Below are 72,089 nucleotides of genomic sequence, written 5' to 3'. Positions count from 1 at the left end.
TCCCACCTAGGATTCTGCCTCTCTTCACCACCTGAACACCTTTCAGGCAGGGACATCCTTCACAGGAGCAGACTTGTAAAAGTTCTAATTTTGCGCTACACTGTTATACCATTTTCCAATAGCCAGCTTCTGGAGGCTCCCTCCCCTTGTGGTTTATCTTCTGATATATCTCCTTAAGTTCCCATGTCTCCACACCTCTTACCTTGCAAAAAGTGGTCCGTTTTCTATTTGTAGAATTGTAGCAAGTCTTTTCTTAGATCTCAGATTGAATTCACAGGTGTTCTGAATGATTTTATAGATTTCTAGTTGGATTCAAGGGACCAGATGAAACAAAGGTCTCCTATTCTTTTGTCATCTTCCCTCCTTTCCTAATCCTTTGTGTTTCTGTGGTGTTGGTTGTTATTACTGCTCCTTCATTTCTTTTTTTTTAAGATTTTATTTATTTATTTGACAGAGAGAGACAGAGTGAGAGAGGGAACACAAGCAGGGAGAATGGGAGAGGGAGAAGCAGGCTTCCTGCAGAGCAGGGAGCCTGATGCGGGGCTTGATCCCAGAACCCTGGGATCATGACCTGAACCGAAGGCAGAGGCTTAACGACTGAGCCACCCAGGCACCCCACTGCTCCTTCATTTCTTATTTTATTTGAGTTTTCTCTTTTTCTTGATGAATCTGGCTAAAGAGTTATACATTTTGTTGAACTTTTCAAAGAACAAACTCCTAGTTTTATTGATATGTTATATTGTTTTTTTAGTTTCTTTTTCATTTATTTTTGTTCTAATCTTTGTTATTTGCTCCCTTCTACTGGCTTTGGACTCTGTTCTTCTTTTTCTAGCTCTTTTACATGTAAAGTTAGGTTGTTTCTTTAAGATTTTTTCTTGCTCTTTGAGGTAGGCCTGTTTCTGTGTAATGTTTCTTGTTAGAATAACTTGCTGTATCCCAAATTTTTTGCACTATTGTGTTTTCATTTTCATTTGTCTTTATGTATTATTTTTAATTTCCTTTTTGATTTCTTGGTTGACCCATTCATGTTTTGTGGCATGTTATTTAACCTCCACATATTTTCCATGTATTTGTGTTCTTTCCAGATTTTTTTCTTGTGACTGATTTTCAGTTTCACACCATTGTGGTTGGAAAAGATGCATGATATGATTTCAATATTCTGAATTTATTGAGACTTGTTTTGTTTCCTAATATGTGATCTGCCTTGGTATATATTCTTTGTGCACTTGAAAAAGATGTGTATTCTGTTATTTTAGGATGGAATATTTCTGCTATATTCATCTGGTCTAATGTTTCATTCAAAGCCACTGTTTTCTTCTTGCTTTTCTGTCTGGACAATCTATCCACTGATGTAAGTGGGATGTTAAAGTCCTCTACTATTACTGTATTACTGTCAATTTCTTCTGTTATGTTTGTTATGTTAATTGTTGCTTTATGTATTTGAGTACTCCCATGTTTCATGCATAGATATTTATAATGTTATATCTTCTTGTTGGATTGTTCCCTTTATCTCTATATAGAGTTCCACTTTTTCTCTTATTACAGTCTTTGTTTTAAAGTCTATTTTTTTCTGTATAAGTTTTCCTATTCCATCTTTCTCCTTTTATTTGCATGGTAAATTTTTTCCATCCCTTCACTTTTGATCTGTATATATCTTTAGGTCTGAAGTGAGTGTCATGTATGCAGGATAAATGTGTCTTGCTTTTTTTCTCCATTCAGTCACCCTTGTCTTTTGATTGAGGCATTTAGTCCACTTTCATTTAAAGTAATTATTGATACATATGCACTCATTGCCATTTTGTTCCTTGTTTTATGGTTGTTTTTGTAGTTCATTTCTGTTACTTTCTTCTCTTGCTCACTTCTCTTGTGGTTTGATGGTTTTCTTTTGTGTTATGCTTTGATTTCTTTCTCTTTATTTTTCGTGTATCTATTATAGGTTTTTGATATGTAATTACCATTAAGTTTATGTATAACATCTTATGCATATAGCAGTCTATATTAAGTTGATGGTTGCTTAAGTTTGAACCCATTCTAAAAGCACTAAACTTTTACTCTCTTCCCCCACGTTTTATATATATGATGTCAGTTTATATTCTCTTATTTTGTGAATCCCTTGATTGATTTTTGTGGATATAATTTATTTTACTGTTCTTTTGCTTTAACCTCCATATTGTTTTTTTTTTAAAGATTTTATTTATTTATTTAACAGAAAGGGACACAGTGAGAGAGGTAACACAAGCGGGGGAGTGGGGGAGCGAGTAGCAGGCTTCCTGCAGAGCAGGGATTCTGATTCAATCTCAGGACCCTGGGATCGTGACTTGAACTGAAGGCAGATGCTTAACGACTGAGCCACCCAGATGCCCCTCCATATTTGTTTTATAAGTGATTAATCTACTACCTTTATTATATTTTTACATTTACATGTGAAATTTTTCCTTTCATAATTATCTTACTCCTGGTTATGACCTTTTCTTTCTGCTCAAAGAATTTTCTCTTTAAAGTTTCTTGTAAGGCTGGTTTAGTAGTAATGAACCCCTTTAACTTTTGTTTATCTGGGAAACTTTATTTCTCTTTCCATTCTGAATGATAGCCTTGCTGGATAGAATATTCTTGGTTGCAGGTTTTTCCTTTCATTACTTCAAATATATGGTGCCTTTTGGCCTGCAAAGTTTTTGCTGAAAAGTCAGCAGATAGCTTTATAGTATTTCCCTGTATGTAATGTTTTTATTTCTCTTGCTGCTTTTAAAATTCCCTCTTTATTGGTACTTCTTGCCATTTTATTATGTGTCTTGATGTGGACCTTCTTGGATTAATTTTGTTGGGAGCTGTCTGTACTTCCTTGTTCTGGATGTCTGTTTCTTTCCCCAGATTAGGGAAGTTTTTAGCTATTATTTCTTCAAATAAATTTTCTTTCCCTTCTTTTTCTCTTCCCCTTTTGGAATCCCTATAATGCCAATGTTATCATGCTTGATAATGTTGCTGAGTTCCCTTAACCCATTTTTATTTTTTATTATTCTTTTCTCTTTTTGCAGTTCAGCTTCATTGCTTTCTATTATCCTGTCTTCCAGGTTGCTGATCCATTCTTCTCCCCACTCTAATATGCTATTAATTTCCTCTGGTATATTTTTTAAATTTCAATTATTGATTTTTTCATCTCTGACTGGTTCTTCTTTATATTTTCTATCTCTTTATTGAGGGCCTCATTGAGATCCTCCACTCTTAAGTCAGTGAGTAACTTTATGACCATTACTTTGAATTCTATATCAGGCATATTGCTTATCTCCATTTCATTTAGCTCTTTTGCTGTGGTTTTGTCCTGTTTTTTCATATCCATCTGTCTCCTCGTTTTTTCTAATTCTGTTTTTTTCTATGTATTAGGAAACTCATCTACATCTCCTGATTTGAAAGTAGTGGCCTTATAAAGAAAAGGCTCTGTGGTATCCTGTAGTGCAATGTTCCCTGTCCACCAGAACCAGTCACTCAAGTGGTGTCTCCTATGTGGGCTGCATGCACTCTATTGTTATGGCTGAGCCATGTTTGCTTTCTATTCAGTTGACTGCAATGGCCCACTTTGCCTGTTGTGCACACACCAGGCAGGGTTTGGTCCCTGTGCTATTAATGTGCCTGTCTGAAGCTGCTGTGAGCTTGTTGGGTGGTCAGCATTCAGACCAAATGTCTGCCCTCTGTCCATCTGCAGGGGCTGCAGTTGAGTTGATCAGCTGGTAACTCTTTCTGTGCTGCCAAGTATAAAGTTTGGCTGCTGGGATTGTGAGCACACTGGCATGTGTGGTTATCTTTCCACCTCCCCAAGGACTGGAGTCACTTTAGCAGAGCACCAGTTTTTCCCAGTGTTGCTTGCAGGATGTGTCAGTGTAAGAGCTGCTTTGGAGGGACATCTGCTCTGTGGGGCCAATTAGATGGGGTGGATCCATAGGAGAATGTGGGGATGGGGCATGCATTGCTAGCAAGATAGGTGGTGAATGTTCTTGCCCTGCAAGTGTCTGGTTATCTAGGTTTGTGTGTGTGTGTGAGGGGGGGTCATGTGGGGAGAAAGGGCACCTGTCAGCAATTTTGTTTTTGGAGAAATCTCCTAAAGATCACTACCCTTTCAGAACACATTCTGAGATTAGTAAATACATCTCCTTCACATATACCCCAGATACTTTTCAAACTGCTGCTTTTATGCTGTATTTCAATGGGGTTATTTATTATGTTGGCACTATTAAATAAAAAGACTCGGTTTTCTATTGCCCTTCAGCTCTCCTGGAGATAAACCTTTGATTTTTAAAGTACCCGGATTTAAGCCTCACTAACTGTAAAAACTCATGAAGTTAAGCCCCACTGGTTTTCAATTAAAAAAATTTTTTTTTAATTTAATTTAATTTAATTTTATTATGTTATGTTAGTCACCATACAATACATCATTAGTTTTTGTTGTAGTGATCCACGATTCATTGTTTGTGTATAACACCCAGTGCTCCATGAAGAATGTGCTCTCCTTAATACCCATCACCAGGCTAACCCATCCCTCCAGCCCCCCAAAACCCTCAGTTTGTTTTTCAGAGTCCATAGTCTCTCATGGTTTATCTCTCCCTCCAATTTCCCCCCTTCATTTTTCCTTTCCTTCTCCCAATGTCCTCCATGCTATTCCTTATGTTCCCCAAATAAGTGAAACCATATGACAATTGACTTTCTCCCCACTGGTTTTCAAAGCCAAATGTTATAAGGACTAGTCTCCCCAGTGAAGGTCCCCTGTGCCTGATATGACTGGTATGGGATCTGGTCCTCTCCCTTCTTCATGCTTGTGGTGTCCGTCCTGTTTGTGGTAAGTATCCTTGGGATGTTTGGTTCCTGACAGCATCTCTGCCCCTCTTACCCTTTTTGATGTGGCCTTCTCTCTATGTTCTTCCAGCCTTCAGGTTGTTTTTAGAGTTAATTGCACAGATTAGCAGTTATCTTAGTTTTTCTGTGGGATGAAGTGAGCTCAGGATCCTCCTACTCCACTGTTTTTGCAGAAGTCCAGTGTCTTCAGGGAGGAAAGAATAATTACTGTGATAATCTGGTAAGTTTCTTGTCAATGCAAGTCTAAGTAATTTGGAGAACACTGCACATCAGTCACTGTTTTATGTCTAGAAGCTTCATTAATGAGCAAGTACCTATATATTCAGGGAAAAGAACAGAGGCATGATCTCAGACAATTATATAAACCCAATCCTCCATGTGCTGCAAAAAATCCAAGGCCCACATAGAATTAGAGATATAATTTTCTTCTTTTCATAGGAAAGGGGAATGTAAGGCAATTTATTAAAATAAACTATAAAATGTCCTCAAGCAATTGAAAGTTGTCATTAGCTTTTTTGTAATAGGGAAATTATTTTTCTATCTGTATTACAGTGTCAAAGTTATCTTTCATCAGGAGGATTTTGTAATTTTACATTGATCTAGAGACTGTTACTTATTTTTAAAACTAGTATATGCAAATTATGATTAAATTCCTGAGTGTTTAATCTTCTGAATATCATTTAAAAAATAGGAATGAGGGTAGAAGATGATAATTAACTCTGATGAATAATTTATTTTATAGCTTGAAACCCTGCACAAAGCAAAGTTGATGTTGCCTAAATTTTCAAGCAGATTCCAGTTGAGATACCAGTTCATTTAAGCTATGTGCATTGTATTATATATTGAGAAATCTCAGTATAAAAGCCATGCATTTAATGTTTTTTAGTTTATAATATTCATTCTAAAATTCTCAGCTTGGGACACTAAGGGAATTATAATATCCAAATAATGTTATTATAAACATATTTTAATTTTTTTAGCTTTCCTGCAAAAAAGGCAACAAAATCTACTTTGACTTTAGGTAGCCTTTATACTTTAGAAGTTTATAGCAATTATAATTAATGTTTTTAAAGCTGGTGAGTGAATACAACCATATTTTGATTACAGATTATAAATAATGGAACCATTAGACATCATAGGTTTTGCCAAGATCAAACAGCATGTTATTCATAGATTATATTGAATTCTCAGTTCAAGGAGGAACCCCTTGATCCACTAATTATCTATTTATCTTATAATTTTTCATTTTAACTAATTAGCACTTATGTGCAAGCTAAGTAGTTACAATAATCCTATGAAGCAAGCACTATTATGAGCCTCATTTTATTGAGGAGGAATGTGGTACAGTACAAATAGTATGAATTTTAGCATCACACAGACTTGCTTAAATCGTGAATTCACCACTTACTAATACTATATCTGTGGGCATTTAATATGTACTGGTGTCTCTGAACCTCAATTTCTTTTATACAAAATGAAGGGAGGTATCAGGTACCTCACAAAGTTATTATAAACTTTAAATAAGAATATTGGAAATACCTGGCAGTTTCTGGCATATAATAACTTCTTAATACAATTTAGTATTTTCCCCATTTCCTTTAGCCTTGTGTTAGTCAAAACTCTTAGTTACAAGTGATGAAAAACCACATCAAACAAGCTTTAAAAAAAGGAATATGTTCATTCATTTAACTGGAAATTCAAGGGGTTCCACCCATGGCATTAGAATGTGTTTCTTTCTTTTGGCACTGCTTACCACTGTTTTGCTTATTTTCAGGCACACTGTCAATCCAATTGTTTTAAAATCTTAATCAGCTTTTTGCCAATTTACATCTGGTCAGTTTCCTGGGCTGGTAACCTAAGACACATATATCTTTGAGTCATAGTCCTTGAATCTGGATCTCAGAGTTTCTGCCTTTAAGCAACAGATCAAACTGTTTTGCTCATTGACACAGCCTTTAATTAAATGGCATCTCGATCTTACTCTTTCTTGGGACAAGTAGTAGTAGGTTTGTTGTGTGGTGGAGGTACAGTTGATTTTGGACTCTTTAAAAAGCAGGCACTTGTGCCCTTTGTCACACAGGGAATGCACAGACTCAAGTCTTTGGTAGAGAACTAGGGAATAAGTATCAGTCTTATCTCCTACTATATCTGGTGTACCCCAAGTTTGTTCACACTAAGTTTAGTTTGGAGTAGAATATACAACAATTCCAACTTGGTAAGCCTCACGATTATCTGCCCATCAGCCATTTTGTGTTGATGCCCATAAGCAGAAAGTATTTTTATTTTCTTCCCTCTCTGCTTTCATACACACCAACTTGGACCAGTTTTTATCCATCTGATAGGACCTTATTCAAGGCCAAAAACAATAGTCAATGAAATTGAATATCCTGAGGTATTTATATCAAGTCCCTAAACTTTGGTCAGCCCAAAGTTTGAGTCGTAAGATAAAATAGGAGCAGTTTAATAAGCTAGTGCAAAATAGAGCTTGCCAATTTCAGGCTGGGGGAAAGAGAATCTAGTGTTCCACATTCCAATTGCAATTAATCAGTTCCACTTTTGGGATTGGTTACTCTCTAGTATCTCTTCTAAATATCAAGATCAATTTTCTGACCAGAATTTGGGTTTAAAGATACATAAAACCATTTCATATTTGTTTGCATTTATTGACTCACATAACAAAGATGTTCTGGAATGGCTGAATTTAAATTTCAAATCATAAGACTGTGGTCCCTCTCTAAGAAAATGAGGAATTAGAGTACAGAATGATGGAGTTAAACACAGGGTTCTATGCTAGAGCAGAAATGATAACAATGAAAAGCAAAATAAAATTTCCCCTTCCCTTAAAAATTTCCTGGTATAGTGGGAGATCAGTTTAGATAACATTCAAAATCTTAAGGAAGAAGAGCATGAGAAGTGGTCTTTGAAAAGGAAGATAAATAAAGAAGCTAAGCTTTCTTGGAAACATATGTAGTTAAAGAGAGAAGTAGAATTATCTATAGTTCATATATAATTCAGTTGTACAGACATATGCTATCAGTGTGTATTTGTATACAGATATAGATTTATACACATTTGAGGCAAAGTACCATTAAATGAATTCTTCAAACACTAAAATCAGGTGTCCTTAATTCACTGAGTCCAGTAGATTGATTGCCTATGAAGGGGAGAAGAATTTAACCACCCCAAAATATGCCACTTTGGCATACAGATTATTTTAAAGTTACTTGAGAAACAGCTGGCTCAAGAAGGACACTCTGACCTTCCTTTGTCTCCATGAAAGCAGGAAATAAATCTCCCACGTGAGGTATTTTTTCTATACCAGAAGAGTAGAAGACATCCTTATCACCAGAGATTGGGTTTCAAGCCCTAGAAGGCTATATAAACAAACCTTCTTACTTCCTCACTAATTTACTACCCCAAGCCCAAACTTCGTCTTGTCAATTCTTCACAAATCTATTGATTTTTTTTTTGGTCTAAAAGTATAAAAACTGCTTACTTTCTGCATTTCTTTGAACCCCTTATCTTTGGGGCCCCCATATGTATAAAATTAAATTTGTTTTTCTCCTGTTAATCTGTCTTATGTCAATTTAATTATTAGACCAACCAAAGAAACTAGAAGAGAATAAGGGAAAATTTTTCCTCCCATACACCTATGTTGTGCTGGGGGCTACCTTCTTTGAAGTCCCACCAAATCTTTCAAATAAACCTTTTCACAGAAGTTGGGAGTTTCTTAATAATAGTCAGGACTTAAAAATACAATCTTTAATCCATTAATATGAGATGCTTACTATGCTGAAATGTTAAATTTTGTTAAATAATTTTGTTATATATATTCTTGTTGTTCTCCAACTGATGAAGCCAGAATATTGAGTTTAGCTGATTTTTTTTTTAAATTAGTTCCAGAGGTATAACTTAGTGATTCATCAGATGCATATAACACCCAGTACTCATCCCATCAAGTGCCCTACTTAATGCCAATTACAGAATTATCACTTCCCCCCACCCACTTCCCCTCCAGCAACTCTCAGTTTATTTCCTAGAGTTCAGCATCTCTTATGGTATGCCTCCCTCTTAATTTTCATCTTAATTTATTTCCACATATGAATGAAATCATATGGTATTTATCTTTTTCTGAATTATTTTGGTTAATAATACCTTATTTTTTGATTAATAATACCCTATAGGTCCATCCATGTCATTGCAAATGGCAAGATTTCATTGGTTTTCATGGCCAAGTAATATTCATATACATATATATGAATGTCGTCTTTATATATATATCACATCATCTATATCCATTCATCTGTCAATGGACATCTGGGCTCTTTCCATACTTTGGCTACTGTGGACATTGTTGCTATAAACATTGGGGTGCATGTGCTCCTTCAAATTACTATGTTTGTATCCATCCTTCAGATAAATACCTAGGAGTGCAATTGCTGGGTGGTAAGGTAGCTCTATTTTTAACTTTTTGAGGAAACTCCATACTGTTTTCCAGATTGGCTGTACCAGTTTGCATTCCCATCAACAGTGTAAGAGAAGGTTCCCTTTTCTCTGCATCCTTGCCAACATTTGTTGTTTCCTGACTTGTTCATTTTAGCCATTCTGACTAGTGTGAGGTGGTATCTCCTTGTGGTTTTCATTTGTATTTCTCTAATGCTGAGTGATGTTCAGCATTTTTTCATGTGTCTGTTGGTCATTTGTATGTCTTCTTTGGAGAAATGTCTGTTCATGTCTTCCAGCTATTTCCTGACTGGATTCTTTGTTCTTTGGGTGTTGAGTTTGATAAGTTCTTTATAGATTTTGGGTACAAGCCCTTTGTCTGATAAGATATTTGCAAGTATCTTCTCCCATTCCATACGTTGCCTATTAATTTTGTTGATTGTTTCTTTTGCTGTGCAAAGGCCTTTTATCTTGATGAAGTCCCAATAGTTCATTTTTGCTTTTGTTTCCCTTGCCTTTGGAGTCGTGTCTAGCAAGAAGGTGCTGTGGCCGAGGTCAAAGAGGTTGCTGCCTGTGTTCTCTAGGATTTTGATGGGTTCTTGTCTCACATTTAGTCATTTCATCCATTTTGAGTTTATTTTTGTGTATGGTGTAAGTAAGTGGTCCAATTTCAATCTTCTGCATGTGGCTGTCCAATTTTCCCATTTGTTGAAGAGACTGTCTTTTTTCTTTCCTGCTTTGTTGAAGATTAGTTGATCATAGATTTGAAGGTCCATTTCTGGGTTCTCTATTCTGTTCCATTGATGTCTCTATTTTTGTGCCAGTAGCATACTGTCTTGAGGATTACAGTTTTATAGTACAGCTTGAAGTCTGGAATTGTGATGCCCCCAGCATTGATTTTCTTTTTCAACATTCCTTTGGCCATTCAGGTTCTTTTATAGTTCCATACAAATTTTAGGATTGTTTGTTCCAGCTGTGTGAAAAATGTTGATGGTATATCAATAGGGATTGCATCGAATGTGTAGATTGCTTTGGTTAGCATAGATATTTTAACAATATTTGTTCTTCCAGTCCATGAGCATGGAATGTTTTTCCATTACCTTGTGTCTTCCTCAATTTCATTCGTAAATGTTCTACAGTTTTCAAAGTACAGATCTTTAACCTCTTTTGCTAAGTTTAGTCTTAGTTATCTTATGGTTTTTGGTGCAATTTTAAATGGGATTGATTCCTTGATTTCTCTTTCCTCTGCCTCATTGTTAGTGTATAAAAATTCAACCGACTTCTGTGGATTGATTCTGTATCCTGTGACATTGATGAATTCATCCATCAGTTCTAGCAATTTTCTGATGTAGTCCTTTGGGTTTTCTATATAGAGTATCATGTTTTCTGTGAAGAGTGAAAATTTAACTTCTTCTTTGCCAATTTGGATGTCTTTTATTTCTTTTTGTTGTCTGATTGCTGAGGCTAGGACTTCCATCACTATGTTGAACAACAGTGGTGAGAGTGAACATCCCTATCGTGTTCCTGACCTTAGGGGAAAAGCTCTCAGTTTATCCCCATTGAAAATAATGTTTGGTGTTAGGTTTTCTTATATGGCCTTTATGATATTAAGGTTTGTTCCTTCTATCCCTAATCTGCAGAGGGTTTCTATCAAGAAAGGATGATGTACTTTGTCAAATGTTTTTTCTGCATCTATGAGAGGATCATATGGTTCTTGTCCTTCTTTTATTAATGTGGTGTATCACATTGCTTGATTTGCATATGTTGAACCACCCCTGCAACCCAGGAATAAATCGCACTTGGTCGTGATGAATAATCTTTTTAATGTAGGGTTGGATCCTATTAACTAGTATATTGGTGAGAACTTTTGCATCCATTTTTTTTTTAAGATTTTATTTATTTATTTGACACAGAGAGAGAGAGACAGCGAGAGAGGGAACACAAGCAGGGGGAGTGGGAGAGGGAGAAACGGGCTTCCCTCTGAGCAGGGAACCTGATGCGGGGCTCGATCCCAGGACCCTGAGATCATGACCTGAGTCGAAGGCAGACGCTTAATGACTGAGCCACCCAGGCGCCCCTGCATCCATTTTCATTAGGGATATTGCTTTGTAATTCTCCTTTTTGGTAGGTTTTTTTTTTTTTTTTTCTGGTTTTGGGGTCAAGGTAATGTTGGCTTCAGAGAAAGAGTTTGGAAGTTTTCCTTCCATTTCTATTTTTTGAAGCAGTTTCAGAAGAATAGGTATTAATTCTTTAAGTATTTGGTAGTATTCTGCTGGGAGTCCATCTGGCCCTGGTCTCTTGTTTGTTGGGAGATTTTTGATTACTGATTCAATTTCTTTGCTGGTTATAAATCTGTTCGGGTGTCCTATTTCTTCCTGTTTCAGTTTTGTTTGTTTATATGTATCTAAGAATGAATACATTTCTTCCAGATTGCCTAATTTGTTGGCATATAATTGCTGATAATATTCTCTTATAATTGTATTTCTTCAGTGTTGGATGTGATTTTTCCTCTTTCTTTCCTGATTCTTTTAGTTGGGGTCCTTTCTCTTCTCTTTTTTGATAAGTCTGGCTAGGGATTTATCAATCTCATTAATTCTTTCAAAGAATCTGCTTCTAGTTTCGTTGATCTGTTCTGTTCTTTTGATTTCTGTATCATTGTTTTCTGCTCTAATCTTTTATTTCTCTTCTCCTGCTGGATTTAGGCTTTATTTGCTGTTCTTTTTCCAGCTCTTTTAGGTGTAAGATTAGGTAGTGTATTTGAGACTTTTCTTGTTTCTTGAGAAAGGCATGTATTGTTATGTACTTCCCTCTTAGGACCATCTTTGCTGCATCCTAAAGATTCTGAACTGTTGTGTTTTCATTTTCATTTTTTTCTATGAATTTTTCTAATTCTTCTTTAATTTCCTAGTTAACCCATTCATTCCTTAGTTGGATGCTCCTTAACCTCCATGCATTTGTGGTCTTTCCAAATTTTTGTTGTGGTTGACTTCAACTTTTAAAGCATTGTGGTCTGTGGGGCACCTGGTTGGCTCAGTTGGTTAAGCATCTGCCTTTGGCTCAGGTCATGATCTTAGGGTCCTGGGATCGAGCCCACATCAGGCTCCCTGCTCAGTGGGGAGTCTCCTTCTCCCTCTCCTTCTGCCCCTCCCCCTAGCTCATGCTCTCTCTCTCTTAATATAAATAAATGAATAAATAGACAAAATATATATATTTTTTAAAAAGCACTGTGGTCTGACAATATGTATGGTATAATCTTAATCTTTTGGTACTGGTTGAGACCTGATTTGTGACCCAGTATATGATCTATTCTGGAGAATGTTCCTTGTGTACTCAAAAAGAATGTGTATTCTGTTGCTTTAGGATGAAATTCTCTGAATATATCTGTTAAGTTTATTTGGTCCAGTGTGTCATTCAAAGTCCTTGTTTCCTTGTTGATCCTCTGCTTAGATTATCTGTCCATTGCTGTGGATGGGATGTTAAAGTCCCTTATTATTACTGTATTATTATCAATGAGTTTCTGTAATTTTGTTATTAATTCATTTATATAACTGGCTGCTCCCAAGTTAAGGGCATAAATATTTATAATAGTTAGATCTTGTTGGATAGACCCTTTTATTTTGATATAGTGTTCTTTTTCATCTCTTCTTATAGTCTTTTGTTTAAAATCTAGTCTGTCTGATATAAGGATGACTACTCCCTCTTTTTTTTTTTTTTGATGTCCACTGTCATGATAAATGGTTCTCCACTGGAGAACTTTCATTTTGGAGGTTTTTTTGGGTCTGAAATGAGTCTCTTATGAACAGCATATCAATGGGTCTTGTTTTTTTAATCCATTCTAATATCCCATGTCTTTTGATTTGAACATTTATTCTATTTACATATAGAGTAATTATTGAAATATAATAATTTAGTGCCATTGTATTACCTATAAAGTCGCTGTTTCTGTATTTTGTCTGTTGCTTTCTGGTCCATGTTACTTTGGGGCTCTCTCTCTGCTCAAAGTTTCCCCTTTAATGTTTCTTGCAGGGCTGGTTTAGTATTCACAAATTTCTATAGTTTTTGTTTGTCCTGGAAACTTTTTAGGTATCCTCCTCTTCTGAATGACAGCCTTGCTAGATAATGTATTCTTAGCTGCATATTTTTTCCCATTTAGCACATTGACTATATCATGTTAGTCCTTTCTGGCCTGCCAGGTGTCTGTGGACAGGTCTGCTGCCAGTCTTATGTCTCCTTCCTTGTAGGTTAAGGACCTCTTGTTCCAATTCACTTTCAGGATTTTCTCTTTATCTTTGAATTTTGCAAGGTTCACTATTATATGTCAAGGTGTTGGCCTATTTTTATTGATTTTGAGAGGGGTTCTCTGTGCCTCCTGGACCTGAATGCCTGTTTCCTTCCTGAGATTAAGGAAGTTGTCACCTATAATTTGCTCAAATATACTTTCTGTCCTTCTCTCCCTCTCTTCATCTTCTGGGACACCTATTATCCGGATATTATTTTGCTTTATGGAACCACTGAGTTCTCTAAGTTTTCCTTCATTATCCAGTAGTTATCCTTCTCTCTTCTTTTCAACTTCTTTATTTTCCATCATTTTATTTTCTGTATCACTGGCTCTCTCTTCTGCCTTGTTTATCCTTGCTTTTAGAACCTCCTTTTGGGACTGCATCTTGGTAATAGCATTTTTAATTTCAGCCTGACTAGATTTAAGTTCTTTTATTCCTACAGTAAGGGGTTCTCTAATGTCTTCTATGCTTTTTCCAAGTTCAGCTAGTATCTTTATAATCATTGTTTTGAATTCTAGTTCTAACATCTTACTTATATCCATTTTGATTAAATCCCTGGCAGTTAGTACTACCTCCTGTTATTTCTTTTGGGATGGATTTCTCTGTTTCACCATTTTGTCCAGGAGCAAAAGAAGAAAGAAAGCAAAAAGACAACAAGAACAACAGAAAAATAGAAAACAAACCTGAAAAAAATAAGCAAACAAACAAATAAACAAACAAAAAACCAAATTTGAAACAATCAAACAAGAATCAAACCAGAACAAAACAAAAAACTAAATCCTGGATGTGTTTTGGTCTGCTTGTTATAGTAAACTATCCCAAAATAGAAATAAAGAAAAACTTATATACATGCAAATGTATAAATAGAATAAAAATAGAATAACATAACATAAAATAAAAAACCATGGAAGGATGTTATTTTATTTTATTTTTGCATATATACAAAATAACATAAAATAAAAAACCATGGAAGGATGTTATTTTATTTTATTTTTGCATATATACAAAATAACATAAAATAAAATACCATGGAAGGATGTTATTTCATTCTATTTTTGCAAATATATAAGTTTTTCTTTCTTTCTATTTTGGGATATAATTTACTATAACAAGCAGACCAAAACACATCCAGGATCAAGTTTTTTGTTTTGTTCTGGTTTGTTTCTTGTTTGATTGTTTTTAATTTGTTTTTTGTTTGTTTGTTTGTTTGCTTTTTTTTCAGGTTTTCTATATCTATATATCTATTGTTTCCTTCCATGGTATTTTATCTATCTATATACATAGATATAGATATATACAGTATATATAAAAATAAAAACTAGTAAAAGAAAAAAGAATTTAAAAAATAAGAAAATAGCTGAAAAAATAATACTGAATGTCTAAAAAAATTAAATAAAACATGAATGCTATCTACTGTTTTCCCAAGAGCTGAGGATTTGCATTTCTCTATAATCAATAAAGTTGGTGCTAGCCAGTTGTTTCTGCTGGTCTTTTGGGGGAGGAGTCTGTTACACTGATCCTCAGGTGCCCTTGTTCTTGTGGAAATGCACCTCCCTTACCAGGGGGCCAAGCTCAGTGTAAGCAGCTCCAGATTCCACTGTGTAGTCCTGTTTTGCTCCCTGAAGGTTTTTGGCACTGATGGGCAGGATGAAAATGGCAGTGCCCTGTTTCTAGCCCTGGAGCTGAAAGTTTGTGCCCCCTAGTCTTCAGTGAACCCTCACTGAAAAGCAGTCAATCACTCTTGTCTCCCTGGTTTCCATCCAAACTCTGTGTTCACCAAGCCTATGACTGAGTGTTTTTATCTCAGGCATGGAATGAATTTCAATTTTATGGACTCCTGTGGTGGGAACCCACACTCTTCCTCCTGGGGGAGGGAAGGTGGTCTCAGACTAGTCTGCCTTTTGCTGGGCCCCTGCCAGGAGAGCAGTCACATGACCATGCAGCAGTTTACAGTTTATGGCAACACAGAGCAGAAAGCCAGCACCTAGACTCACTGTTTTCAGCCAGCTTCTGCACTCCTATGCCTGGGAACTCTGCTGTACTTAGGCACCCCCATTCTTCTTGTGACCCTAGGGATCCTGAGACCATGTTGTCCCACGTGGGATTCTGTCCCACTTAGCTTCTTAAGCACCTTTAAGCCAGGGTTGTCCCCCACTGCAGCAGACTTCTAAAAGTTCCAATTTTTTGCTCCACTGCTTATAATACTTTGCAGTAGCCTCCTTAAGCCAGTTCTCTCCCCTGCACCATATCCTCCCATATATCATCCAGATTCAAGTCTCCCCACCTCCTACCTTCCAGAAAGTGGCTACTTTTCTATTTGTAGAATTGCAGCACTTCTTTTCTCAGATCTCCAATTGATTTCAAAGGTGTTTAGAAAGATTTGATAAGTCTCTAGATGAATTCCAGGGACCAGATGAACTTAGGGTCCTCTACTCCTCTGTAATCTTAACTCCTCCCCCATAGCTGATCTTTTTTTATCTTCCCTAAATGGGTTGCTTCAATTTCCCTCAGTTTGCTTCTGTCTACCAAATAGTAACAATGACTTACTCTCTGGTTGAGAACTAAACAAACTGGCCCTGACTTGGAGAAAGGGGAAGGGGACGTCTGATGTAAGGTCTAGCTGTTACTTACAGCTTGGCTTTTTGTTTGCATTTCTTTGTGGCAAAAAAATTAAATGATACAATCTTGAGAAAACTTTCAGAATGTCCCAGAGGGCTGTCTTAGAAAAAAGCCAAACCTTTGATTTCAAGAAAGCAATTTCTGTCCCTATGAAAGGTGGAGAGAGGGTGGGACAGTGTGTTGAGCACTGTGGGGACTTTAAGAGTATCTGGGAAAAATCCATTTCTCTAGAGTACGATCTAAGTTTTATTTCATGGCTGATATTTATTGATGTAGTTCGGTCTTTTGTGAAGAAGTGAGCCAACTTACTATTGACTAATGAATTTGAAGTGTATGCACTTCTTTACCCATTCATCAGTTGATGGATATTTGTACTCTTTCCATAATTTAGTTATTGTTGATAATGCTGCTATACACATCAGAGGGCATGTTCCTTTGAATCAGTATTTTGGATAAATACCTAGTACTGCAACTTCTATTTTCCAGTTTTGAGGAACCTCTACACCTTTTTCCAGAGTGACTGCAACAGTTTGCATTCCTACCAATAGTGTAAGAGGGTTCTCTTTTCCCCACATCCTCACCAACACGTGCTGTTTCCTGTCTTGTTAATTTTAGACATTCTGAGAGGTGTAAGGTGGTATCTAATTGTAGTTTTGATTTGTATTTCTCTTATGCTGAGTGACATGGAATATCTTTTCATTGGTCTGTTGGCCATCTCTATGTCTTCTTTGGAAAAATGTCTATTCATATCTTCTGCCCATTTTTAACTGGATTATTTGTTTTTTGGGTGTTCAATTTTATAAGTTCTTTATATATTTTGAATACTAACCTTTTAGCAGAGGTGTCATTTGCAAATATCTTCTTCTATTCCAAAAGTTATGTTTTAGTTTTGTTGATTGTTTCCTTCACTGTGAGGCAGCTTTTTGTCTTGATGAAATGCCAATAATTCATTTTTGCTTTTGTTTCACTTGCTTCTGGAGACATAGGTAGTAAGAAGTTTCTATGGCCAATGTCAAAGAAGTTACTGCCTATGTTCTCCTCTAGGATTTTGATGATTTTCTGTCTCACATTAGGGTCGTTCATCCATATTGAATTTATTTTTATATATGGTGTAAGGAAGTGATTCACTTTCATTCTTTTGCAAGTTTCTGTCCACTTTTCCCAGCATCGTTTGTTGAAGACTGTTTTTTTTTTTTCCTTTGGATATTCTTTCCTGCTTTGTTGAAGATTAGTTGACTCTATAGTTCTGGGTCCAGTTTGGGATTTTTCTATTCTGTTCCATTGATCTCTGTGTCCGTTATTGTGCCAGTACCATACTGTCTTGATCACTACAGCTTTGTAATATAACTTGAAGTATAGAACTGTGATGCCTCCAGCTTTGCTTTTGTATTTTCAGATTGCTTTGCCTTTTGGGGTTCTTTTCCTGTTCCATACAAATTTTAGGATTGTTTGTTCTTGCTCTGTGAAAATGCTGGTGGTATTTTGATAAGGATTGCATTAAATGTGTAGATTAAATTGGGTAGTATGAGCATTTTAACAGTATTTGTTCTTCTAATCCATGTACATGGAATGTTAATCCATTTCTTTGTTTCCTCTTCAATATCTTTCATAAGTGTTCTATAGTTATCAGAGTACAGATCTTTTACCTCTTTGGTTGGGTTTATTCCTAGTATCTTATGGTTTTTGGTGCATTTGAATATAGGTTCAATTTCTTGATTTCTCTTTCTGCTGCTTCATTTTTGGTGTATAAAAATGTAAGAGATTTCTGTACATTGACCTTGCATCCTGTGACTTTACTGAATTTGGGTACCAGTTCTAGCAAGTTTTTGGTGGACTCTTGGTTTTTCTATATAGCATATCACATCATCTGCAAATAGTGAAATATTGACTTCTTCCTTGCTGATTTGTAAGGCTTTATTTCTTTTTGTTGTCTGATTGCTGAGGCTAGGACTTCCAGTACTGTGTTAAATAACAGTGGTGAGAGTGGACGTCTCTGTCTTGTTCCTGACCATAGAGGAAAAGCTCTCTTTTTCCTCATTGAGGATGATACTTGCTGTGGATTTTTCATATATGGCCTTTATGATGTTCAGGTATGTTTCATCTATCCCTACGTTGTTGAGGGTTTTTATCATGAATGGATGTTGTACTTTGTCAAATGCTTTTTCTGCATCTATTGAGAGGATCATATAGTTCTTATCCTTTTATTAATGTGGTGTATCATGTTGATTAATTTATGAATATTGACCCATATTGGCCTGTAGTTCTCTTTGTCAGTGGAGTCTTTGATTTTGGAATTGGGGTAATGTTGACCACATAGAATTAGTTTGGATGTTTCCCTTCCATTTCTATGTTTTGGAATAGTTTGAGAAGAATAGGCATTAACTGTTCTTTCAATGTTTGGTAGAATTTGCTTATGAAGCCATCTAGCCCCGGGCTTTTGTTTGTTGGGAGATTTTGATTACTGATTCAATTTCTTTGCTGGTTATTGGTCTGTTAAGTTTTCTGTTTCTTCCTGTTTCAATTTTGGTAGTTTGTAGGTTTGTAGGAATTTATCCATTTCTTTCAGAATGTCTGATTTTGTGGCAAATAATTTTTATAATATTATCTTATAATTGTTTGTATTTCTTTTTTTTAAGATTTCATTTATTTATTTGACAGAGAGAGAGAGACAGCAAGAGAGGGAACACAAAGCAGGGGCAGTGTGAGAGGGAGAAGCAGGCTTCTTGTTGAGCAGAGAACCTGATGTGGGGCTCGATTCTAGGACCCTGGAATCATGACCTGAGCCTAAGGCAGACGCTTAACTACTGAGCCAATCAGGCACCCCATAACTGTTCGTATTTCTGTGGTGTTGTGATTTGTCCTCTCCCATTTGTGATTTTATTTATTTGGTCCTTTCTCTTTTCTTTTTGATAGGTCTGGCTAGGGGTTTATCAATTTTCTTTTTTTTTCAAACAGACTCCTGTTTGCTTCTTTTAAATTATTTAAATTCTAGTTAGTTAACATGTATTCTAATATTGGTTTCAAGAGTAGAATTTAGTGATTCAGTTGCTGGGTTGTATGGTAGTTGTATTTTCAGCTTTTTGAGGAACCTCCATTCTGTTTTCCAGAGTGGCTGTACCAGCTTGCATTCCCACCAACAGTCTAAGAGTGTTCCCCTTTCTCCACATCCCCGCCAACATCTGTCGTTTCCTGACTTGTTAATTTTAGCCATTCTGACTGGTGTGAGGTGGTATCTCATTGAGGTTTTGATTTGGATTTCCCTGATGCCAAGTGATGTTGAGCACTTTTTCATGTGTCTGTTGGCCATTTGGATATGTCTTCTTTGGAAAAATGTCAGTTCATGTCTTCTGTCCATTTCTTGATTTGATTCTTTGTTCTTTGGGTGTTGAGTTTGATAAGTTCTTTATAGATTTTAGATACTAGCCCTTTATTTGAAATGTCATTTGCAAATATCTTCTCCTATTCTGTCGGTTGTCTTTTGGTTTTGTTGACTGTTTCTTTTGCTGTGCAAAAGCTTTTTATCTTGATGACGTCCCAATAGTTCATTTTTGCCCTCGCTTCTCTTGCCTTTGGTGATGGGTCTAGAAGAAGTTGCTGTGGCTGAGGTCCTCATTCTTAATCTCAGGAAACAAACTGAGGGTTGCTGGAGTGGTGGGGGGTTGGAGGCATGGGGTGGCTGGGTGATAGACATTGGCGAGAGTATATTCTATGGTGAGCACTGTGAATTGTGTAAGACTGTTGAATCACAGACCTGTACCTCTGAAACAAATAATACATTATATGTTAAAAAAAAAAGAAGAAGAAGATAGTAGGAAGGGGGGGGAAATCGGAGGGGGAGACGAACCATGAGAGACTATGGACTCTGAGAAAAAAACTGAAGGTTCTAGAGGGGAGGGGGGAAGGGGGATAGTTTAGCCTGGTGATGGGTATTAAAGAGGGTATGTATTGAATGGAGTACTGGGTGTTATATGCAAACAATGAATCATGGAACACTATACCAAAAACTAATGATGTAATGCATGGTGATGAACATAACAAAATAATAAAAAAAGAATTTAGTGATTCATCACTTACATATAATACCCAATGCTCATCAGAAAAATTGCTCTCCTTAATACCCATTACCTATTTAGCCTATCGCCTATTCACCTTCCTCCATCAACCTTCAGTTTGTTCTCTATATTTAATTTTTTTAAAAGATTTTATTTATTTGGCAGAGAGAGACACAGAGAAAGAGGGAACACAAGCAGGGGGAGTGGGAGAAGGAGAAGCAGGCCTCATGAGCAGCAGGGAGCCCGATGCGGGGCTCGATCCCAGGACCCTGGGATCATGACCTGAGCCGAAGAAGTCAGACACCTAACGACTGAGCCACTCAGGCGCCCTGATTGTTCTCTATATTTAGTAGTTTTTTACTGTTTTTCTTCCCTCTCTCTCTTTTTTTTCCCTACCCATGTATTCATCTGTTTTATTTTTTAATTTCCACATGTGAGTAAATCATATGGCATTTTTCTTTCTCAGATGATTTCTTTCACTTACTCTAATACACTCCTGCTCCATCCATAGGGTATATCAATTTTATTATTTTTTTCTAAGAATCAGCTCCAGGTTTCATTGATCTGTTCTACTGTTGTTTTAGTTTCTATATCATTTATTTCTGCTCTAATCTTTTTATTTCCGTGTTTCTGTTGGCTTTAGGTTTCATTTTACGTTCTTTTCCTAGCTACTTTAGATATAAGGTTATGTTGTTTATTTCAGATTTTTCTTGCTTCTTGATGTAGGCTTGTATTGATATGTACTTCCTTCTTATTACCACTTTTGCTGCATCCCAAATATTTTGGGCCATTGTGTTTTCATTTTCATTTTTCTCCATGTATTTTCTAATTTCTTCTTTAATTTCCTGGTTGACCCATTCATTCTTTAGTAGTATATTCTTTAAACTCCATGTCTTGGTCTTTCCAAATTTTTTCTTGTGGTTGACTTCAGGTTTCATAGCATTGTGGTTGGAAAAGATGCATTATATAATCTCTATCTTTTTGTACTTTTGAGGCAAGATTTGTGACCCAGTATGTGATCTCTTCTGGAGAATATCCCACGTGCACTTGAAAAAAATGTGTATTCTGCTGTTTTAGGATGAAATGTTCTGAATATATCGGTGAAATCCATTTATTTCAGTATGTCATTCAAAGCCATTTTTTTCCTTATTGATTTTCTGCTTATATAACCTGTCCATTGATGTAAGTGTGGTGTTAAAGTCCCCTACTATTGTAGTATTATCAACGAATTCTTTTATATTTGTTATTAATTGTTTTATATATTGGGTGCTCCAAATTTGGAGGCATAGATATTTACAATTGTTAGATGTTCTTGTAGGAGAGACCCCTTTATTATGATATAGTGCCATTCTTCACCTTCCCTTACAGACTTTGGTTTAAAATCTAGTTTGTGTGATAAAAGTATTGCTACTCCAGTTTTCTTTTGACATCCATTTGCATAATAAATATTTCTCCATCCTTTCACTTTCAACCTACAGGTGTTTTTAGATCTAAAATAAATCTCTTTTAGGCAACATATAGATGGTTCTTTTTTTTTTTTAATCCATTCTGACACCCTGTGTCTTTTGATTGGAGCATTTAGGCCACTTACATTCAGAAATTTTATTTATGGATATGTATTTAGTTCCATCTTGTTTCTTATTTTGTTGTTGTTTCTGGAGGTTTTTTTTTTTGTTGTTGTTGTTCCTTTATAGTCTTTGTCACTTTTGGTTTTTCCTTCCCACTCAGAGTTCCCTTTAATATGTCTTGCAGGACTGGCTTTGTGGTCACAATCTCCTTTAAGTTTTGTTTGTCTGGGAAAATATCTTTCTTTCTATTCTGAATGATATGCTTGCTGGGTAGAATACTCTTGGCTGCATATTTTTCCCATTCAGCATGTTGAATATGGCATGCCACCTTCTTCTGGCCTGCCCTGTTTCTGTGGAGAAATCTGCCTCATTGGTCTTCCCTTGTAAGTTAGTGACTTTGCATTGGTGCAGTTAGGATTTTTTCTTTATCACTATATTTTGCAAATTTACCTACAATGTGTGCTGGTCTTGGTCTACCTTTGTTGATTTTGATGGGAGTTCTCTGTGCCTCTGGGTTTGGACATCTGTTTCCTTCCCTAGAATAGGGATGTTTTCAGCTATTATTTCCTCAAATAAACCTGCTTCCTTTTTCTCTCTTCTCCTGAGAATCCTATGATATGAATGTTATTACATTTGTTGGAGTCACTAAGTTCCTTAAGTCTACTCTTGTGATTCATCATTCTTCTTTCTCTTGTTCAGTTTCATTATTTTCCATAATTTTATCTTATATATCAGTTTGTTTCTTTGTTTCTTCCATCCTTGTGGTCATCACATTCAATCAGTTTTGAAACTCAAATATTGCATTTTTCATTTCTGCCTGATTGTTTTTTAGCTCTTTTATCTTTGCAGTAAATGTCTCCCTGATGTCTTCCAGACTTTCACAAGCCTGGCAAGTATCCTTATGACTGTTGCTTTAAATTCTGCTTCAGGCATATCACTTATATCTGTTTCAATTAGATCCCTTGTCATGACCTTTTCTTGTTCTTTCTTTTGGGATGAATTCCTCTGTCTTGTCATTTTGTGTAGGTCTCTGTCTTCTTCTGTGTTTCAGAAAATCCTGTCATGTTTCCCTCTCCTGAGAGTAATGGCTTGATGAAGACGTCATTTAGTGTCCAGGGCCTGGTGCTTCAGAAAGTGTCTCTAGTGTGTGCTATGTGCCCTTTGATGCTGTGCTTTCACTGTTCTATCCCTCAGTTCAATCATCTACAGAGGTTCTCTTTTCCTACAGTGTGAAGTGTTTGGACTTCGCCATAGTCAGTTTTAAGTAGGTGTGCTGTGGTCTGCTTGTTAAATGAGACCTGATGCTATTTCTACTATAACTGAAGCTTTGTAGAACTCTGTGGTCAGTAGACATGGTGTGTGCATGATTTTGTGTTGGTCTTCTGGAGAGAGGGCCCATGCACTGGCCCTTAGGCATACTTGCCTGAGAAAAGTAGTACCAGCAAAGTACAGGTGAGGGGGAGGCAGGACTTGGTGTAAGCAGGTTAGTCAGGGAGTGTTGGTGCTGTTCTCTTTACTGAAGTTCGTTTGTGCTGAGGAGTGGTTGAGGGAAATGGTGCTAACAAACTCATTTGTCCTCAGAGAGTGCACTTGGTTCTTGCTGCTATCAAGGAAGACTTTCTAGAAGAGCAATTAATTTACTCTTGTGTGTCCTAGGCATTTTTCAGATCACTGTTTTCACATGGTCTGTCTCTGGTTTGTGTGCCTGCCTGGAGCAGTACAGTGCACTTTGGGTTCTATCTCAGCCAAGCCTGCTGACTTTTAAAACTCAAAATGTTAGGGACCTGGTGTGATGGGGAACTGCGCTGGTTTTTGGGGGGTGGGTCTTAATGCATTGGGATTGATGTAGGTTTGACTTGGAAGGGCAGGGCCTTCAGAGGGCAGGGGCATGGGATTTGGGGCAAACAGACTAAACAGCCAGTGTCCAGGTTATCCCCCCTCAGTGTGTGTCTTTGAGGCTATGCTGATGGATGGGGGTGAGAGAAATGGCACCGGACAGCTCTTTTGTCCCAGGAGAGGCAATATCACCTTTCAAAGATGTGTTTGAAGAAGAGCAAACAGTCTCACCCTGTTTGTCTTAGGTGATCCTCAGATCATGCCATCTGCCCCTGGGTTACTTGCCTGCCTTCTTTCTAGAAGTAGGGCAGTACCATCATGGTTCTATCCCAGCTATGCCACAGACCTCTGAAACTCCAGTGTTTGAGTGCTGCTGGTTGAAAACACTCATGAAAATCATCCCCTCTCATTTTCCCCACCAATGGCTTTGGGGAAGTGTTCTCCTTGTGCAATCCCCTGTGCACTCCTCTCTCTCTTTTCTCCAAAACCAGGCCCCCATCACCTCTGCAGCTCCTGTGACCCCTTTCTTCCCCCAAACCACATGTACATACTTTCTATCTTTCTCCATGTGTCCTATTCTCTCCTTCTAGTTGTGTAGTTTGTTCAGATCAATTTCTTGGGTATTCAGAATGATTTGATAGTTATCTAGCTGTGTTCAAGGGATGAGGCAAGACTAAGGTCCTCCTACTATGCCACCATCTTAGCTCTCCATTATATATAATTCTTAATAATGGAAAAATCACTCCCTTAATTTGAGTGCATGTCAAATTAAGGGAGAGCATCGAACAGTAATTCTGAAATCGATCTAAGAGCACTGTACTCGTGTAAAACTAAATGATAAAGGTCACGATTCTGCTCCCAACAGGGTTGGGTTTGTAAAGGATTGTGTAAAGTGTTCTGATGCACATAGTAAACTATATAGTTTATATATCTGGATATGTCACTAAGTTATAATGTATTACCATCTGTTCTAAAACTCTAGATAGAGTGAAACATCTTGTTCAACATTTGTCACTCTTCTGTTAAGTATGCCAAACCATGCACAGTAAGCCGGCTATGTACTATACCTGGTCATTTGCTGTTACTCAAATTTAAAGTCTCTGTGTTAATGTAGGTGCTACCACTCATTTTCCTCTTTTTCATAGGCTGATGGATATTAAAGAAAAAAGGAAAGTAGATGAAACTTAACAAAATCATTTTGTGTGTGAGAACTTTCAGAGCATATCTGCTAATAAAATGTCACATAATTTAAATATTATAATAATTTGGACTCAGCATAATTTTTTACTGAGGAAAAAGTTCAAAATTTCTTCCACTTACAGCTTTAAGGTCCAACTAAAGATTAAGGGAAATCAGAATTCAGTAGTTTATCTAATCATCATAAAAAATTTTAAAACACATGAAAAAATCAGTTTTTGGTCTGAGACTGAATGTTCCAATATTTTAATGCAGTATTATGTAATGTTGTTGATTTAATCAATTTGTCATGATTATTTTACATGCTATATACTATTATTTTTATCTTACTTTCTTAATGATGTTCCTAAAGGTAGAAAACATGTATTTTAAAAAATACTTAAAAATTTGGTCTTTTTTTTTTTTACCATATCAGATGGCTTTTTCCCCCTAGTTTTTAAAATGCAGTAAAATTTTAACATCTATGTAAATATGGGTTCACATACTCTTTTATAGAAGGGTAGGATTTGTGTACATGCTGTCCCAAAGTGCTTAACTTTAAGCACATTATACAACATTGCATAAATGGCTTTACACAATATGAAGTATTAAAAATTAAGAGTTGTCATAACAAGAACAAGGAAGCTGTGGCTTAGCTCTGTATTGCTTCTGTTGAAAGAGGTGGAGATTAGCATAGTAAAATCCTGGTATTTTACACAGCATTCCCTAAAATGTGACTAGTCCTGGAAAATGTGAGGAAATTAAGATTATTAGTATTATTAGTTTGTATTAGATATTTCATTCACTCTTCAGTCAATAAAGAACTCGTGATTACCTGGTGATCACCTCCAAATTTCGAAGAGAGGAATAAGGACTGAGTCTTCTCTCTTTTTTGATTTCTGAAGAATTACAGTTGTTCAGAAAGTAACAACACATCCCCAAAATCTTTAAGCTAGTACCCTTTTTTCTCTCTTTTGTGTTGGCTCAACTTTAAAAGTAAGGGATCCTAATAGTTTTGTTGTAACTCATTGAGAGGAAGGTATTATTTTCATGCTAAATGAGTTCTCTATTGCTGCTTAACAAAGAACCCCAAACTTCGGAGTCTTACAATTGAAAAAAACATATTATCTTAGTTCTATGGGTCAAACATCTGTGTGCAGTTTACTTGAGTATCTCTGGTTCAGTGTCTCTCACAAGGCTGTCATCAAAGTATCTGTTTGGGCTGCCATCATCTCAAGGTTTGTTGGGAGAGGGCCCATTTCCAAGACCACTCACATGGATGTTGACAGGTTTCAGGTCTTTGTCATGTGAGCTTCTCCATAGTTCAACTCGTAACATGACAGCTAGCTTCCCTTGCAGCAATAAAGTAAAAGAAGGATTCCAAGAGGAAGCAACAGTCTTTTTGTAACCTAATCTTAGAAGTGGCAGCCCATCATTTCTGGCACAATTTATTTGTTGAAAGAAAGTTATTAAGTCCAGCCCACACCTAAGGAGATGGAACTACAGTAGGTGTGAATACTAAAAGGTGGAGATCACTGGAGGCCATTTTAGAAGCTGCTTACTACACCTGTACTTTTAGTAATTCTTTAACCATGGTCTAAAGCAGCCAGTCTGGAATTTCTTTGAAGTCTATTGTTTTATTTTTGAAATCGCATTTTACATGTCTGCTACCTTTGAAACCTATACAAGGATAGGAAGAACCTCATCTGGCTAATATGTATTTGCCAAGAATAAAGACAAAGCCAGGTGGCTTTCTTTCCTTTTGTCCATTGACTCCCATGACCACCACCCCTGCCTTTTTCAAATAAAGAGGATTTTTTTGTCCTAAGAGTGAATTACTTGTCAAGTCTATTAGTAAAGGTGTCAGATTATTTCAGCTGGAAGATGGGCAGCAAAGTGTAAAAATACAAGGCAATCAAATCCGATATGTGTATTGTCAGTTTATCTATTATCACATAGAAAGCTGGAAATAGCCTGGTTTGTATTTCTGCTCTCATAAGGGCCCTTATACCATTGGCAGAAGTGACTTCTTTTTTCATTTCATTTTGTTTTTAAGGATCAGGGATATTTGTTCCTTTATCATAGTATGAAGAAAGTAGAGGGGTTCCTGGGTGTTTTATTTTGTTAAGCATCTCTTGATTTCTGCTCAGATCATGATCTCAGGGTTGTGAGACCCATCCCCATGTTGGGCTCCACTCCACTCTGGGTATGGATTCTGCTTAAGATTCTCTCCATCTTCCTCTACCCCTAGCCCTGCTCATGCACATGTGCATGCTCTTTCTCTCATTCTCTCTCTAAAAAAAAAAGATAAAAAAGAAAGTAGAAAATAATGAGAAGAAATGAATATTTTCTTTCATTATTTTTTGGTGACAGTTTATTGAGATGTAATTCAGATATAATACAATTCACTTACTTAAAGTGTACAATCTGGGGGAAAGCTTGGGAAGACAGCAGAGTATGAGCACTCTGAGCTCACCCCATACCACATTTACAACTAGATATCATCCACACGCAAGTCAATAAACTGGAGAGCAATCCAAAGAAGCAGCAGAACAAACTCCAAACTAAATATAGAGAAGAAGCTGCATCTTAAATGTTAAGAAGTTCAGAAAGGCAGAGGGAGGATGCCTGAAGAAGAAAGGAAGCTGTGCAGGTGGAGACAGCAGAGAAACGGGATCTCAGACCAGGGAGCTCACACAGCGAAGACTAATCCCCATAACATTTAGCTTTAAAAACCAGAGGACTGAATTCCAAGAGTTCATAAAACCAGTGGGACTTGGACCCTGGAGCTTTAAAACTCAGCTGACTCACCACTGAGTGAGTGGGAGGGTGAGTTATTCACTAGGTTGCAGTCCTTAAAGAGACACAGCCTGCGTGGAGAGGCAACGTAAAAATGGCGGTTGACACAATGCTGAGGAAAATGGCAGACAGATCTCTTCATACTGATTTCAGATCATGTTGGGGGGACTTCTCCAAAAATGAGGGAACAGGCAGGGACCATTTTTCTCCCCTGCCTCCAGTGTAAACACAAAGATATCTGCAGGAGGTGGGGATGCACAAACACTTGTAGCCTCAGCCCAGGTCTCAGGGCAAATTTTGTTAATGCTGCATCCATGCCCTGTTCAACTGCCAAGTGCACAGCTGCCACTGCACACCCTGCCCTCCTGCAGTGCAGCATAGCACCCAGCCATGCATTCATGGCCACCTTCACATGCTGGGCCCAGTAGCACCCAGCTATTGTTATGTGTTGTGCCCAGCCTTGTGCTATGCCTTGCCCCAGCTTGTCGCCCCCTGCTGCTGCAGTGCTTTGAGGGGTCCAACATAGGACTAGTGGCCCAACACAAATTTTACTAATACTGAGATCCTGCTCCTAAGTCTTCTGGCAGGCACACTCCCTCAGAGCTGGCCTGCATTGGTCCAACTAATACCAGAGAAAAAGCATACCCCACAACAGGCACAGAGTCAGTACAGATAGCTGCACTCAAAAGAAAAGTGACTCAGACACAGCAACAGGGCATAAGCAACAAACAAAAGATACTCCCCTAAAGTGCCAGTTTCTGGTGAGCAGGGGACACTGCACTTCATGGCATCCCAGGATGTCTTTTTGTAAAGTCACCACTTTCTATAACAGAAGACATAGTTAACTTTCTTAACACACAGAAACAGACACAGAGAGGCAGACAAAATGAAGAGATGGAGAAATTTATCCCAAATGAAAGAACAGGACAAGGCCACGTCCAGACATCTAAGAGAAACAGATATAAGTTACATGCTTGATAGATAATTTAAAGCAATGATCCTAACAATACTCACTGGACTTGAGAAAAGAGTGAAAGACATGAATGAGATCCTTAACAAAGAGATAAGGAGTAACATAGCAGACATAAAAGGTTCAATAAATGAAATAAGAAATATACCTGATGGAATGAACAGCAGGATGGAAGAAACAGAGGAATGAATTAGTGACCTAGAACACAGAGTAATGGAAAGTAATCAAGCTGAACAAAAGAGAAAAAAAAAGACATTCAAAATGAGAATAGACTTAGGGAACTCAGTGCCTACATCAAATGTAATAACATTCATGTAAGAGTCCCAGAAGGACAACAGAGAGAAAAAGGGGCAGAAAATTTATTTGAAGAAATAATAGTTTGGGACGCCTGAGTGGCTCAGTTGGTTAAGCGACTGCCTTCGGCTCAGGTCATGATCTTGGAGTCCAGGGATCAAGTCCCACATTGGGCTCCCTGCTCAGCAGGGAGTCTGCTTCTCCCTCTGACCCTCTTCCCTCTCGTGCTCTCTGTCTCTCACTCTCTCTCTCTCTCAAATAAATAAATAAAATCTAAAAAAAAAAGAAATAATAGCTGAAAACTTCCATAATCTGGGGAAGGAAACAGACATCCAGATCCAGGAAGCACAGAGAACCCCCATCAAAATCAACAAAAGCAGACTGACACCAAGACATAATGTAAATTTTCAAATATAGTGACAAAGAAAAAATTTGAAAAGCAGCAGGACAAAAGAAGTTACAAACTTACAAGGGGAAACCCAGAAGCCTAGCTGGAAATTTTCAACAGAAACTTTGCAAGTCAGAAGTGAGTAGAATGATATAATCAAAGTGTAGAATGGGAAAAATCTGCAGCCAAGAATACTCTATACAGCAAGACTATCATTAAGAATAAAGGGAGAGTTTCCCAGACAAAAACTAAAGGAGTTCATGATCACTAAAGCAGTCCCACAAGAAATATTAAAGGGGACTCTTTGAATGAAAAGGAGAAACAAAAAGTCACAGTATAAAGGTAGGAAAGACAAAAACAGTAGAAATGAATATTTTTGTAGAATCAGTCAAAGTAGTCACAAAATAAAAGAATTTAAAATATAATAAATATACCTAAAACATGGGGAGGAGAGGAGTAAAGAATGGGATAAAACTTAAATGACCAGCAACTTAATATAGACTGCTATATGCAGAAGAGGTTATATAGAAACCTAATGGTAACCACATCTCAAAAACCACTAATATATATATATATTATATATATTATATATTATATATACAAAGAATAAAGAGAAAGAAATACAAATATATCATGGAGAGAATAAAGGAAACATGAAAGAGAGAAAGACAAGAAATGATTAGAGAAAATCTTTCAGAAACAACCATAAAACAAATGATGAAATGAAAATAAATACATATCTACCAATAATTACTTTGAATGTAAATGGACTAAATACTACAATCAAAAGACATAGGGTGTCAGAATGGATAAAAAAAATGACCCATCTATTTTCTGCTTACATGACACTCATTTTAGACCTAAAGACACTTGCAGATTGAAAGTGAGGGGATGGAGAAATATTTATCAGCCAAATGGATTTCAGAAAAAAGCTAGGGTATCAATACTTATATTGGACAAAATAAGCTTTAAAACAAAGACTGTAATAAGAGACAAAGAAGGACATTATATAATAATAAGGGGGCAATCCAACAAGAAGATATAAAAATTGCAAATATTTATGCACCTAACATAGGAACACCCAAATACATAAAACAATTAATAACAAAAATAAAGGAACTAATTAATAATAATACAATAATAGTAGGGGACACCTGACATACATCAATGGACAGATTACCTAAATAGAAAATCAACAATGAAACAATGGCTGGACCAGATGGATTTAACAAATATAGTCACAACATTCTATTCTATACACAATCTCTTCAAGTAAACGTGGAACATTCTCCAGAATAGATACCATAATAGGCCACAAAACCAGCCCTAACAAATTCAAGAAGATCAAAGTCATACCATGCATCTTTTCTGACCACAACACTATGATTCTAGAAGTCAATCACAAGAAAAAATCTAGAAAGACCACAAATACGTGGAGGTTAAATAACATGCTACTAAACAATGAGTGGGTCAACCAGGAAATAAAAGAAGAAATAAAAAAGTACATGGAAACAAATGAAAATGAAAACATAATGGTCCAAAACCTCTGGGATACAGAAAATCAGTTATAATAGAAAAGCTTATAGCAATACAGGCCTATCTGAAGAACCAAGAAAAATCGCAAATAAACAACCTAAACCTATACCTAAAGGAGCTAGAAAGAGAACAAGAAATGAAGCCTAAATCCAGTAGAAGGAAGGAAATAATAAACATTAGAGCACAAATAAATGTTATAGAAACTAAAACAACAACAACAACAACAATAGAACAGATCAATGAAACCAGGAGTTTGTTCTTTAAAAAATCAATAAAATTGAATAACCTCTAGCATACTTATCAAGAAAAAAAAAGCAAAAGGATCAAATAAATAAAACCACAAATAAGAGAGAAGAAATCACAACCAAAACCACACAAATACAATTATAAGAGGATATTATGAAAAATTATGCCAACAAATTGGATAACATAGAAGAAATGGATAAATTCTAGAAACATATAAACTACCAAAACTGAAACAGGAAGAAATAAAAAATTTAGCAGACTGGTAAGCAAGAAAGCAGTTGAATCAGTAATCAAAAAACTCCCAAAAACAAAATTCAAGGAAGAGATGACTTCACAGGTGAATTCTACCAAGCACTTAAAGAAGAGTTAATACCTATTCATCTCAAACTATTCTAAAAAATCTAAAAGGAAGGAAAACATCCAAATTCATTTTATAAGGCCAGTATTACCTTGATACCAAAAGCTGATAAAGACACCGTTAAAAATAGAACTATAGGCCATTTTCCCAGATGAACACAGATGCAAAAATCCTCAATCAAATATTAGTCAACCAAATTCAGCAACATATTTTAAAAAATCATTCACCACGATCAAGCAGGATTTATTTCTGGGATGAAAGAGTGATTCAATATTTGCAAAACATTCAGTTTTGCATTTGATCAAATGATCAAATGATCATATGATCATTTCAGATACAGAAAAGGCATTTGACAAAGTATAACATCCATTAATGATTAAAACTGTCAACAATGTCTATTTAGAGGGAATATAACTCAATATTATGAAGGCCATATATGGAAAACCCACAGCTAACATCATCCTCAATGGTGAAAAACTGAGAGCTTTCCCCCTAAAGTCAGGAACAAGACAAGAATGTCCACTCTCACCACTTCTTTTTGAGATAGTACTGGAAGTCCTAGCCACAGCAATCAGACAACAAAAAAGAATAAAATGCATCAAGTTGGTAAGGAAGAAGCAAACCTTTCATTATTGGCAAATGACATGATATTATTTTTAGAGAACCAGAAACACTCAATCAAAAACTGCTAGAACAGATACACAAATTCAGTAAATTTGCAGGATGCAAAATCAATGTACAGAAATCTGTTGTATTACTATACACCAACAATGAAACAGCAGAAAGAGGAATTAAGTAAACAATCCCTTTTACAATTGCACCACAAATAATAAGATATGTAGGACTAAACCTAACCAAACAGGTGAAAGACCTTTACTCTGAAAACTGTAAGACACTGGTGAAAGAAAACTGAAGATGACACAAAGAAATGGGAAGACAGTCCATACTCATGGACTGGAAGAACCAATATTGTTAAAGTACAATTACCCAAAGCAATCTACACATTTAATGCAATCCCTATCAAAATACCAACCACATTTTTCACAGAGCTAGAACAACCAATTCTAAAATTTGTATGGAACCACAAAAGACCCTGAATAGTCAAAGCAATCTTGGAAGAGAAAAGCAAAGCTGGAGGTATCACAATTTTGGACTTCAAGTTATACTGCAAATTTGTAGTAATCTAAGCAGTATGGTAATGGCACAAAAATAAACACATGAATAGAGCAGAATAGAAAACCCAGAAAAATCCCATAACTATTTGTTCAGTTAATCTTCAACAAACTAGGAAAGAATATTCAATGCGGAAAAGACAGTCTCTTTAACAAATGGTGTTGGGAAAACTGACAGCAAAAGAAATAAATGGACTTCTTTCTTACACTGTACACAAAATATAAATTCAAAATGGATTAAAGACCAAAACGTGAGACCTGAAACCATAAAAATCCTAGAAGAGAACATATGCAGTAACATCTTCAACATCGTCTGTAGCAACTTTTTTTTAGATATGTCTCCTGAGGCAAGGGAAATAAAAACAAAAATAAACTATTGGGACTTGATCAAAATAAAATTTTCTACACAGAAAGAAACAATCAACAAAACTAAAAGGCAACCTACTGCATGGAAGAACATATTTGCAAATAAAATATCTAATAAAGGGTTACTACACAGAATATATAAGGACTTAGAAAACTCAACACTCCAAACAAATAATCCAATTAAACAATTGGTAGAAGACATGAATAAGTATTTCTCCAAAGAAGACATCCAGATGGCCAACAGACTGATGAAAAAATTCTCATCATCACTTATCATCAGGGAAGTGCAAATCAAAAGTATGAGATATCACCTCACACATGTCAGAATGGCTAAAATAAAAAACACAAGAAACAAGTGTTGACGAATATGTGGAGAAAAAGGAATCCTTCTGCACTGTTGGTGGGAATGCAAACTGAGGCAGCCACTGTGGAAGACATTATGTAGGTTCCTCAAAAAGTTAAAAAAGAACTATCTTATTATCTGGTAATTGCACTACCGGATATTTACCCCAAAAATACAAAAACATTAATTCAAATGGATACATGCACCCTTATGATATTGCAGAATTTTTTGCAATAACCAAATTATGGAAGCAGCCCAAGTGTCCATTGATAGATGAATGGATACAGAAGAGGTAGTATATATATATATAACAGAATATTACTCAGCCATAAAAAAAAATGAAATCTTGCCATGTGCACTGACATGGATGCAACTAGAGAGTATAATGCTAGGCAAAATAAGTCAGTCAAAGAAAGACAAACACCATTCGATTACACCCATATGTGGAAACACCATATGATTTCACCCATATGTGGAATTTAAGAGACAAAAGAAATGAGCAAAGAAAAAAAAAGAGAGAGACAAATGAAGAAATAGACTCCTAACTATAGAGAACAAACTGATGGTTATCAGAGAGGAGGTGGTTGGGGAATGGGTGGAATAAGTGATGGAGCTTAAAGAGTACACTTACCATCATGAGCACTGTGTAATGAATAGAATTGTTGAATTACTCTATTGTACCTGAAACTAATATAACACTGTATGTTAACTATACTGGAATTAATATTAAAAAACTTAATAAAAAAGATTTAGCAAGATTAGCAATTATCAAACACAATTTAAAAATTTCAATATGACAAATGAGTATTTGGGGCAATACTATTAAAATCAACCCAAGTAGAGGTAGAAAACCTGATTATTACTGAGACTTGTCACAGAAAATGCCTTTTAATAAAACCATCTAACAAGACAATTGCATTGTAAGTTATTTCAAACATCCAAGTAACAGATTATAGAGAAAGAAATGACCCGTCCCAGAGAATTTTACAAAGCTAGTATAAATCTCTTGTTAAAATTTGACAGTACAAAAATAGAAAAAAACTATTCAACACCAATTATAAGTATTGGTGCAAAAATTCTAAATGTCAAACAAATTAAATTCAGTAATATATTCAAAGAATAATATTTGATAATTAAATAAATGTTATACTATTAATGCATAGATGGTTCAATATTAAGAAAATGATAATAAGTTATAAAAACAGGTCAAAGGAGGAAAATATTTGAATAGATGCTTCAATATCTTTTGGTGGGAGTGGAAATCGACAGAAATTCCTAAAGAAGATTCCTGATAAAATCGAATAAATAATTTCTTTCCATGATAAATGATACAAGTTCAAAGCCAGCATCAAACTTAATGAAGAAATACCAGAAGCATCCCATGAAAATTCAGAAAAAATAGAATTATTTACTATTATCTCTATTATTTAACATAATATGGACATGTTTATCAAAAAGTTCATAAAATTTAAATGTATAAATCAAATATAAATAAAAATAGGAAAATTTCATTTTTTGTAGATGGTGTTATTCTCTGTAAAGCCGTAGAGAACCAAGTCTCAAACCATAATATTAATATACTAAAATCAATATATTGTTTATATTTCAACAATCCATTTGATAATAAAATGAAAAATCTTCACAATACTAACACAAAACATAAAATTATAGAATTAACAAAAATGTGCATGACCAAATTAAGATAACTACAAAACTTGACCAAAGACATAAAAAACTTCAATAAATGCAACACATTAAAGGAAGTGTATCTTTATGGAGAGATCTAGCTATACATGCAACATGCTCTCAATCAAAAACCACATCACAGTATTTATCTATTATTTATTTAGTATCTATGTGTGTGAGGAGAGAGATTATGATGTGACCAGAACATCTTAGAGTTCATCTAAAAGAATAAACATGAAAATATATCCAATTAAATTCTGACAAAGAAGAGTAAAAAAATGGGGGAGATGACATATCTATCAGATATAAAAACATTATAGAACTGCAGAAATTGAAATGGGGTAATGCTGGAGCCAAAATTAAAATATGAATGGAACATATATAGCGCATTTCAAACCAGTGGAGAAGGCATGACAATTCAATAAACAACTCTAAACAACTGGATAACCATTTACACAAGACTAAATTCTAGATAAATTGAAGACTAAAATGTACCAAGTAATAGATCTCAGCATATATGAGAAGTTGATGTACAACAAAGATGGCTTTTCAAATTCAGTGGGAAAAGATGAAATATGTCATACATGATGTATTCATATGGAAGAAAATTAAGTTAGACTCCTATCTCACATCATATTTTTAAGAAACACACCAGAAAAACAGATGGGTTAAATACTATGTGTAAACAAATAAAAATAAAAGTTCTAGAAGAAAAATAAACTGACTACACTTCCAGTTTAGGAACAGAAGAGACATTGGTAAGGCTGGAGAACCCGAAGTTATAAAAAAAAATGTAAACTCATTTGATTATATAAAATGATAATATTTGGTATGGGAAAAGATCCAATGAGTCAATGGGCTCACTGTAGATTTGGGAAAATTCTTAAGATGACAGAGTTAATATATATTATATATAAGAACTATTACAAAATGACAAGAAAAGGAAAATGTCTTAATAGAAAAAATGAAAAAGGATGTAAAAAAGCAAATTGTAGAAGAATAAACCCTCACCCTAAAATGTAACATGCTAAGTTCCCTGACAGTGAATGATATTTTTAAAGAAAATCAAAGTAATGAGTCACCATATTCTATTAGTTCAAAAAGACGTTCTTTCTTTAAGTTTTTCATTTTTTAAATTGGAATGTGCCTTAGTATTGATGACATTCTATAGTCACTTTATGCTAGGTAATAGTCATGCTTTAGTTACCTCTGCTACACATGCCTGAATATGATTGCTCCTGAAGGCATGATTGGACAACTACAAACCTTCAGTGTTTCACCCAACAAAATCATTGCAGAAAGATGAGTCCTGATTTTTTTTTTAAACTTTGTATTGACACGTTCTGATATAACCAAGAGAACTCCAGCACCAAAAATTGCAGAATAAGTGTCAGTGGCTTCATAGAAATTCCTGGTGACCAGAGTGGAGCAATCTTTTTTAAAATGCCCCACTACTGATGTTCTTGATGACACAGAAAATAGTATTGTGTGCAAAAACACGGGCAATGATGTGTCTGACTTGAAAATGTACAGAAGAATTAGACTAAATGTGCGGAAGTTTTCTTTTAGGACTACCGTAACCAATTTAGTTCTCTCATAGTTTTTTAAAAAATATACACACTAGAATAATATATCATGAAATTTTCTGTGTAAACATATATAAAAAAACTCTTTCAATAAAAATTTTAAGTGATAAGAAAACGTTGTGTTGACATTGCTGCTATAAACATTGGGGCACGTATCCCTTCGGATTCCTACATTTGTATCTTTGGGGTAAATACCCAGTAGTGCAATTGCTGGGTCATAGGGTAGCTCTATTTTCAACTTTTTGAGGAACCTCCAAAAAAGAAAACATTGTGTCGTGTTTAACCAGTAGTACTTTTTTCTTAGTGGTACATACATAAAATAATAATGCATCTTACAGTCAAAGGCATTTAAGATATAATAAAATGCAGTATTATATCTCACTTATCAGAAAACAAGATACTCCTTCCAACCAGTTTTGCTTATTATAATACCATTTTTATAAAAAATGATGACCCCAAACTTGTATATAAGGATAGTTAAAATTTATATAACACATACAGTGCACCAAAGTCTTCTAAGGATTTCCATGTATTAACTCAGTTAAATAGATAGTATTATGAGCTGAGTCCAGGTAGTTTGATTTCAGACTTTGGCTCTTAATTTCTATTCTTATGCTCCTATTGCAAAGGAACAAAACAACACACATGCACACACACACACAGACACACACACACACACACACATCAGGACCACCAATGATGTAACTATATAGTATAATTGGAAATGGGATTGAGATTAGGGGCATATTGGTTAAATGAAAGTGTAATGAGGTAAAATTATCTGAAATATTTCCTGCAGCAGTTTGGGCAGAATTTGAAGTAATGAGCAATGATTTTTCTCCACATTTCAGTGGATAGTTGGTAATTTTGGATAGATAATTCAGATGTGTTGTTATCATGATAACCAACCCACCCTTCTTCCTTTATTACATATTATATTTTCTTATTACAAAACAGTACATGTTTATTGCATGTATACATATATACATGTATACACACAAGTAAATTATGACCTCAGAGATTGCTCACAATCTCTCTAATCCAGAAACAATGACTATTAGCACCTGGATGTTTGTCTTTCAGATCCTATCTGACATTTTCTGTACAATTTTATATAAAATGGAATTTTACCATGTTTGCTGTTAAATGATCTGTTTTAACATATTTAAGTGATCCAACTATTTAGACATTTAGGTCAAACACTACCTTTGCTACTACTCCTCCTAGTAATAATAATAATATCAACACTAATACCAATGTCAGTACCATTAATAAGTAACTATTAACTAACTAACATTGATGTGAGGATTAAATAAAATAAATTGCAGAAATACATTCACCACAATTCCTGACCAATATTAAATTGTTAATAAATGCTAGTATAATTTAAGAAAAATTCTTTCAGTCTATCCCAGACCTATGTTTCTAACACTTTTTTTCTCCCACTGCTCCTATAGCTTTCCCAATAAAGTATAAAACATTGAGCATGTCTTGTAAGGAACATCCCCATTTTGCACCTGTCAGATATTTATTTTTCACTTCCCTGACTCTTCTAAGACTGTTAGGTTGCACTTCAATTAGGTTCTGTAGCATCCTTGATTCCCCCATCACAGTACTCACCACAGTCATTCTTAGTACTTGTTGAAATGCATTCTCAGAGCATTAGCTTCCCAATTATGCAACTTGTTAATTATATCCTCAGTATCTAGTACTGTATCTGGCATATAGGTGGCATTTCTTCTGCTGTGCTTCCAAGGATGGGCATATCTTCTCTTTTTTTATAATGGATTTACTAACTGCTCTACCAATCTCCCAGGATTGTTGAGAGTACCAGATGAAGCAATGCATGTGAAATAGGTAATATATATAAAGTATTTCACAGATAAAAATCATTTGAATAATTTGTATATAACTTTGCACAAGGTTAATAAATCTTTGTGGTTCAGAAAATTATAATTGGGTTTTAATGGGCAAATGTTAAAGTACTTCTCCACCAATATTTAGTAATTACATTTTAAAAAGCTAGGAGACATTTCTAGCATTCAGATTTTTATACTGTATTTCAATACATGATAAATTCATGAACATTTCTTATCTCCTAGAACAGTTGTATATCTTAAAAACTCATCATCATAAGCATTCTCTGTATTTTCACAGAATTAATCCTGAATAATTAAGGAATATAAAAGAGTTAGACAAGTACTGAAGCATGCTAATCATTGTTTCATTGTCAATTAGGAAAAAAATAGTCTCTTTGGCCTGCTAACTTAGAATATGTAATGTATAGCTAACTTTTAATTTACAAATGTAAACTGTCTCTAATTATTCCCAGGTGGTCTCCCATCCAAGTACTAACCAGGCCCGACCCTGCTTAGCTTCCGAGATCAGACGAGATCGGGCGCATTCAGGGTGGTATGGCCATAGACCAAACTGTCTCTAATTATTATATGAATGTATTGAGATAAAGATCAATGTCATGGTGAAAGAATTTGTAGAAAAAAACCTGAAACACTTTGATATAACAGTTATTAAATGTATTGGGACAGTTCTTACAATTATGCTTAGTTTATGGATCAGCATATAATGTTTACATATTTCCTAAAAATGGTATGATATCTTAAACACTAATAACTTAGGAATTATATCAAACACAACTCTTAATTTTGGCAGAATGATTTTAGGCAGAATGAGTGTAAATTTAATACAAACAGAATTGAAGAGGCAGGTAACATTCATTCATACTTTACAGGTCTCTAAATGCATGTAAGTCTTGATCATTCTGCTTCTAAGGATCTTGCCCAATATCATCTGAGTCATGACTTATTGGCACTTTTTCAAAGTTCCAGCCATAAAGTTGAAAGTCAATATAGCCTTAAATGAAAATTCTTAAAATACATAGACTACCCAAAGATAGTCCAAAATGGCAGAGGAGTAGGAGACCTTAATTTCATCTGGTCCCAGGAATTCATCTAGATAGCGGTCAAATCATTCTGAACACCTGCAAACTCAACCAGAGATCTAAGAAAAGAATAGCTGCAACTCTACAAATAGAAAAGTGTCCACTTCCTGCAAGAATGACAAGATGGAGAAACTCACCTCAAAAAAGAGAACAAGAGGCAGTACTGACTGCCAAGGACCTAATCAGTATGGATATAAGATGTCAGAATTAAAGTTAAAAATAATGATTATAAAGATACTAGCTGGGCTTGAAAAAAGCATAAAAGACACTAGAGAATCCTGCACTGTAGAAATAAAAGACTAAAATCTAATCAAATCGAAATGAAAAAGGCTATTAGTAAGATGCAATGAAAAAAAGAGGCTCTAACTGCTAGGATAAATGAGGCAAAAGAGAGAATTAGTGACATAGAAGACAAAATGATGGAGTATAAAGAAGCTGAAAAAAGAGAGATAAACAACTACTGAAACATGAGAGGAGAATTTGCAAGAAAAGTATACCATAAAGCAAAACAATGTTAGAATAATTGGGATCCCAGTAGAAGAGGAAAGAAAGAGAGGGGTAGAAGGTATATTGTAGCAAATTATAACTGAGAACTTCCCTAATCTGGGGAATGAATCAGACATTCAAGTCCAGGAAGCATAGAGAACCCCCCTCAAAATCAATGAAGAGAGGTCAACAGCTCAACATATAATAGTGAAACTTGCAAATCTCAGAGACAAAGGGAAAATCTTGAAAACAACTCAGGACTAGAGTTTTGTAACCTACAAGGCTAAAAACATTAGACTGGCAGCAGATCTAACCACAGAGACCTGCCAGGCCAGAAAGGGCTGGCATGATATATTCAGGGTGCTAAATAAGAAGAATATGTAGCCAAAAATACTTTATCCAGCAAGGATGTCATTCAAAAGAGAAGGAGAGATAAAAAGCTCTCAAGACAAACATAAACTAAAAGAATTTGTCATCACTAAACCAGTCCTGCAAGAAATATTAAAGGGGATCCTGTAAGCAAAGAGAGAGCCCAAAAGTAACATAGACCAGAAAGGAACAGAGACAATATACAGAAGCAGGGACTTTACAGGTAATACAATGGCACTAAATTCATATCTTTCAATAGTTCCTCTGAATGTAAATGGGTTCAATGCCCCAATCCAAAGACACATGGTATCAGATTGTATAAAAAAGCAAGACCCATTGATATGTTTTCTGTAAGAGACACATTTTAGTCACAAAGACACCTCCAGATTGAAAGTGAGGGGATGGAAAACAGCTTATCATGCTAATGGACATCAAAAGAAAGCTGGGGTAGCAATCCTTATATCAGACAAATTAGATTTTAAAAACAAGGCTGTAATAAGAGATGAGGAAGGACATTATATCATAATTAAAGGGTTTATCCAACAACAAAATCTAACAATTGTAAATATTTATGCTCCTAACATGGGAGTAGCCAATTATATAGTCTAATTAATAACAGAATTAAAGAAACAAATTGATAATAATACAATAATAGTAGGGGAATTTAACACCCCACTCACAGCAATGGACAAATAATCTAAGCAATCAACAAGGAAACAATGGATTTAAATGATGCACTGGACCAGATGGACTTCACAGATAAATTCAGTGCATTTCATCCTAAAGCACCAGAATACACATTCTTCTTGAGTGCACATGGAACATTCTCCAGAATAGAGCACATACTGGGTCACAAATCAGGTTTCAACTGATAAGTTGGGATCATTCCATGCCTATTTTCAAACCACAGTGCTTTAAAACTTGAACACTATCACAGGAGGAAATTTGGAAAGAACTCAAATACATGGAGGCTAAAGAGCATCTTACTAAAGAATGAAAGGGTCAACCAGGAAATTAAAGAATTAAAAAAAATTCGTGGGGAGACCCTGAGTTGCTCTGCAAGTCACCATGCTGCGTGGAAGTCGGAGCTGCACCTCCCGCATGGCCCCTCCGGCCAGCCAGGCACTTCAGATGAGAGCGGCACCTAGACCAGCGCCAGCAGCTCAGCCTCCAGCAGTGGCTCCACCAGCTGCTGTTGGCTCACCTGCTGCTGCGCCCCGGCAGCCAGGGCTCATGGCCCAGATGGCAACCACTGCAGCTGGCGTGGCTGTGGGCTCTGCTGTCAGGCACATGATAGGTCATGCCATCACTGGGGGCTTCAGTGGAGGAGGCGATGCTGAGCCTTCAAGGCCTGACATCACTTACCAGGAGCCTCAGGGAACCCAGCCAGCATACCAGGAGCAGCAGCAGTTTGGCCCATGCCACTCTGAGATGAAACAGTTTCTGGAGTGTGCCCAGAACCAGGGTGACCTGAAGCTTTGTGAAAGTTTCAGCGAGGTGCTGAAACAGTGCAGATTTGCAAATGGATTAGCCTAATCAAGAAGTTCAAATTGAAGATAAGGAAAATCATCTATCATAACCAAGTTAACTTAGCATAAAAATATAATTGATGGTGAATGGTGAATATATAAAGTGTAAAACCACCAGTTAAGCTTCTCCTTCATCATTAAATACAGCTTTCTTCAGAATTGGAATAAAAAAGGTTGTTCTTACTGTATAGAAGTTCATTGAGATGGTTTGAATTTGGGGTTGGGCAGATATTTGTGTGCCTCCTTAAATCACCTTTTGTGATGTTCTCATTTGTGAATTAGAATAAAGTGATTTTCTCCCCCCCCAAAAAAAAATATTCGTGGTGTGGTGCCTGGTTGGCTCAGTCATTAAGTGTCTGCCTTCATCTCAGGTCATGATCCCAGGGTCCTGGGATCGAGCCCTGCATTGGGCTCCCTGCTCTACAGGAAGCCTGCTTCTCCCACTCCCCCTGCTTGTATTCCCTCTATCACTGTGTCTCTCTCTGTCAAATAAATAAATAAAATCTTTAAAAAAATAAAAATAAATTTAAAAAATTCATGAAAAAAATGAAAATGAAAACACAACTATTCAAAACCTTTGGGATACAGCAAAGGCAGTCCTAAGAGGGACATATATAGCAATACAAGCCTTTCTCACAAAACAAGAAAGGTCTCAAATACACAACCTAACCTTACACCTAAAGGAGCTAGAGAATGAACAAGAAATAAAGCCTAAACACAGAAGGAGAAGGTAATTAATAAAGATTAGAGCAGAAATCAATGAATAGAAACCAAAGAACATTAGAACTGATCAATGAAAGTAGGAGCTGGTTCTTTGAAAGAATTAACAAGATTGATAAACCCCTGGCCAGACTTATCAAAAAGAAAAGGGAAAGGACCCAAATTAATAAAATCATGAATGAAAAAGGAGAGATCACAGCCAACACCAAGGAAATACAAACACTTATAAGAACATATTATGAGCAACAATATGCCAACAAATTAGGCAATCTGGAAGAAATGGATGCATTCCTAGAGACATATAAACTACCAAAACTGGGCTCCTGGGTGGCTTATTCAGTTAAGCTTCTGTCTTTGTCTCAGGACATGATCCCAGGGTCTTGGGATTTAATCCCCCATCAGGCTCCCTGCTCAGTGGTGAGTCTGCTTCTCCCTTGACCCTTCCCCCATGCTCATGATCTCTCTCCCTCTCAAATAAATAAATACATAAATAAATAAATTCTTTAAAAAGAAAAAAAAACTACAAAAACTGAAACAGGAAAAAATAGAAAACCTGAACAGACACATAACCAGCAAGGAAATTGAAGCAGTAATAAAAAATCACCCAACAAACAAAAGTCCAGGGCCAGATGGCTTCCCAGGGCAATTCTACCAAACATTTAAAGAAGAATTAATACTTATTCTTCTGAGGCTGTTTCAAAAAATGGAAATGGAAGGAAAGCTTCCATACTCTTTCTATGAGGCCAGCATTACCTTGATCCCAAAACCAGACAAAGACCCCACCAAAAAGAAGTACAGACCAATATTCTTGATGAACATGGATGCCAAAACTCTCACAAAGATGCTAGCCAATAGGATCCAACAGTATATTAAAAGGATTATTCACCATGACCAAGTGGGATTTATCCCCGGGATGCAAGGGTGGTTCAACATTTGCAAATCAATCAATGTGATAGAACACATTAATAAGAGGAGAGAGAACCATATGATCCTCTCAATTGATGCAGAAAAAGGATTTGACAAAGTACAGCATCCTTTCTTGATTAAAATTCCACAGTGTAGGGCAGGAGAGAACATACCTCAATATCATAAAAGCCATCTACAAAAACCCCACAGCGAATATCATTCTCAAAGGGGAAAAACTGTGAGTTTTTCCCCTAAGGTCAGGAACACGACAGGGATGTCCACTCTCACCACTGTTGTTCTACATACTACTGGAAGTCTTAGTCTCAGCAATCAGACAACAAAAAGAAATAAATGCATCTGAATTGGCAAAGAAGTAGTCAAACTCATTCTTTGCAGATGATATAATACTCTATGTGGAAAATGGAAAAGACTCCACCCCAAAATTGCTAGAACTCATACAGCAATTCAACAACTTGGGAGGATATAAAATCAATGCACAGAAATCAGTTGTATCACTTATACACTAATAGTGAGACAGAAGAAAGAGAAATTGTGGAATTGATTACATTTACAATTGCACCAAAACCACAGGATACCTAAGAATAAACTTAACCAAAGAGGCAAGGGATCTGTACTCATAAAACTATAGAACAGTCATGAAAGAAACTAAGGAAGACACAAAGAAATGGGAAAACCTTCCATGCTCATGAATTGGAAGAAAAAATATTGTTAAAATGTCTATGCTACCTAGAGCAATCTATATATTCAATGTAATCCCTATCAAAATACCATCAACTTTTTTCACAGAGTTGGAACAAATAATGCTAAAATTTGTATGGAACCAGAAAAGACCCTGAATGGCCAGGGGAATGTTGAAAAAGAAAACCAAAGCTGGAGACATTATGATGCCTGACTTCAAGGTATATTATGAAGCTGTAGTGATCAAGACAGCATGGTATTGGCACAAAAACAGACACATAGATTAATGGAACAGAATAGAGTCTCCAGAAATGGACCCTCAACTCTATGGTCAGCTAATCTTCAACAAAGCAGGAAAGAACATCCAGTGGAAAAAAGACATTCTCTTCAACAAATTGTGTTGGGAAAATTGGACAGCCACATACAGAAGAATGAAACTGGACCATTTCCTTACACCATATACAAAAATAGACTCAAAATGGTTGAAATACCTAAATGTGAGATGGGAATCCATCAAAATCCTAGAGATGAACACAGGCAGCCACCTCTTCAACCTTGGTTGCAGCAACTTCTTGCTAGACAATTCTCCAAAGGCAAGGGAAACAAAGGCAAAAATGAACTATTGGGACTTCATCAAGATGAAAAGCTTTTCCACAAAAAAGGAAATAGTCAACAAAACCAAAAGACAACCGAAAGAATGGGAGAAGATATTTGCAAATATCTTATCAGATAAAGGGCTAGTATCCAAAATCTCTAAAGAACTTATCAAACCCAACACCCAAAGGACAAATAATCCAAACAAGAAGTGGGCAGAAGACATGAACAGACATTTCTCCAAAAAATACATAGAAATGGCCAACAGACATATGAAAAAATGATGCTTATCACTTGGCATCAGGGAAATACAAATCAAATCCACAATGAGATACCACCTCACATGGGTCAGAATAGCTAAAATTAACCACTGAGGAAACAACAGATGTTGGTGAGGGTGGGGAGAAAGTGGAACCCTCTTACACTCTTTGTGGAATGCAAAGTGGTACAACCACTCTGGAAAACAGTATGGAGGTTCCTCAAAAAGTTGAAAATAGGGGCACCTGGGTGGCTCAGTTGGTTAAGCGTCTGCTTTCTGCTCAGGTCATGATCCCGAAGTTCCAGGATTGAGTTCTGCATTGGGCTCCCTGCTCAGTGGGGAGTCTGCTTCTCCCTCTGCCCCTCCCCAAATTGTGCTCTCCCTCTCAATCTCTCTTTCTCTCTTACTCACTCACTCCCTCTCTCAAGTAAATAAATAAAATCTTAAACAAAGAAATTGAAAATAGAGCTACCCTAGACCCAACAACTGCACTATTGGGATTTACTACAATGCTACAAATGTAGTGATCTGAAGGGGCACAAGCACCCCATTGTTTATAGCAGCAATGTCTGCAATAGCCAAGCTATGGAAAGAGCCCAGCTGTCCATCGACAGATGAATGGATAAAGAAGATGTGTTTTATACACACACACACACACACACACACACACACACACACACACAACGGAATATTATGTAGACATCAAAAAAGAAAGAAATCTTGCCATTTGCAACTGTGTGGATGAAACTAGGGGGCATTATGCTAAGCGAAATAAGTCAATCAGAGAAAGACAATTATCATATGATCTCACTCATATGTGGAAATGAAGAAACAAGACAGGGGATCATGGGGAAGAGAGGAGAAAATAAAACAAGATGAAATTAGAAAGGGAGACAAACCATAAGTCTTTTAATAATAGGAAGCAAACAGGGTTGCTGGAGAGGAGGGCAGTTAGGGGGATGGGATAAGTGGGTGATAGACATTAAAGAAGGTACGTGATGTAATGAGTGCTGTGTATTATATAAGAGTGATGAATCACTGACCTCCACCTCTGAAATCAATAATACATTATGTTAATTAATTCAATTTAAATTTAAAAAATAAAAAATTTAAAAAATAAATCTGTCTCTTCAAAATAAAAAATTAAAAAAATTAAAAAAATTAAAAATTAAAAGAAATAAGTTTGCCAAGTTAAAATAAAAACGACTGATGAGTCACTGACTTCTACCTCTGAAACTAACAATACATTATATGTTAATTAATTGAATTTAAATAAAAAAATAAACCTCATACACTTAAAAAAAGTAACTGGCAAACCCAAGAATAAACCTCACTCTGTAATTGTCCCTTACCACAAAATTGAAATGATTACTACAATAGATATTCAGGCTATTTTTGACTTACCACAATTTTAAGTTACATTGTAAAAAATATTCATTAAAGTTTTTAAAACATGTATTATAGATTTTTAATAGAAATACAGAATTTAGCGATAAAAAGTATGTAGACTGCGTCTGTGAATTTAGCTAAGAAAAGCAACTTTTAGGTTGAAGGATGAGAAAAATTATTTATTTATTTAGCTTTGAATTTGTTCAGATTTAACTCCACTTCTAAGGAGGGGAACCTTTTTGTTATAAGTTGAAATTCTCCTATTAAACAGTTGAAAGATTGTTCATTTAGACTTGGAGGGTACTTTCTAGGCATTTTATGAGTTTGTAGGTGTGGAAAACTTTTCCTTTCTTCCCTTCTACATTCTTTACTGGCCTGATAATTTAATTGATGTAAGACATTAACAGAAGAAAAACAAATTTCATGCCTATGGGAGGCCCATAAAAATATGACTCTGAGGCAGTCAGGTAACTTAGGTATATCTATCATACTGAGCTAAGGAGAAGGGGATAGGTATCTGGAGCCTCAAAGGGGAGGAAGACAATTCACAGGAAGATGAGAGGAGCAAATATTTGGTAAGCAACTATTTGCTATGTCACACAGTTAAGTCTTGCTGATATTAAAAGTTATGTCTTCTAAAAAAATAAAAATAAAAGGTATGTTTTCTTTCCCAGGTTTCAGCACACAAAAAATGCTATCTCTGGTAGTAGCTCTTTTCCTGGTTCAGGCCACCTACTTAAATTCTTTTAGGTAGGTAAGGGGAAGATAAAAAGATCTTCCTGAATCTGCTGGGTCCTGATTGTCTTCAACTTGAAATAATTCACATGCCAAAATGACACATTCTGAGGCGGTATATTCTGCTCCCCACCAAGTTCATCATGGGAAACTTTCTGTCTGTATAGTATCCCTTGGTTGACAAACCTGAGGTGAAAGTTTATGGAATCTGTCCTTTTTCATTGTTCATCTGCCCATATGGCCTAGACTCATAATAATTGGTCCTTTTCCTAGAATGGCACTAAGTGATGATTCTACAATGATGAGAACAATGTAAATTGAAAACTTAGTGGGAAAAGCACAAGACTGTGAGTCAGATGATTGAATTTGAGACTTATTTGCCACTGATTAGCTCTGTGACCTTAGGAAGATCTGTATTTTAAATGAGCCTTGAGGTTTTTTTTTTTTTTGCTTTTTATATTTAATTTTTATTTATTCACGAGAGACAGAGGGAGAGAGAGAGAGAGAGAAGCAGGCTCCCAAGGAGCAGGGAGCCCGATGCGGGACTCGATCCCAGGACCCTGGGATCATGACCTGAGCCGAAGGCAGACGCTTAACCATCTGAGCCACCCAGGCACCCGAGTTTGTTTTTTAATCTGTAAAATGGTTAAATGCTTACCTGACAGGGCTGTTGAGAGGATTTAATAAGATGTTGGGTTTGCATTTTAGCCTATTCATTTCTAAGGCATTGAAATAATTTTAATGGACTAATTTAGGTAAAACGTGCTATTTATGTATACACAAAAATGAGTTAATACCCAATGAATTTCAGATGACCTTTATTTGTGTGTGTTTAATTTTTGCAATTTGAGTATAGTTGACACCAAATGTTACATTAGTTTCAGGTGTACAACATAGAAATTTGACAGGTTTGTACATTATGCTATGTTCACAAGTTTAGTTACTGTCTGTCACCATACAATGCTATTACAATATCATTGACTATATTCCCTATGCTGTGCCTTTTATTCCCATGACTTAATCATTCCATAACTGGAAGCCTGTATTACCCACTTTCCTTCACCCATTTGACTCATCCTCTACCTCCCTCCCTTCTGGCAGCCATCAGTTTGTTCTCTGCATTTATAGCTCTAAATCTGTGTTTTGCTTGTTTATTCATTTGTGGTTTTTTTTTTTTTAGATTCCACATACAAGTGAAATCATATGCTATTTGTCTTTCTCAGTCTGACTTATTTCCTTTAGCATAATACCCTCTAGGTCCATCCATGTTGTTTCAAATGACATAATCTCATCCTTTCTAATGGCTGCATTATCTATATATATATCCCACATCTTTCTTATCCATTTGCAGATGACCTCCATTTAATATGTAAAAAGAAGAATAGCATAATCTTGTCCTTTTAAGTTTAGTGTCTTTTAATTTTGCATTTCATTTCTATACTTTCTTTTGTTTCATCTTAGATAATTTAGACAAGCTTTAAGTGCATATTAGAAAGTATATGAATATCTAAATTGTGTCTTTAGTGAATGTGGATTTGTTTATCCTCTCTAAGATCTAAAGTATGACTTTCACCATCATCCTTTCCTCAAAGATACAGTGCATGGTGTCACCAATTTGTCCTTTCATGAATCAAATTCATTGTTTTGGCTAGTTAAGCACTGAGCCCTGAATGGAGCTGTTATTAAAAAGTTACAAAGTCAAAAACCTGGACCAAGCTTTTCCACTTATCCAAGGTCAGAATCAGGAATCTGCCTTCACTGTCACAGACACATGCTGGAGTTCTAAAGCATCAGGGCATGAGAAAAGGAGCTGGTAATGCTATCTCTATAGTGTGAATCAAAACCCGCTGCTCTCTCAGCTGCCCCTAACTTGAAGAGGCAGACCTTGCCACTACAGGCAGCTCAGGACCAGGCAAGGGTGGTTGGGAACTCAGCTAAGAGTGGTTTTCCTTTCATGGTTATTTTTCCAAGGCAAAGTTATAATTTATTGGCCAACCAATTGAAGTTACACCTTGAAGAAAGAACAAGAAGTGTCAAACAAGATGGGCTCTTCAATTTCATAATTCATCATAATGTTGATGGACAATTCATCAAAAATCTCACACCTTTTTTCCCCTAAAAGTCTATACTAAATTAGTCTTCCATATGGCTAGTAATCTCCTAAAACAAATAAAAACTTGTAAGCCTACTTTCCCTTGAACTTTTTGCACTCTAAATTTCCTAAAGGAATATCACAGATTTAAATGCAAATATATAATTTTATACAATAAAAATGTAATAGCTATTTCTACAGGGACAGGTTAGGTAGTGGGTTATTGGGATCAAACCATCTGGCTGAAAACAACTCTGGATAAATTACCTTAAAAGCACTGAGGAGTTGAAAAGAGAGTGCAGCCATGTCAGGCCAATTTTCGGAGGGAAGCTTGAATCCAACAAGACTAGAGGATTTCTTGAGTGCCAAAGTTGCTTTTGCCTTGAAAACATTGAAGAGGTAAGGGTGACAGAAGTGCAGGCACAGAGCACATTCAATGTAAAAGCTCTTAGAGAATACCTTTCCCATCATTAAGCTGGGTCCCAAAGGACTACACTCTTGGGTTTAGGATGAACCTGAAATAATCTGTTATCTACTGATCCTCCGGAGAGAATGCTGCTCTAGGCCTAAGCAGAGCAGGAGAAGGAAAAGGAAAAGGAAAAGAGATAAAATAACCAAGAAGTTGTGGCCATGGACCTGTCCTCATATAGATTTATACCCCAGGAACATATAGCATAGAGGGACAATGAATTTGGTTTTAAGTGGTGCCTAAAGGCAGCCAAAAGGAAGAGAGTATACTTATTACAAGCATCAGGGAATCTCCACAAATAGTTTTTTAAGAGCAATAACCAGCAAAACAGTTGAAGATAATAAGACGTGTAGGGAAATTAAAAAAAAACTCAGACATGGACAACTTATATTACATTAATTGGTAATTTTTATGAGTATTGTGACAAAATCAGGCAATCCAATATGGAGTCCTCTCTCCTATTGCACAGATCATGTTATGATGTAAATATCACGACTGTCATCTTTATATTTTTCAATATGTCAAAAATAAATATTATTTCATAAGTATCATGGAAGTAGTTGTGTGTTGTAGGCTTTTCAGTGGAGTGTTGAAGATTAGTTACTAGCACTCATATTTAATTATACAGAACAACTGTCAGCTTTAGTACAATGTCTGATGTTTCTAAAATAGACATTGGTAATTGGTATATAAACGGATATTTCCAATAATAGCCATACAGAATCATTGTCTGCATTGTCCTCATGGTTCATAATATCTAGAGAATAGTAAAAGATAAATCCACTTTTCATTTTTTAAACTCCAGTGTAGCTAAAGTAGAAAACAAAACCAAACAAAGTGACAACAATAAAGTCTTCACTCAAATCCAAAATGGTTACTATAGTAGTTTAAGATTGGAACATTATGATAAAAGTAGAATGAAAAGATAATCTCAAATGCTATATTAATCTTTTGAGGTATGGAGAGGGGAGTTGCAATTTGATATTTGAAAGAGACTAGGTTGCTGTTGAAGCTTATAAGATAACTGATTTCATCCTGTGTCCTTTCTCTTTTATATAAATATGGAAATCTCTGATTGCAGGCATTAACTAGAAGAGAAGGGTAATATTAGTTTTGCTTGTATTAATATCCCTAAGACTGATGACAATCACATTATGCCAGCAACTTGTAATTAGCTATGGGAATGGAGGGCAGATTGAGTGAAAAAGTGCACTTACAAATGGCTTAAAGGATCTAATTTTGATGTTTCTTTTCTACTATCTCCATAGTAGAGATAGAGTGCAGACATAGATGCAGATATAATATAAGATATGTAACTAAAGAGGGACAGAGGGGAAAATCCAGAGTTTGGGATGAGTATGGAACTGCCTAATCAATAGACCCCATATTAAAACCACTGGGGTTGTAGGATATTGAGGTCACTTAAAAATTTCATTGTCATTGTCAGAAAGTGGTTGGTGGTAGCACATCTTCTTAGGTCTGGAAATCAGAGATACAAATTATTAGTCAGAAAGGAGATAACGAAGAAGAGAGAAACCTCAAAAATCAGTACCTTTGACTCCCACAAACAGGGATAAACTACTCTTCTTTATGCATGCACAATCTTCCTTTCTTACTAACTTCTTTCCTTCCTTTTTCCTTCCTTCCTTAGTCCCTTACTTCCTTAGTTCCTTCCTTCCTTCCTCCTTCTACCCTTCTTCCCTTCCTTCCTTCCTCCCTACCCCCTTTCCTTCCTCTCCTCTTTTTTCTCTCTCTTCCTTCCACAAATGTGTATTGAACAACTTCTATGTGATGGGCCCTGCATTGGCTATGGGGGATACAATGTGAGCAATACTGATATAGTCTTACCTTTATTGAGTTTGTAGTCTGGTGTTGTGGAAGATATAGACAATAAACAATTACATGCATAATTATTTAATTTTTTAAATTTTTAAAATTTTTTAAAGATTTTTTATTTATTTGTGAGAGAGAGAATGAGAGACAGAGAGCATGAGAGGGAGGAGGGTCAGAGGGAGAAGCAGACTCCCTGCTGAGCGGGATCTCAATGTGGGACTCGATCCCGGGACTCCAGCGTCATGACCTAAGCTGAAGGCCAACTGAGCCATCCAGGTGCCCCATGGATAATTATTTAATTACAATTGAGATTAGGGCTAAAATTATAATGTACAGGGGATAATGAGAGAATATGACAGGAAGAAAACCTAATCTGAGGGGATATCTAAGGAATAGTTTAGTTTTTATGAGGAAATATTTACATTGATTACTATAAGGTGAATAGGACTCAGCCAACTGATGAATGCAAAGAACATTGTGAGTGCAAAGGAACAAGGTAAAAAGGAGCTTAGTGAATTTGGGATAAAGACAACTCATGAGTCAGGAACATGTTGAAAAAGATGAGATTAAAAAGGTAAGGAAGGGTCTTGGAGGTCACGGTATGGTATTTGAACACTTTTGTTTACACCATTCTGTTGCAGTTTTTTGTATATATGGTCATAGAGACATTTTTCCCCTTTCATTTTTATATTCTTGATGTCTAGTATACTGCAGGCACATAGTAAGTGCTCAATAAATGCTTGTTGAATTAGTGAGATAAAGGAAAAATGACTTTCTTATGATTGGAGGAATAGTCATTACAAAAAGCAGGGATAAGATTATATTTGGCTATCATCTCACTTATTGTGTTTGTCAAGCCACATTTGTTCATGTAACAAGTAGTTTTTCTACAAGCAAAATGAGAGAGTGACTAATTAGTGAAACTGAATTGTTGAGCATTACAAAGAGAAAATAAGTTTTTCAAGGAAAATACCTTTTTGTTTGTGTAGTTAAAATCTGCAACATAGTAAAAGCCTGAAAGTCAAGGGGATCTATGAGAGCTTTTAAAACTGAAACAAGTAAAACTTAATGATCCCTACTTCTTCTGGAAGTCATATAGGGTAGAGAGAAAAAAAGATGTGCAGTTGTTAAGAAATTAAGACCATTGATATCTAGATATTTTAATTTTCTTAAACTTTGCTCCAAATAAATTATTTTAAAAAATATGTCATTGAAAACATTGTATGCTTACATTATTCAATAAAGTATGAAACAGTTGTGATGGATACAATTAACCATCCCAGGGTTAGGAAACAGTAACCAATACACCATTGTCTAACAAATAATATCTCAGCTCTATTTGCAGCTAAACTGCCCAGCATAAATAAAACTCTAGAATTCTATCCTTCCAAAGCCATTTGTGCAGAGGAACTTCAGACCCTCCTTTTTTTTTATTATGTTCAGTTAGCCAGCATACAGTACATCATTAGTTTTTGTTGTAGTGTTCAATGATTCATTAGTTGCATATAACACCCAGTGCTCATCATGATGTGTGCCCTCCTTAAAACCCATCACCTGATTATCCCATCCCTCCACGCCCCTCTCCTCTGTAACACTCATTTGTTTCCCAAAGTCCATAGTCTCTCATGGTTTGTCTCCCTCTCTGATTTCTTCTTGTTCAGTTTTCCCTCTCCCCCTGTGGTCCTCCACGCTATTCCTTATGTTCCATATATGAGTGAAAACATATGATAATTGCCTTTCTCTGATTGACTTATTTGACTTAACGTAATCCCTTCCAGTTCCATCCATGTCAGTGCAAATGGTGAGTATTCATCCCTTCTAACGGCTGAGTAATATTCCATTGTATATATGTACCACATCTTCTTTATTTATTCATCTGTTGAAGGATATCTCGGCTCTTTCCACAGTTTGGATATTGTGGACATTGCTGCTATGAACATTGGGGTGCATGTGCTCCTTTTTTTCACTACATCTGTATCTATGGGGTAAATACCTAGTAGTGCAATTGCTGGGTCGTAGGGTAGCTCTATTTTTAACTTGAGGAAACTCCATACTGTTTTCCAGAGTGGCTGTACCAGCTTGTGTTCCCACCAACAGTGTAACAGGGTTCTCCTTTCTCCACATCCTCGCCAACACTTGTTTCCTGTCTTGTTAATTTTTGCCATTCTAACTGGTGTAAGGTGGTATCTCATTGTAGTTGTGATTTGTATTTCCCTAATGGCTAGTGATGTTGATCATTTTCTCATGTGTCTGTTAGCCATTTGTATGTCTTTCTCAGCCCATTTTTTTGACAGGATTATTTGTTTTTTGGGTGTTGAGTTTGAGATGTTCTTTATAGATCTTGGATACAAGCCCTTTATCTGAAATGTCATTTGCAATTATCTTTTCCCATTCCGTGGATTGCCTCTTAGTTTTGTTGACTGTTTCCTTTGCTGTGCAAAAGCTTTTTATCTTGAGGAAGTCCCAAAAGTTCATTTTGGCTTTTGTTTCCCTTGCCTTTAGAGAAGTGTCTTGAAAGAAGTTGCTGTGGCTAATGTAAAAGAGGTTACTGCCTATGTTCTCCTCTAGGATTTTGATGGATTCCTGTCTCACATTGAGGTGTTTCATGCATTTTGAGTTTATCTTTGTGTATGGTGTAAGAGAATGGTCTAGTTTCATTCTTCTGCATGTAGCTGTGCAGTTTTCCCAGCACCGTTTACTGAAGAGACTGTCTTTTTTTCATTGGATGTTCATTCCTGTTTTGTTGAAGATTAGCTGACCATAGAGTTGAGGGTTCATTTCTGGAGTCTCTATTCTGTTCCATTGATCTATGTGTCTGTTTTTGTGCCAATACCATGTTGTCTTGATGACTATAGCTTCATAATATAGCTTGAAGTCAGGCAATGTGATGCCTCCAGCTTTTTCTTTTTCAACATTCCCCTGGCCATTTGGGGTCTTTTCTGGTTCCATACAAATTCTAGGATTGTTTGCTCCAGCTCCTCGAAAAATGTCAATGGTATTTTGATAGGGATGGCATTGAAAATGTAGATTGTTCTGGACAGCATAAACATTTTCACAATGTTCATTCTTCCAATCCATGAGCATGGAAAGTTTTTCCATCTTTTCGTGTCTGCCTCAATTTCTTTCATAAGTGATCTGTTGTTTCCAGAGTATAGATCCTTTACCTCTTTGGTTAGGTTTATTCCTAGATATCTTATGGTTTTGGGTGCAGTTGTAAATGGGATTAACTCCTTAATTTTTCTTTCTTCTGTCTCTTTGTTAGTGTATAAAAGTTCAACTGATTTTGTACCCTGCCACGTTGCTGAATTGCTGTATGAGTTCTAATAACTTGGGAGTGGAGTCTTTTGGGTTTTCCACATAAAGTATCATGTCATTTGTGAGAGTTTGACTTCTTTGCCAATTTGAATGCCTTTTATTTCTTTTTGTTAACAATAATGGTGAGAGTGGGCATCCCTGTCATGTTCCTGACCTTAGGGGAAAAGCTCTCAGTTTTTTTTCATTGAGAATGATATTTGCTGTGGGCTTTTCTTAGATGGCTTTTATGATTGAGGTATGTTCCCTCTATCCCTATACTTTGAAGAGTTTTAATCAGGAAGGATGCTGTATTTTGTCAAATGCTTTTTCTGCATCAATTGAGAGAATCATATGGTTCTTGTCTTTACTTTTATTAATGTGCTCTATCATGTTGATTGATTCTGAATGTCGAACTACCCTTGCATCCCAGAAATAAATGCCACTGGTTGTGGTGAATAATCCTTTTAATGTACTGTTGGATCCTATTGGCTAGGATCTTGTTGAGTATTTCAGCATTCACGTTCACCAGGGATACTGGTTTGTAATTCTTCTCTTTGGTTGGGTCTGTCTGGTTTGGGGATCAGGGTAATGCTGGTCTTATAGAACGAGTTTGGAAGTTTTCCTTCTATTTCTATTTTTTGGAACAGCTTCAGTAGAATAGGTATGATTTCTTCTTTAAATGTTTGATAGAACTCCCCTGGGAAGCCATCTGGCCTGGGACTTTTGTTTTTGGAGAGGTTTATGATTACTGCTTTAATTTCCTTACTGGTTATTGGTCTATTCAGATTGTCTATTTCTTTCTGTTTCAGTCATGGTAGTTTATAGTTTCCAGGAATGCGTCCATTTCTTCTAGAATGCTTAATTTGTTGTGCTGGTAATAATTTCTAATAATTGTTTCTATTTCCTTGGTGTTAGTCATGATCTCTCCCCTTTCATTCATGATTTTATTAATTTGGGTCCTTTCCCTTTTCTTTTGATTAAGTCTGGCCAGAGGATTATTAATCTTATTAATTCTTTCAAAGAACCAATTTCTAGTTTATTAATCTGTTCTACTGTTTTTCTGGTTTCTGTTTCATTGATTTCTTCTGTAATCTTTATTTTTTCTCTTCTCCTGCTTGGTTTAGGCCTTATTTGCTGTTCTTTCTCCAGGTCCTTTAGGCGTAAGGTTAACCTGTGCATTTGGGATTTTTCTAATTTTTTGAGAGAGGCTTGGATGGCTATGTATTTCTCTCTTAGGACCACCTGTGTAGTATCCCATAGGTTTTGGACTGATGTGTTTTCATTCTCATTGGTTTCAATGAATTGTTTGAGTTCATCTTTAATTTCCTGGTTGACCCAATCATTCTTTAGCAGGATGCTCTTTAACTTCTAAGTGTTTGAGTTCTTTCCAAATTTTTTCTTGTTGTTGAGTTCCAGTTTCAAAGCACTGTGGTCTGAAAATATGCATGGGATAATCTCTATCTTTTGGTATCGGTTGAGACCCGATTTGTGACCCAGTATGTGGTCTATTCTGGAGAAAGTTCCATGTGGACTTGAGAAGAATGAATATTCTGTTGTTTTAGGATGGAATGTTCTGTTTATATCTATGAAGTCCATCTGGTCCAATGTGTCCTTTAAAGCTTTTGTTTCTTTGTTGATCTTCTGCTTAGATGATCTGTCCATTGCTGTGAGTGGATTGTTGAGGTCTGTTACTATTAATGTACTATTATCCATATGTTTCTTTATTTTGGTTATTCATTGGTTTATATAATTGGCTGCTCCCATGTTGGGGGCATAGATATTTACATTTGTTAGATCTTGTTGGATAGACCCTTTAAGTATGATATAGTGTCCCTCTACATCTCTTACTACAGCCTTTGGTTTAAAATCTAATTTGTCTGATATGAGAATTGTTACCCCAGCTTTCTTTTGTGGTCTGTTGGTGTGGTAAATTGTTCTCCATCCCCTCACTTTCAATCTGGAAGTGTCTTTAGGTTCAAAATGAGTCTCTTGTAGACAGCATATGGATGGGTCCTGCTTTTTTATCCAATATGAAACCCTATGTCTCTTGATGGTAGCATTCAGCCCATTACACTGAGAGTAACTATTGAAAGATACGAATTTAGTGCCATTGTACTGCCTGTAAAGTCCCTGTTTCCGTAGGTTTTCTGTTTCTTTCCTTTTTTTTTTTTTTCTGGTGTATGTGACTCTGGGGGTTTCTCTCGCTTACAGAATCCCCCTTAATATTTCTTCCAGGGCTGGCTTGGTGGTCACATATTCTTTCAGTTTCTGCTGGTCCTGAAAGTTCTTTAATCTCTCTGTGCATTCTGAATGAGAGTCTTGCTGGGGAAAGTATTCTGGGATGCGTGTTCTTTTCTTTAAGTACCCTGAATATGCTGCCAGCCCTTTCTGGCTTGCCAAGTCTCTGTAGACAGGTTTGATATTATTCTGATGTTCCTCCCTCTGTATGTAAGAAATCTCTTCCCCCTGGCTGCTCGCAAGTTAGCTTCCTTAGCTCTAAGATTTGTAAGCTTCACTATTACATGTCAGGATGTTGATCTATTTTTATTGATTTTGGGGGGGTGTCCTCTCTGCCTCTTGGACAGAAATGCTTGTTTCCTTCCACAGATTAGGGAAGTTCTCAGCTATGATTTGCTCAAATATTCCTTCTAGTCCTCTCTCTCTCTCAATCCCCCCGGGGATCCCAATAATTTTGACATTTGAATGTTTCATGGTGTCATTGATCTCTCTAAGTCTGTTCTCGTGGGCTTCTAGCTGCCTATCCCTATCTTCCTAGGCTTCCTTCCTATCAGCTTTTCTTCTAGGTCACTAATTCATTCTTCTGCCTCATTTACCCTGGCTGTTAGAGTATCCAGTTTAAACTCCATCTCATTCATAGCACTTTTAAGTTTGGCCTGATAAGAACTCCATCTCATTCATAGCACTTTTAAGTTTGGCCTGATAAGAACTTGGCCTGAGTTCTTATGATACAATATGATTCTATATTATCACTAATGCTTTTGTCAATCCTAGCTATTAACTTTATGATTGCTATCCTGACGTCTATCTATGTCATCTTGCTTATATCCATATCCATTATTTCTGTGACAGAGGCCATTGTCTCTGGTTCTTTTCTTTGTTGGGAGTTCCTCCTCCCAGTCATTCTGTTGAAGGATGGTTGAGGGAAGGGACAGAGTCCAAAATATCAACCATGACCCAAGCTAGATGCACCCTAGCAAAATCCAGAATGATCAGATGCCACCACCAAAAAAATAAATCCCAAATGAAACAAAAGAGTAAAATTAAAAAATTATAAAAATAAAGAAGTTTAAAAAATAAAATAAAAAATAAAAAAGAGGGGAGGGGAAGGAGGGCTATTAGTTCTCAGTGTGGACAAAGCAGGGTTTTTTAGTTGTTCCTGGGTGTATTTTCGTCTGTGTGTTAGAGGATACTATGTCCCAAAATTACTAGGAACGTAAATATTGTATATATAAAAAGGAAAAACTGAGTAGAATGAAACACAGGCTAAAATAAAGCATATATCTATAAAAAATGTTGGTGTGTAAAAATACAGGTTCAATAAGCAACTATGAAAAATGAGTTGGTATAATAGACATCTAGTTGAAATGAGAAGAAGGTATAAAGAAAAATACAGCAGGGGAAAATGTCATGAGAGAAGGAAAAAAGGAAAGAAAGAAAGAAAAGAAAAGGAGAATTGTATCTGAAAAATAAACAGGTCATGAGGCCACACCTGGAGCTCAATATACAATTTCCCCCTGGTGTTGGAATTTTACAGTCTTATAGGACCCAAAGGATTGTCATCTGCCTGTTCTTCCAGCCTGTCTTCTGGGGGAGGTGCCTGCCACACTGTTTCTCAGGTAACCCTGCTTGTGTGGAGTTGCCCCATCCCCTCTCAGGGGGATGGGCTCAGTGGAAACCAGACCTCTTTTTGGTTTTTGTTCCCAGGGCCTTTCCGTACCTCTTCAGGGTATCAGAGCAAAAAGGCCACAGCTAAACCTTAGCCCAGTGCAAGAAATTCACAGTCTACCCTCTTTAATAAACTCTCCAGGACAAATAGTCTCCCATTCTGCTTGTGCCTCTGAAAACCACAGCCTCCCACTGCTTGCTCACAGCTACTGTCTCAGAAGTGTTTTCAGGTGCCCAGGAGGGCCTCTGCCCTTTGTGCTTCTAAAACCGTGAGTGGATGCGGGCTCGAGTGTGCACCTGAAACTCTGCAATCAGGTCTGGGTTCCACCCTAAAGTCCTTTCCCTGGCACTACTGCTCTGCGGGTTTTTGCCCAGTGGTGAATGCAGGTTTCAGATGTTTTACAGGCTGTTCAAGGAAAGAATGGATATTGACCCATCAGGTTCGTGGTTTCTGATGATCTGAGCTGAGGGTCTCTTCCTGGGCCTGCTGATCATAACCTGCTTCCTGGCTCCAATGCTCAGGGCCCTCTACCATTTCAGGAATCTCCTTTTGCTCTGTGGTCCCTCGTAACCTGAGACCACAATGCCCTACCTAGAATTCTACCTTTTCATTTCCAGAGCCCCCTTTCAGAGAAGCATGTCTCTCCCTAGAGAGTTCTAAGGGTTCCCATTTTGTGCTCTGTTGTTATATCACTTTCCAGGCCCCAGCTTATGAAGGCTCTCTCCCCATTTTATCTTCCGATATCTCCCTGCAGTTTCATGACTCTGCATGGTTTACCTTGCCAAAGGCAGTCGCTTTTCTGCTTGTAGAGATCCAGCTATATATTCTTTTTTCCCCCTATTTATTTATTTATTTGATGTAGTGTTCCAAGATTCATTGTTTGCATATAACACCCAGTGCTCCATTCAATATGTGCCCTCTTTAATACCCATCACCAGGCTAATCCATTCCCCAACCCCTCTCCCCTCTAGAACCCTCAGTTTGTTTCTCAGAGTCCATAGTCTCTCATGGTTTGCCTCCCCTTCTGATTTCCCCCCTTCATTTTTCCCTTTCTGCTAACTTCTTTTTTTTTTTAACATATAATGTATTATTTGTTTCAGAGGTACAGGTCTGTGATTCAACAGTCCTACACAATTCACAGCACTCACCATAGCACATACCCTCCCCAAAGTCTATCACCCAGCCACCCCATCCCTCCCACCCCACCCCCACTCCAGCAACCCTTAGTTTGTTTCCTGAGATTAAGAATTCCTCATATATTCTTACATCTCAGGCTGATTTTGTGGGTATTCAAAATGGTTTGATAAAGACCCAGCTAAATTCAGGGGACCAGTTGAAATGGGGTCCCCTTCTCCTCTGCCATCTTGCCTTCCTCTCTCAGACCCTCCTTTGAATTCTTATAGCTGTTACTGCCGTCACACTCGTTTGATATAGGGGTACTGTCATATGTTGCACATTTTGTGTGTATCTCATCTCCTCAACCAGATCATAAGTCCTTCAAGGGTAAGGCCTTATACTACAACTCCAACAATTCTTTGTGTAGGTGGTGCTAATTTAGAGCTTTACTGCAATGTGCATAACACAGAAATTTTATTTTAAGTAATTTTACTGCTTGTAATACCTGAGAAATGATAAAAGAGTGACTGGGTAATGTGACTCTATGAACCTAAGCATTATTTAAAATCAAAGGTACAAAAATGAAATATTAGTGACTATTTTAGGCTTGACATAAATTTTTTTTGGTGTTTAATTTTGATAACGATGTGGTTTTGATAATCTCACAATGAAAAAGCTAAATAAAGAGCACCTGTCTTCATAGATAACTATTCTTGTATATGTTACCAATATTTTTATTTATAATCTCTGAAGAACTGCCACAGTCAAATTGCATTGGAAAGGAAAATCATGGAAATGTCATGTTTTTATTTTAAACTGTTTACTGAACTTTACAGTTGCCTTTTTTTTTTTTAACCTGAGTTGTCAAAGAAATCACATTTGGTACTATATTCAGTGCTTGCTCTAGGTTATTTGACCACACTAACACAAGGCCATTTTACTTGTCTATATAAATTGAATTCTACTTTTATAATTTCTTTTTTTAATTTTATAATTTCTGAAAAGTAAATTCACCCACTTATTTGAGACAGTGTGAAAGAAACAAATTCTGCAATGTGACACAAAATAATCTAAATTAGAATCACAATGTTCAGTTTGTAGACTCTATCATGACATTTATATGCTGGAGTTAAGCAATGTGATCTGCTAATAAGTAAACATTAATACTTTCACTGCCATTTTCTTTTATCTCATAAGTATAAATGCTATCTGAACCTCAAGGAATTATACAGGCAACTTTCTGTCTTCCTTGTATGTTGGATTAGTAAACTATTAGATTAACAAATGAAACAGTTATGACCTGCTGACCTGATTTTTAGTAACCCTTCAGCCTTCTAAAATTTACAGGAATTTCTAGCTCTTCTACATTTACATGACAAAGCATATGTTGTATACAAGCAAGATGTTTATGAACCCTTAGTTTGCTAATAGCTTTACAATTATCCCTTGATCTTCATGAGGTGGGGGTGGGGGGTGGCAATAGGTTGGTTCTTTTCAATTATAACATTTTAATAATTCCAACAGTTACAGGAAATAGTTGAGCTGCTTTCAGTTGGTTACTGTAGTCAAATGGCAAGATCCCCACTAAGTACCTGTGTAGCCACACAAAATAAAAAACACTTGGTCCACACAAACCTGCTCCTGGTGAATAGGCATAGTGAGCATCTGTATTTTTGTACATCCCCTCTGTTCTAATCTGAAATGCCCTTTGGACCCTCTCTCCATGTGTTAAGCACCTTGTACTGCTCAAAACATGGGTCAAAGATCACTTACACCATAAAATCATGTGCAGCTGTTCCAGAGGGATAGGAGCTTTGTCCACGTTTCCCATTTTTTCAGGTCTCACCAGCCTGTAAATATAACATAAATAATAATACCTCAAACAATTTGTTCATGCCTCCATCTGTATAATACATGACTTCAGGTTTCTTTAAAGGTCCTCCCCTAAGTGTTTCTGAAAGGTTGCAAAAGATCCCTCAGTGTATTCTTAATTAAGTTGGCTTCCACTGAGTGCAAAGGCACCTCCACCAGACTGCTTGCTGCTATTCCTTCTTATTTGTCTCTAGTACTACTGACTGTTGGTAGGGGAACACATGCAATGATGCCTACACCACCCAATGACTTAAGAGTTTAGGACTTAACTGTGAGTCAAGTTGGGGCTGGGATCAGGTACAGATGCAGCCACTGCTCTACTCAGTATCACTGCACAACTTAGAGGACTAAAACTATACTCCTGGATCCTTCTTCTCTCAAGAGTAGTGTTTCCAAGAGGTTCTCCAGAATTCATGCACTTTTATTGGGATTATTTGACCAGTGTGCTAGATATGGCTGTTCATGTATGAATCATACATACACTCAAATTGAGACTCTTATAATTTTATTTTCAAATGATAATCAGCATCTTTAAGAAGCTTAAATATAAAACCTGTTAAGTGTAAGATCCAGTGAAAAAGAAAATTATTTGCTGCAATTATATCGCCTAGTGATTCTTGTCTTACGTTATCTTGGTTGTTTCTCTTGGTTCATTTATACTGACCCCCCTACTCCCATCCCCACCTAATCCAACTGCTTGTACTAACTCAGTCCATGGCAACTCCCAGAAATTATCCCATATAAAACTTGATTTTTGCCCTCTATGACCTTGATTCATGGATCAAATAGTGATCCTCAATGCCTTTTTCTCAATTTACCTATCCAGCTTCCATCTTACTGAATACAACCATCATAGCTACTTATTCCATTATATTGTAATTATTCAATACTGTCAACTCTGTCCCCAATTCAAATATTTTTGGTAAAGGGAGCTGTCAGGGGCTCTTTTCATGAGTGGTTTCCCCAGGTATACAGCCACCTTCTTAGCTCTCTCAGGCTGACAAAGATTGTTAGACAAATGGCCCTCAAACATGGTGATGAAAAACTTGTTTTGCTTGAAAGACATTAAGGAAATAGGAAATGTATATAAGCTTCATTTTTATATTTTGTTAAGAAATTATCCTTTTATTTTATAGATTTATTGAGATATAATTCACATACCATGAATTTATTGTCTCTATAGATGTGCTTATTCTGAATGCTTCATATGAATGAAATAATATAATATGTGGTCTTTTGTGACTGGCTTTTTTCACTTAGCATAATGTTTGAATATTTTAAATAACTCATATAAGTAGAAACATACAGTATTTGTCTTTTCATGACTGAAGTAAGAAATTCTATCCTTTAAATCAGAATATCAGCAATTAAATTTAGGCATTGAAAACAGTTTCGCCATTACTAAAGAGTTTCATTTTTCTGATTAACATATCAGAGCATAAGAATCTCCTAGTCTTTTTTTAAAGTTCTTTTTCTCATTTTTAGCCTGTGGTTAAACTCTAGTCAAATTTATTTTTCTGTCCTCAACTCTCTCAAGACCTTCCCTATGTTACCTAAAGGTTTTATTATATAAAACATGTGTTCGAATGTGAAGTGTTATAATTAAATATTGCTGTGGAGGGGGATTTAGAATACTAAGTGACTTTACCACAACCAAAGTATAAAATACATTAGAATGGAACCAACATTTTTGTTGCAATATGTACTCAAAATAGAAACACAGAGAAGCTTATTTTTATACTCGGGTCCTTTTCTTCTTCACCTTGGAATGTGTCATGTACCTTGTGTCTAATGTCTCTAGTGTCACACCTTTGGCAGTGGCTTGTCCCTCTTTCTAACTCAACCCTTTAGAGAGAAGTAGCTTCTCTAATCTGACGAAGCAATAATGCCAAGGAAGACTTTCTTAATACACCTATGGAAATGAATGGAATTACTGCTCAGTAAGTTAATCATTCAAGATTCCTATTTGAAATTAGATCGTAGACAATACTTCAAAGCTGTTCTACTGCATGCAGTGTGAGAGTTTCTTACTATTGTTCCAATACTTGGAGAAGTAAAGCCCTCATGAACTTGTCAGGAAAAGGCCACAGGACTTTGAGCAGTGAATTATCTCTGGTTTCACACGAGAAGAGACTCATCTCATAAAGGTATACAGAACTTTTTGCTTTAGATAGAAGTGGAAACATGGATGTTTTGAATAACAAGGTGTACCCAAGAATACATTATGTTGAATGTATCAGGAATGCTTTTAGTTGCAGATAACATAAAATGTAATTAAGAGTAGATAAAGCAGCAAGATGGCAGAGGAGTAGGAGACCTGGATTTTGTCTGGTCTCAGGAATTCAGCTGAATAGGGATCAAACCATTCTGAACACCTACAAACTCAACAGGAGATCGAAGAGGAGAGTAGCAACAACTCTCTGAACAGAAAAGCGACCACTTTCTGGAAGGTAGGACGTGAGGAGAAGTGAATCTGAGGCGATATTCGGGAGGATAGATGGCGGGGGAGGGGGCCTCCATCGGCCGCTTCTGGCAAGTGATAGAGCTGCGGAGCACAAAATCGGAACTTTTAGAAGTCAGCTCCGTGGAGGGACGTCGCTCCAGTGGCTAAGCGGGAGGTGGAACCCTCGCGGGACAGTGTGGTCTCAGGACCCTCGGGGTCACAGAAAGACCGGGGGTGCCTGAGTGTGGCAGAGCTCCCAGGTATCAGAGCGGGGAAGCTGGCTGCAGAGACGGAGCCAAGGCGCGGGCTCTCAGCTCGGGGTTGCCATAGATTGTGATCCGCGGCCCAGTCGGGCCACTGCTCCTCCAGCAGGGACCCAACAAGCGGCAGATCCGGGGAGACTCCCCTTCCTCCCCTGGGAGGAGCAGCGCAGGAGCACACCGCAGGGATCTGATGGGTTTGGAGACTCCACACGTGGTCGGGTGCCAGAGATAGAAACGATTGGTCACAGGCTGGGTGAGCACGGAGTGCAGCCGGAGACCGGGGACACGAGAGTGACTGGCTGCTTTTCTCTGGGGGCGCACTGAGGAGCGGAGCCCCGAGTTCTTGCCTCCTCTGGGGCGGAGATTGGGAAGCCGCCATTTTCACTCTTGTCCCCCAAAGCTGCACCCAAAGCTTGCAGGGAACAAAAGCTCCTGAGAACAAACCCGAGCAGATTGCTTAGCCCGGACCGACAAGGGCGGGGCAATTCCGCCTCCGGCAAAGACATTTGGGAACCATGGCAACAGGCCCCTCCCCCAGAAGATCAGCAGGAACAGCCAGCAAGCCAAGACCAAGTTTACCTATCAAGGAGAATGGGACGACTCCAGCGCTAGGGAAATACTGCACATAGAATTCATGGCTTTTTTTACCGTGACTCATTAGTTTTTCAAAGTTAATTTCTTTACTTTTTTTTTTAATTTCTCTTTTTCCCTTTTTCAACCAACATCTTATCAATCCCTTTTTTTAAAAAAAATTTTTTTATTTTTCATTTTTAGAGTCATATTTTATCCCTTCATAGTAGTTACTCTTATTTTTGGCATATATATATAAGTTGTTCTCTCTTGAAAATTTTGAGATACAGTTTCTTCCAACAGATCAAAATATACCCTACATCACTAGTGTATGGCTTTGTTCTAGTCTCCTGCCTGATCACATTCTCTCCCTTTTTTTTTTTAAATCTTCTTATTTCTTTTTTCAAGCAACTTCTTATGATATCAATTCCTTTTATAAAATCTTTTATAATTTTCATCTTTACAGTCATCTTCCATCCCTTCATTGTATCAACCCTTATTTTGTACATATATAAGTCTATCTTCCTTTAAAATTTTAGGAGGCACTTTTTTCTAACAGACCAAAATACGCCCAAAATCTAGTGTGTGGCACTAATCTATGCACTAGCCTGACCATATTTGAACATATTTGGGTTTTTTTGTATTGTTCTGTTTTTGTTTTTTAATCTTTTTCTTTTTGTTTTTTTTTTCTTTCTTTCTTTTCTCTTTCTTTTTTCTTTCTTTCCCTTTCTTTTCCCCTGGTTTCAGGTCTTTTCTGATTTGTATAGAGTAAAGTTGCTGGGGACGTTGTTAACCTGTTAGCATTTTGTTCTCTCATTCATCTATTCTCTTCTGGACAAAATGACAAGACGAAAAAAATCACCTCAGCAAAAAGAACAAGAGGCCGTACCGTCTGCCAGGGACCTACTCAATACGGACATTAGTACAATGTCGGACCTAGAGTTCAGAATCATGACTTTAAAGATACTAGCTGGGCTTGAAAAAAGCGTGGAAGTTATTAGAGAAACCCTTTCTGGAGAAATAAAAGAACTAAAATCTAACCAGGTCAAAATCAAAAAGGCTATTAAAGAGGTGCAATCAAAAATGGGGGCACTAACTGCTAGGATAAATGAGGCAGAAGAGAGAATCAGTGATATAGAAGACCAAATGATGGAAAATAAGGAGGCTGAGAAAAAGAGAGAGAAAGAAACTACAGGATCACGAGGGCAGAATTCGAGAGATAAGCGATACAATAAGATGAAACAACATTAGAATAATTGGGATCCCAGAAGAAGAAGAAAGAGAGAGGGGGGCAGAAGGTATATTGGAGCAAATAATAGCAGAGAACTTCCCTAATGTGAGGAAGGAAACAGGCATCAAAATCCAGGAGGCACAGAGAACCCCTCTCAAAATCAATAATAATAGGTCAACACCCCGACATCTAATAGTAAAACTTACGAGTCTCAGAGACAAAGAGAAAATCCTGAAAGCAGCTCAGGAGAAGAGATATGTAACCTACAATGGTAGAAATATTAGATTGGCAACAGACCTATCCATAGAGACCCGGCAGGCCAGAAAGGACTGGCATGATATCTTCAGAGCACTAAACGAGAAAAATATGCAGCCAAGAATACTATATCCAGCTAGGCTCTCATTGAAAATTGAAGGAGAGATAAAAAGCTTCCAGGATGAACAAAACCTAAAGGAATTTCCAAACACAAAACCAGCCCTACAAGAAATATTGAAAGGGGTCCTCTAAGCAAAGACAGAGCCTAAAAGCAGCATAGATCAGAAAGGAACAGAGACAATATACAGTAACAGTCACCTTACAGGCAATACAATGGCACTAAATTCATACCTTTCAATAGTTACCCTGAATGTAAATGGGCTCAATGCCCCAATCAAAAGACACAGGCTATCAGATTGGATTAAAAAACAAGACCCATCAATATGCTGTCTGCAAGAGACTCATTTTAGACCCAAAGACACCCCCAGATTGAAAGTGAGGGGGTGGAAAACCATTTACCATGCTAATGGACACCAAAAGAAAGCTGGGGTGGCAATCCTTATATCAGACAAATTAGATTTTAAAACAAAGACTGTAATAAGAGATGAGGAAGGACACTATATCCTACTTAAAGGGTCTATCCAACAAGAAGATCTAATAATTGTAAATACCTATGCCCCAAACATGGGAGCAGCCAATTATATAAGGCAATTAATAACAAAGGCGAAGAAACACATTGACAGCAATACAATAATAGTGGGGGACTTTAACACCCCCCTGACTGAAATGGACAGATCATCTAAGCAAAAGTTCAACAAGGAAATAAAGACTTTAAACGACACACTGGACCAAATGGACTTCACAGACATATTCAAAACATTCCATCCCAAAGCAACCGAATACATATTCTTCTCTAGTGCCCATGGAACATTCTCCAGAATTGATCACATCCTAGGTCACAAATCAGTTCTCAACCGGTACCAAAAGATTGGGATCATTCCCTGCATATTTTCAGACCACAATGCTTTAAACTAGAACTCAATCACAAGAGGAAAGTCGGAAAGAACTCAAATACATGGAGGCTAAAGAGCATCCTATTAAGGAATGAATGGGTCAACCAGGAAATTAAAGAAGAATTTAAAAAATTCATGGAAACCAAGGAAAATGAAAACACAACTGTCCAAAATCTTTGGGATACGGCAAAGGCAGTCCTGAGAGGAAAGTATATAGCAATACAAGCCTTTCTCAAGAGATAAGAAAGGTCTCAAATACACAACCTAACCCTATACCTAAAGGAGTTGGAGAAAGAACAGCAAATAAAACCGATACCCAGCAGGAGAAGAGAAATAATAAAGATCAGAGCAGAAATCAATGAAATAGAAACCAAAAGAACAGTAGAACAGATCAACGAAACTAGGAGCTGGTTCTTTGAAAGAATCAACAAGATTGATAAACCCCTGGCCAGACTTATCAAAAAGAAAAGAGAAATGACCCAAATCAACAAAATCATGAATGAAAGAGGAGAGATCACAACCAACACCAAAGAAATACAAACAATTATAAGAACATATTATGAGCAACTCTATGCCAGCAAATTAGATAACCTGGAGGAAATGGGTGCATTCCTAGAGATGTATCAACTACCAAAATTGAACCAGGAAGAAATAGAAAACCTGAAGAGACATATAACCACTAAGGAAATTGAAGCAGTCATCAAAAATCTCCCAACGAACAAAAGCCCAGGGCCAGATGGCTTCCCAGGGGAATTCTATCAGACATTTAAAGAAGAATTAATACCTATTCTCCTGAAACTGTTCCAAAAAATAAAAGTGGAAGGAAAACTTCCAAACTCATTTTATGAGGCCACCATTATATTGATCCCAAAACCAGACAAAGACCCCATCAAAAAGGAGAACTACAGACCAATATCCTTGATGAACATGGATGCAAAAATTCTCACCAAAATACTAGCCAATAGGGTCCAATAGTACATTAAAAGGATTATTCACCATGACCAAGTGAGATTTATCCCTGGGCTGCAAGGCTGGTTCAACATCCGCAAATCAATCAACGTGATACAATACATTAACAAAAGAAAGAACAAGAATCATATGATCCTCTCAATAGATGCAGAAAAAGCATTTGAGAAAGTACAGCATCGTTTCTTGATCAAAACTCTTCAGAGTATATGGATAGAAGGTACATACCTCAATATCATAAAAGCCATCTATGAAAAACCTACAGCCGATATCATTCTCAATGGGGAAAAGCTGAGAGCTTTTCTCCTAAGGTCAGGAACACGGCAGGGATGTCCACTATCACCAATGTTATTCAACATAGTATTAGAAGTCCTAGCCACAGCAATCAGACAACAAAAAGGAATCAAAGGCATCCAAATCGACAAAGAGGAAGTCAAACTCTCACTCTTTGCAGATGATATGATACTGTATGTGGAAAACCCAAAAGACTCCACCCCAAAACTGCTAGAATTCATACAGGAATTCAGTAAAGTAGCAGGATATAAAATCAATGCATAGAAATCAGTGGCATACCTATACACCAACAACAAGACAGAAGAGAGAAATCAAGGAGTCGATCCCATTTACAATTGCACCCAAAACCATAAGATACCTAGGAATAAATTTAACCAAAGAGGCAAAGGATCTGTACTCAGAAAACTATAAAATACTAATGAAAGAAATTGAAGAAGACACAAAGAAATGGAAAAATGTTCACGCTCATGGATTGGAAGAACAAACATTGTGAAGATGTCAATTCTACCTAGAGCAATCTACACATTCAATGCAATCCTCATCAAAATACCATCCACTTTTTTCAAAGAAATGGAACACATAATCCTAAAGTTTGTATGGAACCAGAAGAGAACCCGAATAGCCAGAGGAATATTGAAAAAGAAAAGCAAAGCTGGCGGCATCCCAATTCCAGACTTCCAGCTCTATTACAAAGCTGTCATCATCAAGACAGTATGGTACTGGCACAAAAACAGACACATAGATCAATGGAACAGAATTGAGAGCCCAGAAATGGACCCTGAACTCTATGGTCAACTCATCTTTGACAAAGCAGGAAAGAATGTCCAATGGACAAAAGACAGTCTCTTCAACAAATGGTGTTGGGAAAATTGGACAGCCACATGCAGAAGAATGTAACTGGACCATTTCCTTACACCACACACAAAAATAGTCTCTAAATGGTTGAAAGACCTAAACATGAGACAGGAGTCCATCAAAATCCTAGAGGAGAACACAGGCAGCAACCTCTTCGACCTCAGCTGCAGCAACTTCTTCCTAGAAAATCGCCAAAAGCAAGGGAAGCAAGGGCAAAAATGAACTCTTGGGATTTCATCAAGATAAAAATCTTTTGCACAGCAAAAGAAACATTCCACAAAACCAAAAGACAACTGACAGAATGGGAGAAAATATTTGCAAATGACATATCAGATAAAGGGCTAGTATCCAAAATTTATAAAGAACTTATGAAACTCAACACCCAAAGAACAAATGATCCAATCAAGAAATGGGTAGAAGACATGAACAGACATTTTTCAAAGAAGACATCCAAATGGCCAAAAGACACATGAGAAAGTGCTCAACATCACTTGGCATCAGGGAAATCCAAATCAAAACCTCAATGAGATACCACCTCACACCAGTCAGAATGGCTAAAATTAACAAGTCAGGAAATGACAGATGCTGGCGGGGATGTGGAGAAAGGGGAACCCTCCTACAGTGTTGGTGGGAATGCAAGGTGTTGTAGCCACTCTGGAAAACAGTATGGAGGTTCCTCAAACAGTTGAAAATAGAGCTACCATAGGATATAGCAATTGCACTACTGGGTATTTACCCCAAAGATACAAATGTAGGAACCCGAAGGGGTACGTGCACCTCAATGTTTATAGCAGCAATGTCCACAATAGCCAAACTGTGGAAAGAGCCAAGATGTCCATCAACAGATGAATGGATAAAGAAGAAGTGGTATATATACACAATGTAATATTATGCAGCCATCAAAAGGAATGAGATCTTGCCATTTGCAACGACGTGGATGGAACTGGAGGGTGTTATGCTGGGTGAAATAAGTCAATCAGATAAAGACATGTATCACATGACCTCACTGATATGAGGAATTCTTAATCTCAGGAAACAAACTGAGGGTTGCTGGAGAGGTGGGCGGTGGGAGGGATGGGGTGGCTGGGTGATAGACAGTGGGGAGGGTATGTGCTATGGTGAGCGCTGTGAATTGTGCAAGACTGTTGAATCACAGTTCTGTACTTCTGAAACAAATAATGCAAGATATGTTAAGAAAAAAGAAAAAGAAGAAGATATCAGGAGGGGAAGAATGAAGGGGAGTAAGTCGGAGGGGGAGACGAACCATGAGAGATGATGGACTCTGAAAAACAAACTGAGGGTTCTAGAAGGGAGGTGTGTGGGGGCATGGGTTAGCCTGGTGATGGGTATTAAGGAGGGCACGTTCTGCGTGGAGCACTTGGTGTCATGCACAAACAATGAATCATGGAACACTACATCAAGAACTAATGATGTAATGTATGGTGATTAACATAACAATAAAAAAATAAAAAAAGAGTAGATAAAGCAAATTAAAGTTATTTTTCTCACATAAGTCTAAATGTGGTCCTCAAAGTGTGGTCCATGAACCTCTGTGTGTTCCTGAGACCCTTTCAGATTTCTCCAAGGTAAAAACTACTTTAATAGTAATTCTAAGATATTATTTGGCTTTTTCATTGTGTTGATATTTGTACTGTTGGTGCTAAAGTAATGGAAGTTCAACTGCTGGTTTCTTAGCACAAATCAACAGAGTAGCACCATATTGTAGTAGTAATGGTCATTGTATTCTTCATTGCCACGCAGTTGAAGAAAAATAAAACCTTTTTCACTTTAGCATGCTCTTGAAGAAGCAGTAAAAAATGTGAATTTTATTAAATCTCAAGCTTTGGGTATACATCCTAATAATCTATGGGATGAAGTAGAGAGTTTGCATAAGTTCTGCTACATACTGGTGTTTAATGGTTGTCTCCAGAAAAATAGTTTGTGCAATTGAGTAGTAGCTGAATTGGTTACTTTTTTCAAGAAATATCATTTTTTACTTGAAAGAATGACTGACAGGCAAAGTATGGTTACACAGACTTGGGTATTTGGCAGATATTTTCTTGAAAAAGAACAAAATGAGCCTGTCATATTAAGGAAAACGACTCAAAGTATTTGTTACCAATAATAACATTTGCACTTTCAATGGAGTTTTGGAAAACTTATATCTGCTATCTTGAGCTTATTAACTTCCCAACTTAAAGAATTTTCTGATGAAATCAATAGTGGTATTAACAAAAACTATGATTTTTTTCATATTGTATAATGAAATGTATCATCAATTGGAAGTCCTGCATAAAATTCAGTGAACCTGTATTTCCAAATGACAAATGAATATACCATGTTACAAAATCATGAGTGGGTAAAAGATCCATCCAAAATGCAAGATAGGAAAATAGATTTTAATATACCAG

The 72,089-nt window shown here is 36.7% G+C and overlaps 2 pseudogenes; one reads left to right on the top strand and one right to left on the bottom strand.

The window, feature by feature from the left end:
• Positions 1-38,866: 38,866 nt before the first annotated feature.
• LOC112834653 (5S ribosomal RNA) lies at positions 38,867-38,986 on the bottom strand (annotated as a pseudogene).
• Positions 38,987-41,442: 2,456 nt separating this feature from the next.
• Positions 41,443-42,096, top strand: LOC112831294 (coiled-coil-helix-coiled-coil-helix domain-containing protein 2 pseudogene; annotated as a pseudogene).
• Positions 42,097-72,089: the final 29,993 nt, after the last annotated feature.

Source organism: Callorhinus ursinus, unplaced genomic scaffold (genome assembly GCF_003265705.2).
Source record: "Callorhinus ursinus isolate GAN/ISIS: 27379988/994484 unplaced genomic scaffold, GSC_fseal_2.0 scaffold67, whole genome shotgun sequence".
Classification (NCBI taxonomy): domain Eukaryota; kingdom Metazoa; phylum Chordata; class Mammalia; order Carnivora; family Otariidae; genus Callorhinus; species Callorhinus ursinus.
Note: the sequence above shows the minus strand (reverse complement) of the source record. Positions and strands in the feature narration are given on the sequence as shown.